Raw genomic sequence first — 72089 nt, 5'->3', positions numbered from 1 at the left:
AAAAAATGGGGTTAAATTATTAGTTATTAATGAGTTAGTGAATCAGTTGAGTTAAATTAAACAAGTTAAACATATCGTCAAGCACGCGACCCGTTTAGATGAATTTTGTTTTAACGGCTTCTAATCTACTCCTGTCAGCTATGTATACTTGCACCTAACAGGATTTAAATACTCAACCTTTAAGATAGAGGAAAGATACGTTGCCACTAAAATGTCCCTTGAGGACACCCGTTTAAATAAATACGACAATCAGAACACAAATGATTGAATTTGTTGTGTATATGAATGATTAGCATGGTCAAGATATTAATTTGATGATTATTCTTTATATAAGATGCTTATTGTAAATTTTAATTTTTAAGTATGTTATGCCATTGATAGATAAACTAACTTTGCATTATGAAAAGAAAATGCTTATAGACGTGCACAGTTCCTGTCGGTTGCTTTTAACAAACATTTAGAAAAAATAAATAAACCGGTAGCTACGGTTCTAGAAAGTGGCAAACTGAAGCGGTTGGTTTATCGGTTTTACGGTTAAGTTTTGATACAACCATTTTTCTATTTTGTTAAAAATCCTTATTGTGTTTAAATTTGTAAAATGATTAGGATGCTCAATTATAAGACATACACATAACTACATATTCTTAAAATATACGTAAAACAACAAATAGAAAAAAGGTTATATAATCAAGTGCAATTTACATGACCTGTTACAAGTTCAAAAACGTGAAACAAACAGCTAAAATCCGAACTAAACCTTATTAATCTAAAGCCCGCCTTTTGTAGTTTTGTATTGTTAAGTTAATTTGAAAGAAAAGAATTATGCAAATAAAACATGATTTAAAATTCAGATTTTAATTCAATCACAAGCCATAGATATTATTCTATACAAAAATAGTGGGATATAAATCGTTATAATTCTGTTAAAAATAATAATATTATAACAATTTAAGCCATTAATATCGATTATAAAGGCAATAGCTTTAGCTCAAAGTTTTGAATTTCGAATCCGATCCCAATCTGGTTTTATCGCATTGAGCTTTCGGACGACCGATCTTCCCAAAAACAGGAAATAATGGTCTTGAGCTACCGCTATTTATGATCGCGAACATATGAGATCGCCTTTTATCATTGGGTATGTAGCATGGCTTAAAAATGATCAATTATAAATCGCTTAGCACTACAATACGAATACGTATGATAGTATTACACTACACGTGACGGAAAAGAAGGTAAAGTTAATTCAATCCGTTTTTATTTATTGTCCCTGCAGAATTTGAAGCCACACAAAGGTTCCTGTTGTCTGCCACCGTCATTGCGTCGGTTCGTACCATTCCTTCAATTCCTCATACCATCAAGCTCCACCGATTCCGCGTAATCATTCTACAGGTACTTGGTACCTCAAATTCGCTTAGCATATCCTTCAATTTGCAAACTTGTAATCATGATTAAAGCATATCTAATTCCTTCATATTAACTTTATTCTGCCGATATTAGCGCGTGATATTCGTTGTAAATTGCTTTCATTGCTTTACGCAATGTTTTTTATTCTTAATTTGTAGAGAGAGGTTGGTGTTTTCTTAATTTAATTTCTAGGGCATAACATGCTTCATCTGCAGTTTTGCACATGTTCTTTCATTGATACATTGAAAATTTTAACAACTATCAGATACAATATATAATTATTACTTAGAAGATATGATTTGATTGTGTTTTCTTTCTAATTCTATTTTCATTAGCTTTCTGTGTAATTATCCTCATTGTATATACTTAATCAATAAAAGTATACAGCAAGTCTTGTACGTAGGGGTGCAAACGAGCCGAGCTACTTGAGATCGGCTCTTAAAAAAGTTTGATCAAGCCGAGCTTACACAAGCCCGAGCCCGAGCTTGAGCCAGCACGCGAGCCTAAACGAGTCTTCATTAATATAATTTTTATATTGTATACTTATATATATTTAATAATTATTAATTAATCTATACAAGGTTATGAAAAAATAACTAAATAATATATATTATGCTATATATAAAGTTATAATTGAAAAAAAATAAAGTAATTAAAAATATATAAAAATTAATTAAGATAGAAATGGAGATAGAAACGAGCCGAGCTCGAACTCTATGTAAGTTAAACGAGCTGAGCCCGCGTCCAGTCAAGCTCGGGCTCCGCTTGTTTGAGTATGCAAGTGCTGTGTATATTGAGCAAAATGATTGACGTGACGTGGTGGCATGTGGTTCCTTATTCGGACCGAACATTGTTACTTGGTTGTTCACGATTAGTTAGTTTGTTGAGGCGCATCGCGACACTCCACATGATGATCTGCAATTTCCTTTTATTAGTTATATTTACTGGTTGCTTTATTATTGGTGGTCGAAAGTTTGTTAAGCCTGGCAACTATAGAACAGTTCACATTCACCTTTTTTCTTGCTCAGTCATGTCATCAAAATTGACACTAAACAACCAAAAAACGAGCTCTCGGGAAGGAATCCGCCATTGGAGTGTGTACGATAGCATCAAGGTCATACCCTCAAAGCCCGAGGCATTAATGGCCGAGATCAATTCAGCTATTTCATCTCTAGAATATGCCAAGTCATCAAGATTACTTAATTCTTTATCTCCAATTTCCAAGAATAATAAGAAGAGCATCGATGATGGAAACCTTAATAATTCTTCTTGTTTCTATGATGCCCGACGGGCAGATGAAGCTTATAAAGCCGGGCTTGCTTATTTGGCTGCGGGCCAGCTTGAGGAGGCTTTTAGGTTGTTAAATTTGGCTTTGACCAAGTGCCCGCCTAATAAGACCTCAGCTGTGTCTAAGCTACGGTCTCTTATTTCACTCACGGCTCAGCGGCTTAGGAAGCCAACAGTTTGACTCGCTCGGGGTGATGTAGTATAGGTTTAGGTCAGTTGTTGGATTAACTTGCATTATAATGTAACTTGAAATGTTTATAATATATTTATATTTGTCTGCTTTTTACATCAGTTTGTTGTTTTTAGTTTCCTTTTGCTTTCAAGTTTGTACTTTATACATGTCACTAGCTACCATAATAATGCAACTGAAGACAATTTTGACCTATTTACTTGTGAGTCGAATTAACGTCTCTTATACTAAAAAGCAAACAATTTTAAAGTTACATAACGTCTTTTGTGAATGCATACGGCCTCTTAAATCTTTTTGCGCGGTAGTTTTTCTAATGATATTCGTTTATTTTAATTATAATCGATGTATTAACAATTTATAAAAAATGGGCACAAAATTTTGTTAAGACTATCTGTAACTGGAAAGTAAAAGTCAGGTAGGCAAGAGTGGTTCACATTCACTGAGGCGTAAGGAATAAAATTGAATTTGTTTTAAAGCAAACTAGCCAATCAAAGCTATAAAAGCAACGACATAAGACCCCCCATGGCCTGCCCACTAAACCATAGCATGTTGTTATATGGGCATGGGGCTTACGTTGCAGCACCCTCGTCCCTTGGCAAAAGCAGGGCTTTCGATTGGTTTCATGCTCAAAGTACCATTACATATAGCTTTATATTTTAGTATATGTAGAAATTAAATGCAAATTAGTAAGGAGAAACTATTCGTAAAGATTAAACACCGAAGTGGTTATCTACGAAAATGATGAATGGTTAATACTAATAGAGATTGTAACAATGAGCAGGTAACATGCCATTGATTTGATTCATGTTATTTGTAAAATCACAAAAAATAAATGAACATTTTGCAAATGCTCGGGTAAATAAATAAACAAATACGCGTATGCTTTTACTATCGTATGACATGCATGAATACACGGTTTTGACTCATTATTCAACCTTATAGAACCAAGGCTACTGAAACAAGTTTTAAGAGTGTCATTATTTTCGTCTAACTCTCAACATGAAAGGACTAAACTGCAAGTTTAATCAAAACAATAAACCTAACATCGATGGTTCTATGTTATTATTCAGTTGACGAGATGAGACAAAATCCAACCAAACCAACGTTGGTGAAACAGCAAACGGAAACATCTTAAAACAGCACATATGAACAAAGTTTCTGAAACAACAAACAAGAGACGACATTATGCATCCCTCTGCAAAACCAGATTATGCTCTGTGCTCGATATATGAACCAGAAAGTCCAGATGTTCCAAGAACAGTCACCTACAATTACAGAAGAACATAGTGTCAAAACAGGTACGGGTTGATATCAGTTATTTATGTACATGCTATATACGATTACAAAAACTATATTGTTGCAAATAATTATATAAATTATATCTATCATAAAACAATATTACAACAATGTACGTATTAAAAATACACTTTGGGAGATTTGCAACCTGTTTGACAAAATTCTCTTTCAGGTGTTGGATATAAACCATAATCCAAATGGACTTGTTCATAAGCAAATGGATTATAAGTACACTAATAATTTCAATTATGTTAGGTTAGCTTCCCTCAGTTGCCCAAGACAGAATAAAAATATATACAACTAAAAAACCACTCCCACATTTATTTATTTAACACAAATTGTGTGTGTGTGTGGGTGGGTGCGTGTGCGTGAGAGAGAGAGAGAGAGAGAGAGAGAGAGAGAGAGAGAGTACCTTTCCCCAATCACCACCAAGGCCACTGCATCTCATTTTCAAATGTATCAATTTCATCCCCAACTCATTCTCAACTTTCTTCCTTAAATACCCCTCATCCGGTCCAAACGAATCCAAATACGCATAATACCGTTCAAACGCCACCCTTAACGCATTAGCAACTTCATCACTTAATGGTTTCACATTCTGCAACATAACATCATTTGAGCAAAAAAACCAAAACATATAATCTCTTCATAAGAATAAATAACGTTACCTCGCCACTCATCCCGACACTATCATCAATCTCCATTTTCAAAGTCACAAGAAACCCACTGAACTCTTCAACGGCCTCTGCAGCCCGTAACACGTTGGCTAATGCCTCTTGGCTCGTTTTGTCCCCAGTGGTTCTGGATAATGCGCGTTTGGTTTTATTAACAACTGTGTCGGGTAATTCGTCCCAGTTTACCGCCATAAGTTCCTTAAACGCGAGCTTAATATCATTATCTTTTATGTCGGGCAAGTGTGTTAAGCCATCACTAAAACAACGTGTGCTTCCGATTCCCGTTGCGAAAGAAAAACGGTTGTCTACATATGAAGAAAAAACTCAATTAAAAAGAAAAATTAGGAATGTACACACACAAAGAGGGGATGTGCATGGGTTGGCTTTAGACATGTAAATGAGTAAAACGAATTCAAACAATGCACGTTTGTGTTTGTTCGTTTAACTTTAACCGAACACTATCAGGCATGAACAACTAAATTAACACAGTCTTCTTGTTCGCGTTCGTTCATTAAAAGATAAACACGTTCTTGTTCGTTTATGTTTGTTCATTAAAGGTATAAACGAGCGGTTCACAAACGAACATAACTGAACATAGATGAACCGTGAACGAACATATCTAACTAAAACACATTTAAAGCAAACGTGAACAGCGTACTGTGTCTGAAAAAGTTATTAAAACTAGAGCAAATTGTGATGGCCTGTATAGCTTAAATGCATATGTTAACGAACGTAAACGAACGAACTTAAATAAACATAAACTGACACACATGCATGAACGTAAACGAACGAGTATAAATGAATTTAAATGAACAAACATAAATGAGCGTTCACGAACATAAATGAACGCTAACTAAATGAACAAAAAAAATTGTTAATGCTCGTTTGATTATTAGATAAACGAGCTTCCTGCAGAACGGTTCAATAAACATTCAGTTAATTTACAGGCCTAGTGGTTTGGGTCGGTTATGGGCTCAAATCGAAAACTTGGTTTTTAAGTTTCTGAAAACAGTTTAGTTTTGGTTTTCCGGATATCGGTTACTGTTCAATTAAGTTTATGTTTTTACCCTTTGGCCGAAACATAATAATAAATTTGGGACAATATCTTTTGTTGTTTGATGATTAATTGACTATCACACATTTGAACTAAGAAATTTGGGTTACAGTATTTACTAAGTTCTTATAAATCACTTAACATTCAAAATCAAAAATAAAATAAAAATCTATACATTTGGTTCAGTTTTAATTACACGCAAAACTGACTCAGTTACACGCAAACAACAAATAAACCCTAACAACACAACATTATGCAACTAAATTTAACAGAGTGTAATGTGATTTCTTCATAACTTTTGTGCATTTCAAGAGCCAATTACCAGTACCAATTGTAATGATAAGATAACTTCATCTAAACAAATTTTAGCCCTAAAATCCTATAATATCATAACATCATGCAATAAACACACATCAATATCATTTTACAGTGATTCGAAGAATAAAATGAAAGAAAAGAATGCTACTTGAAAGCATCGACGCCGGAGAATGGTGCAAGTGGTGGATTCCACGGCGGACGGACTGGTGGTTGCCGGTTACGGCGACGAAAGGTAACGATCTGCGTGAGATAGATCGATAGATTGACCGCATCATCATCAGTTTCTCCATAGCTGCGTTGATTTCTGAAATATGAAGGATCTGAATAAGCTTCTGTGCGATGAGGAACCAGATTGATGTTAACTTTTGTTTTCCCTAAATATGCAGGTAAAAGTATAGCCCCTATAATTTGCTAAACTATTATTCTCATAGCCCTAATCAAAAATTATATTAAAACTGATTATATTTTCTATTTCTATTTCAATTAAATAATATTTTTTTATATCTTTATTATTAACTTTTCTCTTTCTCTCACTCACAACCACTTTTAAAAAATATTAAAAAATTATAGAGGATAAACACTAACTTTTCAAACATTCAGAAAAATCACTGTTTTTTTCTAAAATATAAAAACTCTTCACTCACAACACCCAAAATCACTCTTTAAATTATAAAAACACCTCTCATATAAAATAAATGATGGGATGAGAATGCTCTTATAAAATATCTTTTTTAATTAACAACTACCACACTATGTGAGACTTTTTTAGACAGAATGCCAGCTGTACATACTGAATTTGATGTTCTAGGTCCAACTTACACAGAAACACCATCAAAGAGAAAACCCTAGAGCTTGACTAGGCTCGAGTTCACCTCGTCTGACTTATGATAGCTTGAGTTGGGGATATTTGAGCTATTTTTTTTCTAAAGCTTGGCTCACAAGTAGCATTGTTAAAACTCGGGCTTGGTTTGTTTATTATTTTTAATTAATTTATGTACATTTTAATTATTCTTTTTTTATGTTTAGTTATAGTTTTTATAAAGAACATAATATATTATTTATTTATTTGTAGCAAAATATTATATATAAAAAGTTATTGTTATACATTTTATTAATATATATTACATAAAAATATATTAATAACAGTTGTGTTAGGCTCATGAGTCAGGTCGAGCTCGATAAGTGAAACTTGAACTTGAGTTCATTTAAGCTTTAAGTGAGCCGATCTCAAATTGCCTATAAGCTGGCTTGTCTCGTTTATACCCCTACTAAAAGTCTAAAGCCGTTATAGGCATATTTCAATGATATTTTTTTGTGATAATAAATTTCTTAAAAACTATCAGGATGATTACAGGAATGACAGAGCGAATGGAAAAAAGACTGGAATCACTATCTCTTTTTTCATGCGCACTCCACTATATTTTTCTTGCATTCTATTACCTCTCTCATCATATTTTTTATAACGCCACCACCTGACGATCACTACCACTAGCACTAACGCCACCGCTATCACCATTGTCACCGTCGCCATCACCACTGTTGCCACCACCACCGTTGTCACCAACGTCGCTACTAACATTTTTAATTATTTTAATAAGTTTTCTTTATTTTGGGCAATGATTTTACGATGATTTTATTTTTAAACGACCAGCAAACATAGAGTGCCTATGTATCCTGTATGGGGTGACCAAATGACAAAAGGCCACTGCCAATCAGCCCAATCCAACCGTACAAAGCCTTAGGAGCCTCTAAATTATCTCCATTATCCAGTTCGGGGGAATACCCATCTGCACAAAGGCCCGCTTGTCGTAAAACCCGAACACCCTTAGGATCGAACTGGAGATCACAAAGATCCCTGTCTTTTTTCATTGAGCCACTCATATACTCCAAAGCGTTGTAAGTGGGTATTAAACTTGAGTATTTATTGAAAAACCTATGCTTTCTACTACCATACTACATTAAAAAGGGATTTTACAATGAAAATTATGAAATTAACAATTAATTAAAAAAACTTTGTACATTTTTATGAAAAATATTTTTTATATGACTTTTCATCGATCCACACCAAACTAACTTCGCATTTGATATCTGGTCAAACCTTTACGATTGGTTTCACATATGGAGCGTGATTTCATCTGTCTGTTTTATATACATGCACATATAAGATATATATTGTTACGCATCTAACTTTGTATCAAAATAACTGAATTATATGTTAAGCGAAAGGCATACCCACCCACATGTCACGCATTTCTAAAGATGAACTTTACGTCACATGACCTTTCAAACATATCTATTTTCAAAGGATATGTCTCCCTTTCTACCGAACGGACTCTCAGGTGGATCCACCAAGTTTGTAATAGGAGAGAGATGTAGGTTTGGCGACACGTTTTTTCAAAAAGAAGCACCCTTTTAAAAATGGAACACATACTCTTGTGTATCATGGGATGTCAGAGGCTTAACATATACCAAACACCATAATTTAAGGGTGATGTTATAATGTACTATCGAGAATTACCAACCTCAAATAGCACACCATCAACCTTTCAAAATATAATTTATTATTTATCAAAAGGTTTATAGTAACGGTATTAAAAAGTTTGATAATACTTTGTTTTTCCAAGGGTTAGTTTTAAGTCCCGCATGCGATTGTCAGTAAAGATGTATTTTAAGAGTAGATTAGACAGTGAGTTTTTTGTTAAAAAAAAAACTATTACTATTTTTTAGTTACTATTTTTTGTTAAGTAAGACACTAACTATTTGATGTATCCAAACAATAAAATAGATATGTCAAAATAGTTGCAAAATAGAATGTTATTGTAATTCATTATGCAATGGTTTTAAAATTATGGACTGTTTGTTTAATTCTACACCACTTTTTGTAATTTTGCGTTGGTTTATTAATTTATTGCGCTCATGTCAAAGATGTTTTTTCATAAAGAGTAACAAATACAGTGGTTCTATTACCATGAGTTCATTACTGTAATGATTGTGTTGTTATTTATGGTGAAGAAACATAAGTAATGGCCTTCAGATATGAAATATATAATAGCAATTTGAGGTGCTGTTTGTTTTTGCAGACATAAACTGTCTGCAAGCTGATTTCATCTGTTTTCATGTCTGCAACTGAAGATGTGGTCTGAAGATCTGCAAGCTGAAAATATAAGACTGTTTGTTTTTATAAGCTGATACTGTCTGCATAACTGTCAAACTTATCTCACAAGATAGAAGTCATTTATTCAAGTTACATCTAGTTTTTAGTCTTTGCTTGCCATGCCGATTTGGTTTTGGTGGGTGGTGGAAGGTGGTGGTGGTGGATGGTGGTAGTGGCGGCGGACGGTGGGTAGTGGCGGTGGATGGTGGTGGTGGACAATGGGTGGTGGTGATGGATGGTTTTGGTTGGTGGTGGACGGTGGTGGTGATGGATGGTGGTGGTGGTGGGTGATGGATGGTGGTGGTGGCGGTGATGGATGGTGGTGGTGGTGATGGATGGTGGTGGTGATGGATGGTGGGTGGTGGACGGTGGTGGTGATGGATGGTGGTGGTGGTGGCGGACGGTGGTGGTGATGGATGGTGGGTGGTGGACGGTGGTGGTGATGGATGGTGGGTGGTGGACGGTGGTGGTGGCGGTGATGGATGGTGGTGGTGGTGGCGGTGATGGATGGTGGTGGTGGTGGGTGATGGATGGTGGTGGTGGCGGTGATGGATGGTGGTGGTGGTGGCGGACGGTGGTGGTGATGGATGGTGGGTGGTGGACGGTGGTGGTGATGGATGGTGGGTGGTGGACGGTGGTGGTGGCGGTGGATGGTGGTGGACGGTGGCGGCGGGGTACGGGGGTGGTGGTGGCGGCGTACGGTGGGTGGTGGTGTTGGCGGACGGTGGTAGGAGCAGTGGATGAGAGGGTGGCTGCAAAGGTTTTTTTGTGAAGATGTTTTAAGCAAGATTTCCTTGCTTTTCTTTTAAGATGAAAGAAGATAACTTCAGATCTGTTTTAAGAAAAAAAACAAACAGTCTTCAAGGGTAATGTCTGCGCGCCTGCAGACATTAGCTCCCTTGAAGATGTTTGAAGAAAAAACAAACACCCCCTGAGTCTCTCATGTCAACAGCTTGTTTGAACAACTTCGTTTGAAATCTTGTTCAAATATAGAAATTATTCGCAACTTTATTTGTATGTATATTGTATGCCATTTTGGACATTTGTATAAAACGCCAAACGAGCGCATATTGTTTGGACCGGGCCAGAAACCGAACCTTCTACATTTACAGACCGGACCAGAAAGCAGAAACCGAACCTTCTACATTGTATGTCATTATGTACACCGGGCCAGAAACCGAACCTTCTATATTTACTGAGAAAAACATGTGAATCCAACCTTCTACATATTTTTGCATCTGGTGGTGTGGTATTGGGCTGAATTTTTGGTTATTGAATCAAATGATGAGTTAGGACCACTTTAAACAGGTTGAATAAATTAATACTTTCATTTTTAAGTAAGACTTTAATATGGAAAGTCGAGAGTCTTTAATGCCTTAAATAGAGTCTTTAATGCCTTAAATAACTTGACTAATAGGCACTGCAACTTTCTGCAAATTTCTCCAAACGAGCCCAAACGGTGAAATTAAACCGGACCAAACCGTTAACGGTTTGGTTTGGTTTGGTTTGGTTCGGTTTGGTTTAAGAATTCTATGGTCTGGTTTTGGTTTGCAAAAACCAAAAACCGTTACCAATGGTTTGGTTAGTGGTTTGACATAAAACTGTGAAAACCGGACCATGAACACCCCTATTTAAAAAACATGGAGATAATCATAATCAACACATGGAGATAATCATAATCTGGTAACAAAAATGAGTGACTTAAGATGTTTAGAGGTAAACATAATCTTGTTGGCATGTTGGAGTGCTTTTATTTAATTTTCTCCATACAGAGTATAATAATAAAAATACAACTTTCTTTTATTTTTCATCCATCTTGGGAACACATAAAATGTTTAATTTCTTTTCTTTTCATTTAAACTTATGAACACAAAAGGAAATCATAATTTTCATTTCCTTTCCTTTCTTTTCCCACCTAATTTTCTTAATTTCCTTTCTTTTCCGTTATTAAATTAAACTCAGGAACAAATCACATGACCTTTCAAACGTATCTATTTTCAAAGGATATGTCTAAACGTATCCCCTTCTACCGAACGGACTCTCAAGTGGGTCCACCAAGTTTGTAATAGGAGAGAGATGTCAGAGCTTTCACATATACCAAACACATTAATTTAAGGGTGATGTTATAATGTACCATCGAGAATTACCAACCTCAAATAGTAACATCATCAAGCCTTTCAAAATAATTTAATCATCAACTGTTATTATTTATCAAAAGATTTTTAGCCTAATGGTATTAAAAAGTTTAATAAAACTTTGTTTTTCCAAGGGTTGTAGTTTTAAGCTCTGTTAATAAAGATGTATTTTAAGAGTAGATTAGACAGTGAGTTTCTGTTTAAAAAAAAACACTATTATTGTTTTTTAGTTATTAACTTATTATACCATTCTTATTGATAGTTACTTTCAAATCGATTAAATCGCCATCTATGAATACAACTATCTTTTATATTGAAAACTTTTTCCTTGATATACTAGTTTATTAACATAAAAGTAATATTCTTTTCTTATATCTATACTGAAAAAATCTAAAGCAATATAATTTATTAAAAAAGGGGGCCTTACATTATTAAATAATAATATTTCTATATCTTTAACTTTTATCTTAGTTTCTTTAAATTAATTTTAAAATTGGTTGTTTTTCAAATAGAATAAAAAATTGGTTGTTTTATTTGAACTGGGTGACGTGGCTCAAAAACCTGTTACTTGGCATGTAATTTTTGTTTTGTCTCGGTTTGGTTTTCTTTCCGGGTGTGGTTTTTACTGCAAGCTTGCCTTTCAAAAAAAAAAAAATAGAATAAAAAATATAAATGGAGTCATGTTTACCATAGTATAAGAGCTCACCACTGTATTATTAAGTGTAGTCATGTGTATCATGGTATAACATGCCTGTTTGATTGGAAAATATAAGACCAAAACTCATTTCTCAAACTTTGTCTCAATATCTGAAAATGAAATATTTTGGTTCTCATTTACTAATTGTCAATATTCATGATAACCTTTCAAACATACCTAGCATTAAAATTTCTTATAAAAAGGGTGTGCATTCATGTGTTGACAGGTGTTAAGTAAAAAGAACGAAGCGTTGATTGAATAAAAAGAAAAACAAGGCGGCACGGTTCTAAATATAGTAACATCCATTTCAGATGTTGATTGAATAAAAAGAAAAACAAGGCGGCACGGCTCTAAATATACCAACATCCATTTCAGATGTTGACTAAACCATAAGGTTTTTGAAGCAAATCACTTCTCATCTTGGATTGTCTATCCTGAAACAATGGCATATGCAAGCAAATTCACCTTTCTCACTTTACTTTGTGTTTTGTTCAGCAATCCTTGTTATTCAGAAACTGATACCTTACATCAAGGTCAAGAACTCAAGGACTGGGACGAGTTGATTTCGTCAAACAACGTCTTCTGTTTAAAGTTCTTTAGTTTTGGAACTATGGTGAATCCTTATTTAGGGGTATTCTATAGAAATAACCAAATCAAATCCTATAATCCGGATGAATTAAAGCTACTCTTCAGACTAAACCGTATCAACTACCCTTACAATTTGGATGACTCTAGGGAGAGGGCACCTAAGGACGCAGTTTGGGTCGCCAACAGAAACAATCCGATCAGAGATATATACGGCAAGCTCATCGTCGATGTTAATGGAAAGCTGAGCATTTTATCTAGTGCAGGCACTGTTCTTGATCTCTTCAGTCCAACTCCACTAGCAACACGCAACGCAAGTGTTACACTGTTGGGTTCAGGGAATTTGGTGCTTCGGGAGCTGCATCCAGATGGATCTGTTAAGCGGGTATTATGGCAAAGCTTTGATTATCCAACAGACACGCTTCTACCTGGAATGAAATTGGGGATTAATCTCAAGACCGGGCACAGATGGTCCCTGACTTCTTGGCGGAACGATGAGCTACCGGCCCAGGGGTTATTTACATTAGACCTCAATGGAACAGGCCAAATGGTCATTCTGAGGCAAGGGAATGCCCACTGGGCGAGTGGACCTTGGCGGAATGGCGAATTTGAAAATACTCATCTACAATCTTCTGGTCAAGATGTCCGCTTTGATTATGTTTCTAACGAGGCTGAGCAATCCTTCACATATTTAACAAGAACATATGATTCATATCCAGCACTGAAAATTCATCAAGATGGTCAGCTTAAGGGTTCACCTCTAAAATTAAACATCCACTGCCGCTTCATTAATGACCCTCCAGGCTGTGTGGAAGATGAGCTTGAAAACGTAAAATGCAGGAAACACTACCGCATTCGACAAGGCTATGACTACTATTATTATAGTCTTTTAGATGAATATGTATATGATGAAACCTATAACTTATATGATTGCCAAAGAATATGTTGGAGCAACTGTTCTTGTGTGGCGTATGCTACAACTAGAAACAGAGTAGGCTGCAAGACTTTTGGTAAAAGGGTAGACGAAACACAGGCATACAGACGTAACAGACAAGATACCGCTGAGCAACACAATGAATATTACACCATTGATTATTATGGAGGTTAGTAGGCTTACTACTCTTTTTGCTGTCACATACTAATGGCCCATAACCTTCTAAAATGAAGAACACAATGGGTTTGATGCCAACGTTGGCTTCGACTCCTTTATTAAATAAACTCGACTTGTCACACCTAAAATTATTACATACCAGTTCAAACTCAACCTCACTAACTAGACTAATCTAATCTATATGATACACCAAACAATTAAACTAAACAATTTAATTTAAACTTTAAGTAATCTTTTTCTTTATCCTTATATTCTTATCTGTTGACCCTGATCCAAATTATTTCAATAGTTGCCACATAGAAAATGAAATCACATTTCAATAGTTGCCACATGAGTTTCTTGATTGCCTTCGTTTTGGTTTAGGTTTAATCATAAAATCTTCTTGATTAGCCTTCGAGAAAACCTTTGAAGGGTTCTTAGGCCTTTCAGCTTCAGATTCCTTAGCTAACCTCTTCCTTTCTCTTTGGGTTAGCCAAAATGGTTTCTTGGTTTTTTCGGTTCTTTTGGGTCTTAAATCTGTCTCACTAGCTGAAGTGTAAGTTTGGTTAGGCATTTTCTTGGTTTGAGCATTATACTTAGGAAATGTCTGACCAAACTTACTGTTGAAGTCTCTTTATCGCTTATGCCAGTTCTTGCAATGTCTTGCAAGATGAGACGGATTGCCACAAACAAAGCAACATTTTCTTTTGATGCAATTATAGATATCTTGATCACTGAGATATCTGGGATAAGGTGATGTGGTTGGGTTAACTTGTCTGTGACCTATATCTGACTGATAATGATGAACATTTGAAAATTTTGAAGCAAAATAATTTGGATGTCTGGGTTTCTGTTGAGAATAATAATAGTCACTATCAATTTGATCATAATATTGAGCAATATTGTTCAAATTTGTATACTGGGAAAAAGAAGTTTTCTTTGGTGGCACATATTTACAGGAGGTGCTTGGTTTTTCATTTTCAAATTTGGATTTCTCTTTTGCTAAGTTCTCAACATTATGATTAGTTGATGAGCAACTCTGACTAGTCTGTTCATTAACCTTAACTTCAATGGTTTCATCAAAAACAGTTTTACATTCTGAATCAAAAGAAGAATATTCACTTTCATTACAAATATTTGTACAACAGTCATCACTAGATGTTTCACAAAACACAGCTTTTGATCCTGACATCAAGCTTCTTAACATTGATTCACACACTTTATTACAGACAGGATTGTTAATCGTTTTTGTTAGTTCCACACAAGATTCAAAACGTGGTTCTAATTCTCCTTTTGGTTTACAACCTTGGTTAACCTTCCCACAATCACCACTTACATCACCTGCTATACAAGACACGTTGGCATTAGACTTACCAGATGATGGAATTTGAGCTTTTGATGGAGAGGCAGCAAGAACGAATTTCACTGGTTTTGGTACCTTACCAATCCCATAGGCCATCTCTTCATGAGGAGAAGTATTATAGCTAAAATGGGGTAGGCAAGTGTAATTATCATTCATTGGTCGAGGCACCGCTGAATAATCATAACCTAGTCCCGATTTAACTTTAGTACTTCTCTGAGCTCCAATAAGATCATTTAATTGTTCAGATGATGCTTCAAATCTTTCAACTTGTTTTTCCTTTTCTCGTTTATCAGAAATATCTAGTTTCAACTTTTCAATCTCATCTTTTAAATTATTAATTATGTTCTTATAATAGATGATATTGTGCTCTTCGAAAGATTTTAAGTTTAAGATTTGCAACATCATCGTGATGAGTTTTAATCTTTTCAACATAAATCTTGTCAACCTTAACATATTCAACATTTAGTTGACGAAGTTTTGCATTTTCTTTCAAAACTTCGTCCTGAAGATATCTATAATATGTAACTTTATTCACGCAAGCTTGAGAACACAGATTTTTATTTACCTCATCATAGGGTGACGCATCAGAACTAGCAGCAGTGGATGAGGATGCTTCATCATTTGTCGTGAATGCCATGCCAGCCATGTTGAGAGGATTATGCAGCTCTTGGTATTGATCATCCCAATCCATACCAGTTTGGACCTCCGATTGAGAGACTAGGGCCTTTGAGTTTGTACTTGTATTGCCCTTGTGTGGATGATTCCCAACTCTTTGAGCTGAGCTGCTTGGCTTCTGCACTTCATGCCTCTTTCCAGCAACTTTACTGTTTTCTTCCTCTGTCACCTCGGTCACACGAATATCATTTGCTGGCTTTGAAGGATTCGTGCATTCTCGTGAAAAGTGACCCATCTCACCACAATTGTAGCTTCGTAGCTTCGTCTTGTCAAACCCAATCCTTTTCCTGTCAGAATCATTGAAGCTATCCTTCCCATATGTCTTCATGAAGTTTGTGGCTCTTTGCACAACCATTGCCATTTGGTACTTGATATCCAACTTTTCCAGATCCTTTTGATTGATATCTCTCAATTCCCTGCCTCAAACTGTGGTGGCAATAGATTTCCCTGCAATAATTCTTCATGACATGACAGAAAGGCATAAACTATTGAGATATTTGAGTCATTCAACAACAGAAGAGCTTCACAGTAACTTGAAGGTTTGCTTGTTTGAGGTTTTGAAGATGTGGAGATCCCTTGAGCTTGCAATGCTTGGGCAACCGCACTGTCAACTGCCTTTTGAAATGAGCTTGTACTTGAAGAGTCTGATGGATTGCTGGTTGAGATGAAAGCAGTTGGCTGTGAAGGCACACTTGGGGAGTACTTAGGAGTGGTCACAGGATACACATTCTGTTGAGTGTTGCTAATAAAAATAGTTGGCATTGAGGAAGCAGTACTCACTCCAGCTTGATTCAGAGAACTTAGATGATTGTTCATTCTCATCTGCTCATCCATTTCAAATGACTTGATAGTAGTAATCAAATCACTGTTTGTCATGGCATTTAGATTTGTAGTTCTCTTGATTGTGATTGTATTTGTACTCCAACTGTAGGGCAGAGAATTCATCAACTTGTGATTGACCTCAAAGTTGGTTATGTTGACATTGGAAGCTTTGACTCTAACCATCAGCTTCTCAAATCTCTTTACCAAATCCAACACAACTTCACCTTGTCGATGGTTGAACATGTTGAACTCTTCCTTCAATAGGGCCTTCTTGTTTTCCCTAATTTCAGCATTTCCTTCAATCTTTTCAACAAGTGCTTCCCACAAACCCTTGGCACTTGTGTGTTCACGAAGAGTCTCAGTGATCTCATTTGAAAGACAGACAGTTAAAATGAGATATGCTTTCTTGTCTTGTGCTAATAAGTCTCTGTCTGCTTGATCATAGTTTTCAACAGTCTTAAGTTGTTCCCCAGCATCAGTGCGAGTCACAGGAATATGAGGACCTTGTTCAAAACATCTCATTAGGTCAGTTTCAGTCAATGAGATGTGGTTCATGAACCTCCATTTGAAGTCGGCAAAGTTGTCATCTAAGGTCATAAACTTAGGAGGCTTTTGAGGGTTTCCCACTTGGTTTTCCAACAACAAATATCCTTTTAACAACTCGGAATCAGTGCTCGTCATGGTCTTGGTGGTCTCAAACACTTAACAATCCTTAAGAAAACTTGAAATTTAAAACAATCAACTTTTTCGCGCGAAACGAAAAAGATGTTTTAAGCGAAGAAAAAAAGTTAAGCAAGCGAAGCGAAGCGAAAAATATTGTGAACAATAAAGCGAAGCGAAAAAGTTCTAAGCGAAGCGAGAAAAAAAATTCAAAGTGAAGCGAAAAAGTGAACAGTGATGCGAAGCGAAAAAGATTTTATGCAAAGCGAAAAAATTCCTAGCGAAAAGCGAAAGTTTTAAGCTTCCAGAAGCAATCTTTCTCGAGATCTGTTCCGCCTAACTTGTCAGTACTAGGTCAAAGGTTGGTATACTGATTTTGATGCCATGAGAAGCGAAAAAACTTAACTTGTTAATTTTAACACTTTTCAACAACCCGTAACACCAAAGCTTATCATCTTTTAGCCTAAAACCTTTTTAGATCTAGAACTTGAACACTTGTTATCTTCACCAAGAACACTTTCTAAGACATTTTGTGAAGATTTTGCCCGATTCTTTTTGTATTTTTTTTGTTTTTTTTTGTGGTTTTTGTGAACTTTCTTTTCAAGAACACTTGTTTTCTTCTACTCAAGATCAAAATCCAAGGTTGTGATCCAAAACCCTCAACTAGTGAGCCGAAGCTCTAATACCAATTGTAGGTCCCTTGCGAGTGAATCTAACAATAATCTTGGATCAACCCAGCTTAGTGCTAGCGGAAATCACACTAAACCACCTAAGCGGTCTCGGATCTTGAGATGTTATTTTAGGGTGGTTTGAGAGAAAGAAAGAAAGCCGAGAGAAAGAGAAAATGAGAGTTAGCAAAAGGTTTTCTATTGATTAATCATGAACCTTTCTATTTCTCATGACATGCTTCCTATTTATAGGGTAGCATGTATGAGAAGTATGTCACATCAAATGCCCAATGAGCTTTACAACATTCTTTCTCTTGGGCCTAAACATTCACAACTAACAACTAGAGCCTAATACATATAATTACAATACAAAATACTAAAACACCAAAATAGGACTAACAATTTCAAAACATTAGGAGTTCTAAACTTAAAGATGCGATATTCACCTTTCTTCCAATATCCCAATGTTCACAATGCCGTTGCAAATTAGAGACATCCTAAATGCATAAAAATTACCATGCATGTGTGTAGTATTTGTTGAGAAAGAGAGATGAAATTGGTTTTCTTCTCTGTAACTACTTTTGATTAAATTACAATAAAAAGGAATACAATATAAAGAAACAATTAAGCCTATACAAGGAATGCTATTAAGAAAAAAAGGATATCCTTTTGATCATGCTCTAACGACTCTTTGATTTATTTGCTGTCATGAATCTTCTAAATATGGGAAAAATATTAATTCTAATCCTATAATATTTTTATTTATTTTATTTTCTAACAGTATTACACGTTGTTGTACCTTATGACAAACAACATCTACACTTATCATGAGAAAATAAGAAAAAAAAAGTTTATTTTCGTGGTAAACAGAAGTGAAGACGGAGAAGAAGGAGAAGAATTGGATTGGGTTGACTATCTTGATTGGCTTGATTATCATGATTATACTTTCAGCTGTACTCCTATCGAGCTATTGGGTATACAAGAACATTGATCTTAAAGGTACCAACCTCACCATTCACACTTCATTCAAATAAATATATTAATATTCCCATATATTGTCATCCAGGATATTAATAGCTTGGTAGAAAGGTCACTATTATCATTTTTGTTTGCCAATGTTACATTCCTACAGGACTTTTAGCTCTATGTACATATGATGACTTCCAAAGATGACATTTTAGTCATCTAACAAGTATTTCTTTGTTAAAATATTAGAGATCACTAAGAAAATTAAGAAGCTGTTGCTGCATCAGATGAGGCGCATGAGACGGTTCTACATTTACCTACGAACAGATAAGAATGTGAACACTGAGCTGCATTATTTCACCTTTCAGAGCATCTCATCTGCCACAAACAATTTCTCAAGCGCTAATACGCTAGGAAAGGGAGGTTTTGGTGAAGTTTATAAGGTAAACTTTCAAAGGCATTCTTCTACTAAAGAAGATTTGATGTTGAAATTTTATGTGATGCATTTCACAGGGAAAATTAGTTGACGGGCAAGAGGTTGCGGTCAAACGACTTTCCAAAACCTCTGGACAAGGAGTCATAGAGTTTAAGAATGAAATTGAACTCATTGCCAAACTTCAACACACTAATCTTGTGCGGCTTCTAGGGTGTTGCATCGAGAAACAAGAACAAATCCTTGTATATGAATATATGCCTAATAGTAGCTTGGATTTCTTTCTGTTTGGTAAGAACTTATAATTGTCTAACACTCAGTATATCATTTGTATGAACTTGGTTCTTTGTTTGGTTACTGCTACTCATTTATTAACAGATTCTACAAAGAAAGGAAAGCTGGATTGGAACAATCGATTTGTAATCATTGACGGCATTGCTCAGGGGCTTCTGTATCTCCATAGGTTTTCAAGGTTGAGGATCATCCATAGAGATCTGAAAGCCAGTAACATCTTGTTAGATGACTACCTGAAGCCAAAAATATCAGATTTTGGCATGGCTAAGTTATTTGGGATCAACGAGTCAGAAGTAAATACCAGTAGAGTCGTTGGAACACGGTGAGCCCATAAGTGGTTATGTGAAAGTTGTGTTATATAAATATGAAAAATACTAACGTATTAACTCTTAATTTGATACCTAGTGGATATATGCCTCCAGAGTATCTGATAGATGGCATCATTTCAACCAAGATAGATGTCTTTGGTTTTGGAGTTTTGTTGCTTGAGATTATAAGCAGCAAGATGAATCATGCGAGCTATGATGTGGAACACCCACTAAACCTTCTAGGATTGGTAACTTAATAATAACTCTTGTTTTTACCATTTGAAACAAATTAAAGATTTAGTTATAAAATGTAGGCATGGGAATTGTGGAACCAAGGAAGAGGTTTGGAGTTGATGGATCCTGTACTTGAAGATACATGCACTCCTAAGGAAGTAATGACATGCATTCATGTGGGTCTCTTATGCGTTCAAGACCTTGCCACAGATAGACCTACCATGTCAGAAGTTGTTTCTATGCTTACAAATGAAAATATGCATTTACCTGAGCCGAAACGACCAGCATTCTTCATTGAAAGGCATGTGACCGAGGCTGATACAGGAATAGGAGGTAAGCTGGGACACGGATCGGAAAATGGCGAATCAGTTTCAATTTTAGTGTCGAAATAGAAGGTGCAAAAACAAGCACATTTAATATCGTTATGTACTTAATGTGTGTTGAAATCAATGATTTATACAAGATCTTAAACAGAAAATACTTTAGATTTATTTACACACAAACTTTCATGAATAGATTATGCATAAAGCCCTTTTTGATTAAGAACCAACATTTAAGAAATGTATTCTATGATATTTTTTTTAATTGATAATTTTTTGTTTACAACATTTGGTTTCTATTTTGACGTTTTAAGTTTAGTTGATGCGATCATTTGATACAATTTGGAATTTTGAAGGTTTGATTTTGTTAAAATGTTGTTTTTTTTTTCTTTTTGTGAATTGTTGAATTTTGGTTTGCTTTATTTAGTGACACTGAATTAGCCTTGGCTTTCTTTTTGGCTTGAAATACTATTAATGCTAAACTTATTAGTCTTGATTTTCCAATTCATAGGTTAATACTTGAATTGTGTTACACACATTATGCACACCTTTCATCTTGTTCACGGCATAGTGTATGAATTTAACATACACACACTACAAATATCAAGAAAGACATATCCCTAGCTAAGATTTGATCAAGGGCCACTACAATTTATGATTTGTTGAATGTGACTGAAACCCAACCCATATTCACCCAAGCCATTCCACCCGAAACCTGAATAACCAACATATAAACGGAACTTCCACCCAAATGACACTCCTACTTAGCCCAGTGTGAGGCCCATTAGAAGAACCGTGTGTTCCCAATGAATTAAAGTTTTAGAGTCTAGATAAGATTAGAGGTGCAAAAAAAACCCGAACTCGGAACCGGACCTGAAAATAAAATCTGAAACCGGAATTTTTAAAAAAACCCGGGTTTCTAGTACCCGAACCCGACCATACCTGTAGGGTACGGATAGGGTATGCCTTTCAATGATGAAACCCGGGTTTTTTGCATACCGAACCGGATTTTTTTACATTCCCGGATATTAGTGTTTGTGCACATGTGTCTGTGTGACACTTGGCAGTGGCTGCCCACAGATCTATAACCGTTTTTCCACGGATCTTTTTTGGAACACATATTTGATATACATGCCCGGCCATAGGGGAGGGCAGGGAGGGCTCAGCCCCAGGCCCATCCCTTAGAGAGGCCCATGATTTTCTTAAAAATTATATATATATAGACACACACACATGGGATTTATTGTCTTTATTTGATGAAAAAAAATAGTTTTTTAATGTGTTAGAACTTAATTTTGTTTTTTAGATTTTTGGCCCTTCAATATTAGTGTTCAAGTTCCGTCACCGTGTAGTTGCCAAGCATATGAAAAATCCAATATTAGTGTTCAAGTTCAGTCACCGTCTAGTTGCCAAGCATATGAAAAATCCACATAAAACCCATAATGTGGTGAAGCCTGTCGAGCAGCCACGTACAAAAATGAGATTATCCAAACACAGTGGAATCTTCATGCCCAATGTGAGGCCCATCAGAAGAACCGTGTGCTTCAAATGGATTAAAGTTGTGACTTGTGATAAGACGGCATTTATGTGACTAAAGATTAAAGAACACTTGGACCATATCCAAAACCCATGGGTGGATAATAAGAAACACTAGTAACCGGTGATGCTTGATCTCTTCACTGGCAATTGAAGTTGTAATCAATTACAATGAGTTGATCTTCGATGAACAGAACATCAACGATATTCATCAAGTAAGTGAAGAGCCGATTTGCTCTTGATTGTTTGCTTGAATTTACTGCTACAGATCATTCACTTTTACTAAAACTTCCTGTTATTATGAGAAAATAGCTCAAATGTAGAAATAAATTGTAACGATTAGAAGCCGTCTTGGTATGTGTTTGATTTGCCGATCTATGTTACGAATCAAATTGATAAACTGTTGACCTGGAGTGGAAACTTGAAGTAGTCTGAAAAAGAATGAAGAACAGTATGGAAACAGGTATGTGAAATGTGCATAAAAATGATTAAATACGATACAAAGGCATTCTATTTTATATATAAGGTATAGGAGCCTACAAGTATACAACAATTGCCATGACTAGATGTAACAGAGACTATTACGTAAGTACATATTTAATCAAATATTACAGGTCATGAAATCAAATTTCATCCGGCATTACACATGTTCGTTTTTCATGTTTTCTATTTTGACACTAAAATTGAAATTGATTCGCTATTTTCAGATCCATTTCCTGACTTAACTCCTCCTCTTCCTCCTGCCTCAGCCTTGGTCCCAGCCTCATCCCTCTCAATGTAGAATGCTGGCTGTTTTGGCTCAGGCAGATGCATATGTTCATTTGTAAGCATAGAAACAACTTCTGACATGGTAGGTCTGTCTGTGGCATGGTCTTGAACGCATAGGAGACCCACATGAATGCATGTCATTACTTCCTTGGGAGTGCATGTATCTTCATGTACAGGATCCATCAACTCCAAACCTCTTCCTTGGTTCCACAATTCCCATGCCTACAATTCATAATTGAATGTTCAATTTGTTTCAAATTATACAAACAAGATTACGATTAACTTACAAGTCCTAGAAGGTTGAGTGGGTGTTCCACATCATAGCTCACATGATTCATCTTGTTGCTTATAATCTCAAGCAACAAAACACCAAAACCATAGACGTCTATCTTCGTTGAGATGATGCCATCTATCAAATACTCTGGAGGCATATACCCACTGGATATTAAATCAAGAGTTAATACATTATGCTATTAATGATATTTATATAACAATTGCCACAAGATAACTTATGCGCTCACCGTGTTCCAACGACTCTACTTGTATTTCCTTCTGACTCGTTGATCCCAAATAACTTAGCCATGCCAAAATCTGATATTTTTGGCTTTAGGTAATCATCTAGCAAGATGTTACTAGCTTTCAGATCTCTATGGATTATCCTCAACCTTGAAAACCTATGGAGATACAGAAGCCCCTGAGCAATGCCGTCAATGATTACAAATCGATTGTTCCAATCCAGTTTTCCTTTCTTCGTAGGATCTGTTAATAAATGAGTAGCAACAACCAAAATTTGATAAAAAGCCATGCTCATATGAATAATGTAAGAGTGTCAGTTCTTACCAAATAGAAATAAATCCAAGCTGTTATTAGGCATGTATTCGTATACAAGGATTTTTTCTTGTTTTTCAACGCAACACCCTAGAAGCCGCACAAGATTAGTATGTTGTAGTTTGGCAATGAGTTCGGTTTCATTTGTAAACTCCCTGACTCCTTGTCCAGAGGTTTTTGAAAGTCGTTTGACTGCAACCTCTTGCCCGTCAACTAATTTTCCCTGCGAAATGCATTTAAGCTTTAACATGAAATCTTATTTATTAGAAAGTTGTCTTTGGAAGTTTACCTTATAAACCTCTCCCAAACCTCCTTTTCCTAGTTTATTAGCGCTTGAAAAATTGTTTGTGGCAGATGAGATGCTTTGAAAGGTGAAATAATGCAGCTCAGTATTCACATTCTTATCTGCTCGTATACGAATGTAGAAGTGTCCCATGCGTCTCATCTGAAGCTGCAACAGCTTCTTGATTTTCTTAGCAATCCCTATTATGTTAACACGGAAATACTTGTTAGATGGTTAAAACTTGTTTCTTAGGAAATCCCACAAGGGGTATCCTAAGTTGGTTTTCAACTGTTGAAATCCTGGATGACAAGGAACTATTGTATTTGTTTGAACGAAGTAAAAGTGATGTTATTACCTTTAACATCAATGCTCTTGTATACCCAGTAGCATGATAAGAGTACAGCTAAAAGTAAAATCACGCTAATTATTAACCCAATCCAGATCATCTTCTTCATCTTATTATTCGTCTCCTTCATGTATGGCGGAGAATGAGATGAAGTCTTTTCCGTTTCTTCATAAGATAAGAAATTACTAGCTTATCAAATCAAGTGTACATGTTTATCCTAAGGTACAATAACTTGTAATACTACACACATGTATGGAAGTTCTTATGTCTGTAATTTGCTACTATGTTAGAAAAGTTGGGATGATGGAATAAAGGTGAATATTGTTACGTATAAATGATTATACATACTCCTGCCATTTGGTTCTATGCTTGTTACTATTGGATTCTTTCATTTACATTAACATGCAATTAACTTAAATTCAAATATTCAAATTTTTAATCTAAAAAAAAAATTGTAATTTGAATCCCCACAAACTATAAATATTACTTAAGCATGAAACTTATAGGTTAACTGAGCAGACTCCAAGTGTTTTTGTATATATGCGGGTGGTAACATATGTAGAAGGGGACTTCCAGTGTACACTTATAGACAGCCTGTGCACAAACATTATTCCTTGTACAGGAAGTGTAATATCATTTTCATGTGGTAACAGCAAAAAGTAAACCTACTAACCACCACGATTAGCGAAAGCGTAATATTCTTTGTGTGGCTCAGTTATTTCTTTCGTGTATGCCCGTGGTTTGTGTTCACTTTTAACATAGGTCTTGCAGCCTACATTACCGTTTCTTCTTGTGGTGAAGGCCACACAAGAGCAATTGCTCCAACATATTCTTAGGCAGTCATAGATGTTATAGCTTTCATCGTATACATATTCTTCCACATAATTATTATAAATGCTACCCTCGAATTTTGGTGGCCAAAAGTCATAATCTTTCCTGCATTTTAGTTTTTCAAATGCATCTTCAGTACAACCAGGAGGGTCATCAGTGGAGAGGCATAGAAGGGTTAAGTTTAGAGCCGAACCCTTAAGTTCACTATAATAAGTCATCCTTAGAGCTGGATATGAATCATATGTTCTTGTTATATATGTGAAGGATTGTTCAGTCTCATTAGAAACATAATGGAGGCGAACATCTGGACCTGAAGATTGTAGATCAGTGTTTTGAAATTCACCATTCTGCCAGGGTCCACTCACCCAGTGGGCATTCCCTTGCCTCAGAATGACCATTTGACCTGTTTCGTTGAGGACTAATTTGAATGACCCTTCGGCCGGTAGCTCTCCATTCCGCCAAGAAGTCAAGGACCATCTGTGACCCGTCTTGAGATTAATTCCCAGTTTCATTCCTGGTAGAAGCGTGTCTGTTGGGTGATCAAAGCTTTGCCATAATACCTGCTTAACAGACCCATCTGCATGTAGTTCTCGGAGCACCAAATTCCCTGAATCCATCAGTGTAACACTTGCTTTGAGTGTTACAAGTGGCGTTGAATTAAAGAGATCAAGAACAGTGCCTCCACCAGATAAGATGCTGAGCTTCCCATTACCATCTATGATGAGCTTGCCGTATATATCCTTGATCGGATTGTTTCTGTTTGCCACCCAAACTGCCATATTACTAAACTCGTCAGCTCCTTTGTTTTGCAAGTTGTTGTAGAATACCCCTAAATAAGGACTCACTGTAGTGCCAAAGCCAAAGAGCTTCAAACAGAAGACCTTGTTTGATGAAATCAACTCGTCCCAGTCCTTGAGTTCTTGACCTTGATGTAAGGTATCAGTTTCTGAATAGCAAGGATTGCTGAACAAAAAACATAATAAAGCGATGAAGAGGAATATGCTTCCGTGCGCCATTGTTTCAGGGCGGACAAATAATACCATTCGTTGCTATGGGATGAGGAGTGATCGATATTAATTGTGATGGTATGAAAAATTTTTGGCAGCTTCTCTCTTGACTCAAAATTGGGATGAGGAGTGATATTAATAGTGATTCTATGAAACTTCTTGGCAACTTCTCTCCTGACTCAACCCTCTAACACCGTATGTTTTACTTTACACTTAACATATAGATTGATAATCTGAAAGGGATGTCGAATTGTTGATTATCAGAAATGTTCAAGACAAAAACAGTTGTATGTAATTGTGATATCGATAATTATAATTTATTGAGTTTGTGTTGTATCATATGAGAGCTTTACAATGAACTAAATTGTGTTTTGTGTTTTAAATGAAGTTAAGATACATGAGATTTTTATTTTGAACGGCCAACAAACATAGAATGCCTAGATACCCCATACGGGGTGACCCAATGGCAAATGACCACCGCCAGCTAGCCCAACCCAGCCGTACAGAGTCTTTAAGCGCCTTCAAGTTATCTCCAATTCCGGGAAAAACCCACCGCCCAAAGGCCCACTGGTGGTAAAACCCGGATGCCCACATGATCGGGCTGAAAATCACAAAGATCTCAGTCTTCCTTTATTGAGCCACCCATATCCCCCAAAATGCTGTAAGTGAGAATTGTACTTGAGACTCCATTAAGAAACCAAGCTCCCTACCACTACACTACAATGGATATTGATGCTGAAATATGTGTTGTAAGAAAGAAATAAAAAATATGAATATTTATTTTTAGATAAAAGAAACACTACTCCACTCTCCGGTCTCCACTTGTTACTTTCAAATATAAAGTTAATTGTATTCAAGTTCATATACCACTTAAAAAAACAAACAAAATATTTAACATATCATATTTTTGAACTAAATGTTACACTCTTACCACCCCCACTAAAGTGGGAATGGCAACCCTTAAAACAACTTGACACAACAAAAAAAATCTTGAAATTTTACTGTAAAAAATCATAGAATGTTAAAACGTGTACAAAACTAATATAATCTTGATGATTTAAAACACATTTTAAAAATTTTTAATTCTTAATTAAACAGCAATATAAAATAGTTATAACTAAACCACAAATCCACAATGATCAACTTGCTAGAAACGCACATCAAGGTACAAGATACATAGTTGGAAAGTTTAGAAGACAACAGTGTCAAGCATGGTACCCAATGTCTGAATGATGTTGGATGACATTAAGTTTGAGACATGTTCTTCCAAATGTTTCTTGGCATCTTGCCTTCCAACATTTGCAATCGCTAGTTTTTCGGGAGGTAGTTCGTCTTCTTCTTGAACTGCTTTGTTATATTTAATCGCTAAATTCAGCATTTCCTGCACATTAAATTTATAGGTTTGCGTTTAGTATAAGCAGGTTCAGTCGATTCAACCCCTGGCTTGACTCATTTACTTTTACAAATTTTAAAAAGGTATATTGCATGTCAAAAATTTTAAAGATATCTAAAGTTAGAAGAAAAAAGGTAAAAGAGAAACGAGCGTCAAAATCTGTAGTTTAATTAAGTGCATTTGTTTACAGAATTTTTTTTTTTTTTTGTTTAGTTCAATTTTTGTAATTTAATAGAGTTGTTATGAAAATATAGACATATAAAGGAAGGATTTATGGAAAACAGCATATATTGTGAGTACACGCTAAGCAAAATCAACCACTCATTTTTCCAATCTTAAAAATAAAAAATGAAAGAAATATTTAATGTGTATCGTTGATTTGTTTCTCATTCATCTCTCCTAATATTCAAAAAAAATATGAAGAAATTAGATTGTTTGTTTATGTGTATGACTTACGCAATCATGCCTTATATTGCCTATATGTAGGTAAAATAAAATAAAATAAATAATTAAAAAAAACCTAAAAGGGATAGGAACAAATAAATTTGATGGTACTTTACACACATAATCTATACATATATATGTAAAGAACTACAGAATTTTAAAATTACGATCTTCAATCAATAATAACAATTTAGCTTTGTTATTTTTGTTCTCGGCTTCTTGCAATAATTTAGTGTTCTTAACTACTTCTCCCTAAGTGTACGTATATATATATAGACACACACATATGTATATTGGGGAGGTTTTACAACAAAATAAACTAATCATTTTTTCAATTTGAAAAATAAAATACAAGAAAATGGTTGAAATACAATGTTTTTTTTTCATCTTTTCTAAATGTATATAAAATATATAAACAAAATTTGTTTACTTATAGAACCTACACATGTGCAAGTTATGTGTAGGAATGTGTAGTTCATGTGTAAAAGTTTTAACATAGTCATATGTGTGCGTGTGTTTGTGTGGGTGCGTATTTGTGTGTGCGCGTAAGTATTACGAGTGGGATTTTAGTGGGTAGTGTTAGGGTTTGAATAAAACATTTGGTTTGCGTCGGATTTGACCAACAACCCGTTTTAACATCCCTGATCCAAATGAAACGATTTGTGATTTGTGTTGGAAACAACAAACCCATAATCAACTCTGCAGAAAGAATATTGTCACCTGGACAGTCTGCTCATTGGTTTTGGAATGTGTATCAAACGGTTCAAGTGTTAGCCCATCGGTCCATTTTTTCTTATGAAGATTAAGTAACATCTTCTCCTCAAGTTTATTCTTCCTGTAATTAATGGCTATCGAGTAACAATGCCTGTTCAAGCCATGAATCAATGCCTGCAAATAATATTACATCCCTCAGATAAAAATATTAATTAAATGAAGGGCAATTTCATGTATACCAATACTAAAAATGTCATATATGACGTAGTTGTAAAAATCACGACTAGATGCCAATTAATCACCATATAATCGCTAGTCACTATCCCACCGACTAGTCGCCTATTAATTGCTATTTGATCCAAATCGGTTTAAATTGAAAATTTTATATATAAATTTAAAATTTGTTATATATAAATGTGAATCTCATACCCCACCGCCCGACTAGCACCTAACAAGCTCTACAACACTATTATGTCCTTAGAAGTTACAAAGTAGTTAAAACATCAAATACACCAGTTCATAAAAAAAAATATTAATATATGACCATCTTAACCTTTAATTCTCTAAAACTAAAAAAGATCATATATGGCCATGGCCATCTTTAACTTCAATTTTTTTTAATTTTGCCCATAAGCAATAGTGTTCTCGCAATACAATATTTTACTTTCTTGCTTTCTTTTATAAGCATTCCAATTCCTGTTCGGTTCGTTTGCTTATCGTCAAAGTTGATCAAAATACAAATAGAATTTAAACATATATAATGAAAAAGGGTAGAGTGATCATCAAGTAAATTTTCATTAAAGATGGGTATATACGAAATATTTTGAGTTATCCTTAAAATAACATACCACGGTGGTATACGTGAAGCACTCACTTGAATGGATGGTTTATTGAGATGACCAAGATTTGAAGTAGTCTGACGTGGCTCTTGACCGAGCATCATGGTTTGTGGGTTTATTAAACGGAACGCATCGATGACAACTTTCCCTTTAACACTCTGGATTGGATCCACCACCACTGCAATGGCTCGTTGATTCAGAGCTTCAAAACTCTGATTGCAAATGCAAGAAAATGAGGTTTACATGCAGATTTAATCAAACAAGTAAGAAATAATATTGTGTCAATCAAGACTCAAGAACCTGTTGTGTGTTGGATGTCAACTCCTGATAACCAACAGCCAAATCCAGGATGTGAGTGGTACCATCCAACCACCATTTCAGGTCTGAGGTAACAAATAGAAGAATCAATCAAGTCACAGAAACAAAACAACATAGCTGAAAAAGATGGTAATACTTTCCATGCAATTATCACGCCGTTCTAGATGAGCACAATGAATTTGAAAAATAAAATACTAGAAAATGGTTGAAATACAATGTTTTTTTTTCATCTTTTCTAAATGTATATAAAATATATAAACAAAATTTGTTTACTTATAGAACCTACACATGTGCAAGTTATGTGTAGGAATGTGTAGTTCATGTGTAAAAGTTTTAACATAGTCATATGTGTGCGTGTGTTTGTGTGGGTGCGTATTTGTGTGTGCGCGTAAGTATTACGAGTGGGATTTTAGTGGGTAGTGTTAGGGTTTGAATAAAACATTTGGTTTGCGTCGGATTTGACCAACAACCCGTTTTAACATCCCTGATCCAAATGAAACGATTTGTGATTTGTGTTGGAAACAACAAACCCATAATCAACTCTGCAGAAAGAATATTGTCACCTGGACAGTCTGCTCATTGGTTTTGGAATGTGTATCAAACGGTTCAAGTGTTAGCCCATCGGTCCATTTTTTCTTATGAAGATTAAGTAACATCTTCTCCTCAAGTTTATTCTTCCTGTAATTAATGGCTATCGAGTAACAATGCCTGTTCAAGCCATGAATCAATGCCTGCAAATAATATTACATCCCTCAGATAAAAATATTAATTAAATGAAGGGCAATTTCATGTATACCAATACTAAAAATGTCATATATGACGTAGTTGTAAAAATCACGACTAGATGCCAATTAATCACCATATAATCGCTAGTCACTATCCCACCGACTAGTCGCCTATTAATTGCTATTTGATCCAAATCGGTTTAAATTGAAAATTTTATATATAAATTTAAAATTTGTTATATATAAATGTGAATCTCATACCCCACCGCCCGACTAGCACCTAACAAGCTCTACAACACTATTATGTCCTTAGAAGTTACAAAGTAGTTAAAACATCAAATACACCAGTTCATAAAAAAAAATATTAATATATGACCATCTTAACCTTTAATTCTCTAAAACTAAAAAAGATCATATATGGCCATGGCCATCTTTAACTTCAATTTTTTTTAATTTTGCCCATAAGCAATAGTGTTCTCGCAATACAATATTTTACTTTCTTGCTTTCTTTTATAAGCATTCCAATTCCTGTTCGGTTCGTTTGCTTATCGTCAAAGTTGATCAAAATACAAATAGAATTTAAACATATATAATGAAAAAGGGTAGAGTGATCATCAAGTAAATTTTCATTAAAGATGGGTATATACGAAATATTTTGAGTTATCCTTAAAATAACATACCACGGTGGTATACGTGAAGCACTCACTTGAATGGATGGTTTATTGAGATGACCAAGATTTGAAGTAGTCTGACGTGGCTCTTGACCGAGCATCATGGTTTGTGGGTTTATTAAACGGAACGCATCGATGACAACTTTCCCTTTAACACTCTGGATTGGATCCACCACCACTGCAATGGCTCGTTGATTCAGAGCTTCAAAACTCTGATTGCAAATGCAAGAAAATGAGGTTTACATGCAGATTTAATCAAACAAGTAAGAAATAATATTGTGTCAATCAAGACTCAAGAACCTGTTGTGTGTTGGATGTCAACTCCTGATAACCAACAGCCAAATCCAGGATGTGAGTGGTACCATCCAACCACCATTTCAGGTCTGAGGTAACAAATAGAAGAATCAATCAAGTCACAGAAACAAAACAACATAGCTGAAAAAGATGGTAATACTTTCCATGCAATTATCACGCCGTTCTAGATGAGCACAATGAATTTGAAAAATAAAATACTAGAAAATGGTTGAAATACAATGTTTTTTTTTCATCTTTTCTAAATGTATATAAAATATATAAACAAAATTTGTTTACTTATAGAACCTACACATGTGCAAGTTATGTGTAGGAATGTGTAGTTCATGTGTAAAAGTTTTAACATAGTCATATGTGTGCGTGTGTTTGTGTGGGTGCGTATTTGTGTGTGCGCGTAAGTATTACGAGTGGGATTTTAGTGGGTAGTGTTAGGGTTTGAATAAAACATTTGGTTTGCGTCGGATTTGACCAACAACCCGTTTTAACATCCCTGATCCAAATGAAACGATTTGTGATTTGTGTTGGAAACAACAAACCCATAATCAACTCTGCAGAAAGAATATTGTCACCTGGACAGTCTGCTCATTGGTTTTGGAATGTGTATCAAACGGTTCAAGTGTTAGCCCATCGGTCCATTTTTTCTTATGAAGATTAAGTAACATCTTCTCCTCAAGTTTATTCTTCCTGTAATTAATGGCTATCGAGTAACAATGCCTGTTCAAGCCATGAATCAATGCCTGCAAATAATATTACATCCCTCAGATAAAAATATTAATTAAATGAAGGGCAATTTCATGTATACCAATACTAAAAATGTCATATATGACGTAGTTGTAAAAATCACGACTAGATGCCAATTAATCACCATATAATCGCTAGTCACTATCCCACCGACTAGTCGCCTATTAATTGCTATTTGATCCAAATCGGTTTAAATTGAAAATTTTATATATAAATTTAAAATTTGTTATATATAAATGTGAATCTCATACCCCACCGCCCGACTAGCACCTAACAAGCTCTACAACACTATTATGTCCTTAGAAGTTACAAAGTAGTTAAAACATCAAATACACCAGTTCATAAAAAAAAATATTAATATATGACCATCTTAACCTTTAATTCTCTAAAACTAAAAAAGATCATATATGGCCATGGCCATCTTTAACTTCAATTTTTTTTAATTTTGCCCATAAGCAATAGTGTTCTCGCAATACAATATTTTACTTTCTTGCTTTCTTTTATAAGCATTCCAATTCCTGTTCGGTTCGTTTGCTTATCGTCAAAGTTGATCAAAATACAAATAGAATTTAAACATATATAATGAAAAAGGGTAGAGTGATCATCAAGTAAATTTTCATTAAAGATGGGTATATACGAAATATTTTGAGTTATCCTTAAAATAACATACCACGGTGGTATACGTGAAGCACTCACTTGAATGGATGGTTTATTGAGATGACCAAGATTTGAAGTAGTCTGACGTGGCTCTTGACCGAGCATCATGGTTTGTGGGTTTATTAAACGGAACGCATCGATGACAACTTTCCCTTTAACACTCTGGATTGGATCCACCACCACTGCAATGGCTCGTTGATTCAGAGCTTCAAAACTCTGATTGCAAATGCAAGAAAATGAGGTTTACATGCAGATTTAATCAAACAAGTAAGAAATAATATTGTGTCAATCAAGACTCAAGAACCTGTTGTGTGTTGGATGTCAACTCCTGATAACCAACAGCCAAATCCAGGATGTGAGTGGTACCATCCAACCACCATTTCAGGTCTGAGGTAACAAATAGAAGAATCAATCAAGTCACAGAAACAAAACAACATAGCTGAAAAAGATGGTAATACTTTCCATGCAATTATCACGCCGTTCTAGATGAGCACAATGAATTTAAAAGACCAAAATATACAAAAAAGAACATCATGACCATCAACAAAGTTAATCATAAGGTCCAGAATGACAGCAATGACATATCATGTACAAAATTATGCAAGTACATATGATAAACCCATTAGGGCACAAAAGATTAGAATAGATGAAGGTATGCAAGGCGGCCAAAGGAACTAGATAAAATTGAGAATATTGTTCATCTTGAATCATTCATTCATTCCTAAAGTGACTCCACTTAGTAACGAGTTATCAATAACCCCTTGTAATTTAAAATTAACACCAGTAGACATCTAAAGATAATAAACTCTTGCAACACCAGTATTGATCTAGAATAACTCTTTGCAAGGCAGTTTCAAGAATACCTTCTTGTAACTTTATATCAGCACTTATCTAAAGATTCAGAATTCAATACCATAAGACAAGTTTCCGACTTCCAACAACTAATTTCTCTAATCAACTATCACACACTTAACAGCAATATGAATAATCAGATAATCGAACAAACAAATACCGACCTTCCTGTTTGTTTAAGCATATCAAGCATATTAGTCTGGAAAACATGATCCACAGCTTCCACACTAACACCAGTACCACTCTGAGGCATCGCAAACACATCCACAACACGAACCGTATACTCATCCACAAATTCCCCAAGCATCAACCCCATAACTTCCATAGGAACTCCAGCTCTCCCTACACATCACCAACAAAACATCATCAACCCCTTCCGCAACACACAAAACTATAAATTCACTAATATATAAGCCCTCAAATTGTAACAAATTAAGCCAAAAAAAAAAACTAACATGATACACAAAACTACAAATTTACTAATATATAAGCACTCCAGTAACTGATAAGGAAAATTGCAACAAATCACCAAAAAAAATCCCTAACTCATTACACAAAACTACATATTCACTGATATATAAGCCCTCAAATAACAGAAAACAACCAAATCGCAACAACATTAAGCCAAAAAAAAAATACTTGATACACAAAAATAGATATTCACTAATATATAAGCCCTCAAATAACAGAAAAACAGCCAAATTGCATCAAAATAAAAAAAAATATAAAAAACATAACCAATTCCCAACAAATTAAGCAAAAAAAAAACTTACCGCAATACGCAAAACTACAAACTTAGGAATTCAAAACAACCAAATCGCAGCATAATTAAGCAAAATAACCCTAACCCAATACACAAAACTACAAATTGACTAACATATAAGCCCTAAAATAACAAAAAACAACCAAATCGCAACACAATTAAGCAAAAAGAACCAAAACGCATACACCAACTACAAATTGACTAATATAATACAATATATAAGCTCCCAAATAACAAAAAACAACCAAATTGCAACAAAATTAAGCTAAAAAAACCCTAACCCAATACACAAAAACTACAATTTCACTAATACATAAGCTCCTAAACAACAGAAAACAACCAAATTGCAGCAAATGAAGCACAAAAACCCTAGAAATGCAAATTTATACCGTGTTTAAGCATCTTTAACAGTGCAAGTGAGGAGATGTATACTTGCTCCGATGTATCAAGAGTCGGAGAATCCGGTGGCGGGTGACCTAACGCTCCACCGGCGCCGCCGAACATCCTCTGTAACCGTTCCATCCCTGACATTTTTCCGATCACGGTTTTGATTTCTTTGGAAACAAGATAGATAGATAGATAGATAGATAGATAGATATATGAATGAATATTATTTGCAAATTGGTATTTAGACTACCATATGTTTCGTTTACACCCCCTCGTCTTTTTTTTTCTTTCTTATTATTTAGCCTAAGTTTTCTTCTAATCTTCTAATTTCTCGTATTATTCATTCTAGTCGTCCATAGGTGTCAAAACCATTTGACAATTGGTAGACAACTGGGTTATAAAATATTCAATTTTCCCTCCTAGTCTTATAATCTCTCTGTCTCATTCATCCTAGCTAATCATGAAGCATTAGTCAAAACCATTATGTAATTGGGTTATAAAATAGTCAGGAAATTAAAAGTAAAGTAAAATATTGATTTAAGGTTAAAAAACTAGAACTATGGAAGTTAAAAAAGTAGAAATAGTCAAGAACAATCTTTTTTTAGGGTTGGTTTGTTTCTTCGATGTCCAGTTTTTTTCTCATGGACATTACATGCTACATTATACCGGATAACTAACAGACGTTGTCTAAAATTGTTAATATTGGATGTCGATGAGAATACTTGTGATAAAACAATAAATGTTGTATATAAAGAGATTTTCTCACGTTTATAATGTCACACCCTAGCCAAAAACAGCGTAACATGCCAAGTTGTAACATTTGATTTGACATGAACACATAACACTATTACGTGACAATAAATAATTAATTCATTTCATTCATTTAACTAATATACAACTTGTCCAAATAAAGGCATGCAATAATACAAATATATTCAACATGTTAAAAAGTCCAATTGATAATAGTCTGACTAAATGATAAGTCCTCAATCTTCACAATCATCCTAAAAACAATCATGTGGCAGGCATAAAAATAGATTCGATCAACACGAATGTTGGTGAGCAATACAAGTTTTGTTATATATATACACACACATATATATAGGGTTAAGTTATAATAGGAAGTATAGTTTTTGTAGAAATGATGAGAAGTAATCTTGTCTATTGATTTTGAATATAGATGGTTGAGATTATTTTAGGGGGAAACCAAGCGTGAAAGAAGGGGGAGGGCATAAAAAGAATAACACATTTGTTGACTTTCTCTCTCCACATGCAAGGCGTATGCCAAATTCACCCATCATTTTAAAATGTTCATAACTTTTTTTTTTACTTCGTTTTTATTGAAAAACAAATTCACCATAATAACGAGTGTTTTTTTATCTTTAATATGAGTACCATATTGTAATATAAAAATAAAAAAAACAGTGGGTTTTTTACAAATTGTGTTTTACAAAATTGTGTTATACAATAGTATTTTTCATTGTGTGTTTTTTACATTGTGTCATACAATTGTGTTTTTATCATTGTGTTTTTTTTTCATAGTGTCTTTTTCCATTGTGTTTTTTCCATTGTGTTTTTCAAAGTGTTTTCCATTGTGTTTTTTCGGACTTTTCTGGCGAGGTGGTGGCAGTGGGTGACGGGTGTGGTGGCGGTGGGCGGTGGAGTGGTGGTGAATGTAGGAGATGAGTGAAAATGTAATTGAGTTTTTGAAATTAATGTAAGTGGGTTTTAAGATTAAAGTAAGTGAGTTTTGATATAAAGTGTTAAGACAAAAATACCATCCTTCCTAGTCTTCTTAGAAAAATCAAACTTCTTATTTGAACCTAACCCTAACCATATATATATATATATAGGGTTTGGATCAAATACAAATGAAATTAACGTGCCAAACGTGAGAATCAAGTAGAGTAATTGTATATACAAGTAGAGTAATTATGTAATTACATCATAGAGTAATTACATAATGTAATTATGTAATTACTCTATGATGTAATTACATAATTACTCTACTTGTATATACAATTACTCTACTTGATTCTCACGTTTAGCACGTTAATTTCATTTGTACGTTAACCCTCCCATATATATATATATATATATATATATATATATGAGGATTCTAAGAGAACCATTGGCAAATTGAAAACTTTGAAAACCATTTTAGACCATTAAAAAAAACTCTAAAAAAATATTTTAAAAATTTTAAAACAAAAAAAAACGAAAAAAATTTAAAAAGTAAAAAAAACAAAATTTTTATATTTCATTCCGGTTTCATAAAAAATAAAAATACAAAAAAAAATTAATTCGTATTATACCAATACACATCTGTAGAATTTCATTTAATCTCTAGTTATATAATGTACACATACGTACATTATCATTTATCTTAAATTATACATATATGTATAAAAAACATATGTGTACATATATGTACATATTATACATATATGCATAATTTAGCTAAACCGAGAAATATTTATTCTTTTCGTTTTTTATGAAACCGGGATGATAAATAAGAATTTTGTTTTTTTTTTTACTTTTTTTGTGTTTTATGATTTTTTTATTTTGGGTTTTTTTGTGGTCCAAAATGGTTTTAAATTCCAAAAAAGTTCTTACATTAAGCACGCTTATAGGATATTCAAAGAACAACTTATTGTTTCATTTATTTATTTGTTTACCACTTGTATTGTTTGATGATAAACTTGTGTTACATGATAGTTAAATGAAATAATGTTATTATGGTCACCTAATAGTGTCACGTGTGTTTGAGCAATCTGTACGTCACACTTAGGCGTTTTCGCTTTAGCCGGGATGTTACACACACACACACACATATATATATGGTTAGCTTAATTACAGAACTCTAAAAACTTAAAAACTTTGAGAACTCTTAACAACCAAGTATATTTTTTATTTTTTTATATATTATTATTGTTAAATAGTAGTTTTATCATATTTCTAAAATAAATTTTTGATTACATACGTAAATCACAAGTTTACATATGTGTAAAATTTATGTGATACAAAATTTGCATATGTGTAAAAAAATATTTAGATATGTGTAAAAACAATTTTTCATAATTTTAATCATAAAGATAGATATAAAAAATAATAAAACTACACTCAAGTAACATGAATATACAAAAAGTTTTACAAAAAAACATTAGTTATTAAAAGTTTCTCAAGTTCTTAAATAATTTAAAAGTTTTGTAATGATACCCATCACATAGATATATATATATATAGAGAGAGAGAGAAACGATCCGATACATTAATCCCTTATCGTACAATATATACGCGACTTCCTTTACCTTTGATTTTAAGAAAGCCTAAATCACCTCCTCTGGCCAACGCGATCTCCTCTGTGTGAACCGTCACTGGAAAACGATATCCGCTCACTCCATCTCCACCTCCACCTCTCGCCGGCGCCATCAACACTTTTCGTCACCATCATCGTCGTCGACAACGAACTCATCGGAAAAACACAGAACGTCGTTTCCTTTTGTTCACAGGTTTGTTTAGCTTTTTTATAATAACTGAAATTGAAATTGAAGCCAATTGATCGGTTAATCTTTGAAATCGATTCAATTAATCATCAATTTGAAGCTTCAATCGATAAATTTTGAGTTTTGAATGATGGGTTTTAACCTTGAATGTATCATGATTTTAAGCCTGGACGTTTAAGTTTTTTTGCCTGAACGTGTAAAGGTTTAACATTAGAACGTTTTAAGGTAGGAATTTGGCTTAAACGTTTTATGCTTTTTAACCTTGAACGTATTTCACGTGCCTAGTGTGTTAAGCAATTATTGTACGTTAACGCACCCCATATATATATATATATATATATATATATATATATATATATATATATATATATATATATATATATATATATATATATATATATATATATATATATATGGGAGGAGCAATTTGAGAACTTGGTTGAGTTTTAAGAACCTCATTGTTAACCACACATTTAATTAAATATGTTAGATTATGTGGTTGAGATTAAATCTGATTAAAAATTAAGGAGGAGATAGAATAAAGATGTACAACGATTACACTAATTTAAACGTCTGTTACACCTATGTAAAAAGTCGATTCGGTGCGTCAAAAATGTTGTAATTTTTCTACGTACATGTAACCAACGTATATTACACACACACACACATATATATATATATAAAACATTCAAAAAAATTGTTACGTTGAGTTTTTTCGAGTTTTAAAACTTAAAAGTAGTTCTCAAAAGAAATCAACCTTATATATATTTTCATTTTTAATTTTTTAAGATTCAAAAAATGAATGGTTAACTTTGCTTAGCGTGTGTACTCACAATATATATTGTTTTCCATAGATCCTTCCCCTATACATCTATATTTTCATAATATCTCTATAAATTTACAAAACTTGAACTAAACAAAAAAAGAATTTCTATAAACAAATGCACTTAATTAACAAAAAACTCGCATTGCATTACGCAACGGGTTCCAAAACTCATATTTTCATTTTTAATCCTTTTACTTTCACAAGTTGTTAAAATTGGCCTGAAAGTTTCGGGTTGTTACAAAAGCCGATACAAAGTTACGAAGAATACAAAAACTCTAATCAAATCAATCATCAACACGATGATTTGATTCTTATGACCACAATGATCTAACAAGAAAGAGTCTGAACAAAGAGAACAACGAATTCAAACCCTATATCTAACAACTTCTCAACAATATGAACGAAGAGAAAAAAACTGAATGTGTTAATTTAAAAATCTCTCTGTTGACTGTCTATATATCTGCATGCATCCAGTAGATCTCTATCTTACTAAAAGCCTGATCAATTCCAAGCCCATCAGTTGTTCCAGGCCCACTTAGCCCATCAGTTGAACCATAATAGGCCATCAGCTTCCTGTGCGTTATAAAGTCCAACTCACATGAAAAATAAAACAATTGAATTGCATTAGATTATTTAATACTAATAATGAACAAATATCTTCAACAGTTATTTGATGTAATTTTTCTAAAACTCATTAGACTAAGTCAACTCAATGTCATCCTCATACGTTTCTTGCTCTACTTACGCACCCTCAAAGTTAACCAAATCCAGTTGATGTGTTTGGTTTGCCAATTTAAACTTGTGGACTTTTTTTGAATTCTTGCCTTGATGATAGAAGAAAACACACTAACACACGTTATCCCAAAAAATGGTTAAAATTGATCATGATTCATGTACTTGTAAGTTGTTATAAATTGTGATATGAAACTGATAGTGATGTCTACAGTGACGGAGCCAAAAAAATAGCATTCAATAAAATACAAAGTCATCAAATAAACAGATATTGCATATTATAATTGTTCCTTACGTATTTTCATATTTTGAAAAATATCTTCAATCGTGACTTTGAAAAAGAACTCAATCTCAATATAACAACTACAAGCATCATTCATATAATTGTCACCCAAATGATTACGCAAATCTGACTTCACATGCTTCATTGAACAAAAGCATTTTTCAAATGATAGACCAACATGTATTGGTTGTTGGCGATGGTTGAAACCTTGAGGCGAACGGTGAAGGCAATGGCCATCTGGTCGATAGAAAGAAGTCGATCAGTTGCCGAGTCGATGCCGATGTTTTTATTTGTTTATTTGTTTATTTTTTATATAGGTATTATGTTTAAGAATGTTAACTGGGTTGGGCTTATTGACCCATTCTATGAGTATTTTAGGCTTTTTATTAATCTATATATGGGGTAACAGGGTATTATTGGCCCATATATAATGTTTGTTAATAATTTTTATAGTTTTTTAAAAGCTTTTTATATTTTATAAAAAGAATATTCGTTACTAAAAAATATAAATAAACTGTTTATAATCAATGGGTTCGAAAATACTTTTTTAAAACGATATTTGGTTCGCTCGCCGAAAAAGAATGGGTTCGCTTGTTAATTCAACACTACATGTTATATATAAAACCGAAAAATAACCGGCTTCAACCGAACCCGGTGATGATAGAGTGGCTCCGCCACTGGATGTCTATCCTCTCATATGCCAAGTTTTCAATCAACATTTTTTGGTTATAATTAATTGTTCCAATAGCTAGCGTGTTCATTTAAACTAATTAGAGTCCTCACCCCTTACTATATCCAGAATAAAACACATTATAGATTTTTATTAGTTTAATGAGGTGGTTTAACGTGTGTCCTAAACACACATCTTAAAGCTAATGCTAATAGCTATACTAAATGTTTTATCGGTTTAATAATAATATTTCAAGTGTTATCGATTTTTTTTTTGTTATAACCTTGATTCAGAATATATTCATACCTTAAACTTTGAATAACGTACATTTCAACATTGATAGAAACAGTTAATAGTGATTTACTTATTAAAGTTTCAGTTTTGATCGAAGCGGATTAGCGACTGATCGGCTAAGAGAATCACTGAGGGAATCCAGTAAAAGGATTCTTATTTGCAAAAAGCTAAAGGTAAATCTAAAAGTGCGTCTGTAATTCCTCGCTTATTACTGACAGACGTTGTTACCTGAAGAAGCAAACCTACAACGAGTGCCGCGCTATCACCACACTTGACATGAGTATGCCCGAATTTCGTCCTTTATCGGATCTTTTTGCTGACGACTATCACCAGTTTCTTAGTCTATAAGTTTTGAAAACAATTACATCAAAGATAACTCAGAAAGTTTATTGCATAGAATGATAATATATGTGTGAAGAGGTATATATATTTCATTACATATAACCTGAAAAAAGAAACTATTTAAAAATATGTTTATGGAGTTCATTGATTCTTTTAAGTTCTAATTAAGTGATTAGTTATGTAATATAAAGCAGTAATATCTCAATATAAAATATATATCGTTTATTAACAAGTGTGTATATATAAGTGTCAATTTTCTTTACAATTATATGTGGAGTTAGGCGGAGTTAATTAATAAGAAATCCGAAATTGATCAAACGGGAAACGTTTCAAGGAGCCAATGGGCTCTAGACCTAAATTAGTGCGTGCTGGTATTAATCGGCTTTCCGAGCACGAGGCGGCCTCCATTATTGAACCATTCTCGGATATAGAAATTAAAAACGCAGTTTGGGAATGTGGCGATAATCGGGCTCCGGGTCCAGACGGTTTTAACTTTCGTTTCATAAAACGATATTGGGAGTGCTTAGGCCCGGATTTCAATCGGGTTTTGCACCATTTTTACGATTCGGAATCTATATCTCGAGGATGCAGTTCATCTTTTATCTCTTTGTTTCCCTAAGTTAATGATCCTTCCAGTTTTAAAGACTTCCGCCAGATAAATCTAATCGGTTCGATTAGTAAAGTGATTTCCTTGGTTCTTACCAATAGGCTTAAAAAGGTGATGGGTTCAATTATTTCGGACTCTCAGTCGGGATTCTTAAAAGGTCGAAATATTATTGATGGTCCTCTGATTGTTAATTAGATTATTTCTTGGGCTAAGAAAAAAAATTTCAAATTAATGCTTTTTAAAATCGACTTTGAAAAGGCATTTGATCATATCAGCTAGGAATTTATCGACTCCGTTTTGGAGCAAATGAATTTTCCTTCCAAATGGAGAGGTTGGATACGAGGAATTTTGTCTTCGGCTAGGTCTTCGGTGCTCGTTAACAGATCTCCCTCCTTTGAATTTCAATTTCAAAGAGGGGTGAGGCAAGGCGATCCTATTTCGCCTTTTCTTTTCATTATTGGAATGGAAGCTTTCTCTTGCATGTTCAAGAAGGCCACCGAGAGGGGTATTTTTCGTGGCATATCGTTACCTAATAATGGCCCTACTATTTCGCATCTTCTATACGTTGATGATGTCATTTTAGTGGGAGAATGGTCAAAAGAAAACGTTCTCAATATTACTCGTTTATTGAGGTGTTTTTATTTAGTTTCGGGGCTGCACATTAATTTTTGCAAATCGAAACTAATGGGTGTTAAAGTTACTCTAGAGGAAGTCTCGAATTTGGTCAATTTGATGGGATGTAAACCAGACGTGTTGCCTTGTTCGTATTTGGGCCTTACGATTGGTGCAAACATGAATCGCATTTCTAATTGGAATTCGGTTTTAGAAGCCTTTGATAAAAGGCTTTCTCTTTGGAAGGCTCCCGTGTTATCGGTCGGGGGTAGGCTAACGTTACTCAAGGCGGTAATGGAAACTTTACCAACTTACTTTTTCTCCCTTTTCAAAGCACCTTATAACATTATCGATCAACTTGAAGCTAAAAGGGGAAACTTTTTTTGGGTGGTAACGAAGATAAAAGGAAAATTTGTTGGGTGAATTGGAATAGGGTAACTTCTCCAAAAGAGGCGGGTGGTTTGGGTCTCACCCCTCTTAGAGACGCTAACATCGCGCTTCTTACCAAGTGGTGGTGGCGGTTCAAGAATGAACCGGACGCCCTTTGGAAGAAGGTGATTTCGGCGTTACATTCTTCTAATAGGTCTTGGCCTATCCTTCCTCATTCAAAACGTCTTTTGGGTGCGTGGAATACTATAGCAAAAATGGAAAATCATCTTGCATTTTCCAATCTAAATTTGGGCAACCTTATCAAAGGGGAGATGGGAGTGGGTGATAAAATGAGATTTTGGGTCGACCTTGGATAGCTCAAGAACCTCTTAGAGTTCTTTTCCCTAATTTGTTTCTAAACGAAAGAGATAAAGGATGTTTAATTATTTTGCGTTATGAGAAAATTGGTAACGCCACGGTTTGGAAGTGGCATTGGAAACGATTGAACTTATCCGAAAATGAAGCTAGAAAATTTTCGGAATGCTTAAATTTGGTGCAACAAGCTTCCTTTTCTAATACTCCGGATAGTTGGGTTTGGCCTAACAATCCCTTCGGAGTTTTTTTCGGGGGATTCTATGAAGAAGATTTTGTTCAAAATATCCAATTCGTCTACTTCGTTTATTTTGAAGTGGAATAGCTGGGTTCCAAAAAAGGTAAACATTCATGCTTGGAAAGCGGAAATGGATAGGCTCTCGACCCTAGTTGCTTTATCCAAAAGAAACATTGAGGTGGGTGCGGTGAAATGTAGATTATGCATAGACTATGAAGAATCTAGTGATCTCCTCACGTCTTGTTACTTTACCACGTTAATTTGGCAATTTGTTAGCAATTGGTATCATATTTCCTCCATTTTTGCTTTTACGGTGCGTGACCTTCCTCAAGTTCATGATACTAATTTGGGGTTTCACAAAAACAAGATCTTGAATGGCATTATTCTTACGGCGTATTGGTGCATTTGGAAGACTAGAAATGAGGTCATTTTCTCTAACAAGCCGGCTTGTCTTTCAAAAACCATTGAGGATATCAAATCGTTAAGCTTTCTTTAGATTAAAAATCATTCACGTTTCAAAAACTTCTTGTGTAAAGATTGTTGTAACTTTCGCTTGTAATTTTTTGTTTGTTTGTTTTGTTTTCTAACTTCTTGCTGGTTTTTTAATGAAATTCGCTGTTCCAAAAAAAAAAAATTAATAAGAAAGGTACTCATGCAATCACAAGCGTGTGAAAAATAAACATAAAATATGATTGTTTGCATGAGCGTTGAATTGTACTCCATGTTGTTGGTCATCGATTGAAATATTTAGTATGTTAATGAAATATATTTTAGTAGCACATGCAACAAAGATATAGATAAATCAAAAGTTTTTATACCGATCACATAACCTTTCTACACTAGAATAAAATAAAGCCCATAAATTCTAAGTCTGTACAGAAAAAAAGTCTCTTAAGTTTAACTTGAACTTGTATAAAATACATTCGTACGCGACACAAAACGCTAGCATGGTTGCTTATACTTAATACCAAATGTAGTGAGACGTTGTGATGTGGGAAAACGCTCCAAAACAAAAGAGAAAACTGCCTCACGAAACATTTTAGGTGGGCTTATTGGTTTGGAAATTTTGTACCGAACGCTGAGAATATTTGATTGTGGGAGTAAGACCATATGTTGTCAAAACTCTCTACATAGGGGTGTTGTGTGAAACATTGCGGTCCAGCATTCCAAAGTTTTACAAAAAATGATGTAGTGATAAAAGGCCAAGTTTTTTTTTTTACCAAAATAGGGTGACAGGAAAAAATATTTACTAAAATGAGTGATTTTAAAAATATTTACCAAAATAGGTGATTTTTTGAAAAATTGTACTTCTCTCTCCTAATCTTAATGGGTTATTATATAAAAAAATTTTATATTTAAAAGAAATAAGAAAAAGTTTTCTAATAAAATAAAAACATTTTGTATTTTTATCAAAATTAAGTCATTTTTTGTCGTAAATCCTTTTTAATAATCATATTCCGTAAACTGAATTGTTGACTCAATTAGTTTTGTTCATGTTGATTTCATTCAAAATTTTATAGAATTAGTTATATAGAGAGTATAATTACTTTATTTGTATTTTTGCGTGAAAGAAATTATAACATCAATATAAAATATTTTGAACTTTTTTGAATAAGGGGGGAGGGGGGGGGGGGTTATTATTAATTTTAAAATGTGTTGATTTTGAACAATATTTTTTATCGTAAACTATTCAGATGTCCCGTACCGTATGAACCAAATCGAACAACAACAGTTTCGGGTATTCATTTATGTGGTTTTCCCGATCGAAATAAAACCTGTGTAGATATCTTTCAATCATATCAAGACTTATTTTTTGGTTTTCTCTTTCAATTGTAATAGTAAGTGCCGATAGCATAACAATCCAAATCAATACCAACCTAATTCTTGTCGTCTGTATTTTGCTAGTTATTTTGGAAATGTTGTTCTAAAAAATTATTTTGGGAATACATAATTAAAAGGGAAAAGTAAAAAAAAAAAAAAATCTATTATCATAGTTAAATATTAAATGAATAACAAAAATGTTTAGAAAGAAACTAAAATGATATTTATAAACACAGCAACATTTGTGTTTGAAAATATTTTCTTTCACGGATACTTTTATAACGAAAAAAAAATCAACGATTTCTTTTTGTTTTCTCTTTTTCAGATAAAACTTCATGATGAAACAATATGTGTTTAATTTATTTTAGTTTAGACCTTTTATCAGTTATTATTTTTTAAGAACAATTTAAATCTTTTCCTATCCATAACCCATTAAGATTAGAAGAGAGATACAAGTTTCAAAAAATCAACAATTTTAGTAAATGAGAAAATTACTATTTGCGTCACTGTGGTTTTAAGACGGAGGCACAATGAGTCCCCGAAAATTTTTTTAAACTGGTTGAGTCCATGTGGTTCAAAAATGAACCATTTGAGTCCTTTCGTTACTTAACTTTCAGGGTAAACTTTCATTTTACTGAAACCACAGGGACTCAAATTGTTTGTTTCTGAAACCACGGGGACTCAACCAGTTAAAAAAAATTTTCGAGGACTCATTGTGTCTCCGCCCTAAAACCACAAATACGCAAACAGTAATTTTCTCTTAGTAAATAGTTTAAAAATCATCTATTTTGGTAAATAGTTTTTCCTCTCTTCCTGTTTTGGTAAAAAAAAACTCTAAAAATCCCATAACTCTCCTGCAATCATTAATTATTCCCCTATCTCTCTCACAAACATTAATGCTGCAACGTCGTATACAAAACTTTAAAAGCCAAAATGCCACCCACAACTTTAAGGGGGTGTAGGAGAGAGTTGTGGGCCAAAATGTCACTCACAACTCTCCAACTATGCATGGTTTAATGATTGAAGGGGTTTTTTTTTAACACTACACTATTTTTTTGCAAAAAGCCCCATTGTTAAATACTGGAACACCAACTGTCATAGAGTATTCAAGAATAAGGCTTTACCACTATACATGATCTAATAAATACGCGGAAAGCGCACAAGCATTATTTTTCTCTTGAGTGAATGTCATGCATGCTACTTCGCTAATATGAAAGCTAACTTATCAAAATTTTAATATCTTATCTACATGGCGTCTCCGAGAATTTATATGCTATGGCTGAGTCGAAATAAAAAGGCCTGTTGGCTTTAACGAGTAACAAAATATATATGCTAATATTTTTTAAACGACATTAACGTTATAATAATAAATATAACAGCTAACCGATAATTCTTGAAGCTTCCTTAGCATTCTTGACTGTAAATTGAGACTTTTTTATTGCATCGTCTAATTTTCTTTTTTTTATGTTTTTGAACACCAGATAGTTTTTTAGAAGACCAGTTCCTATTATTTAAAAACAAAATTAATAATTATATATAACTATACACACTAATGCGGTAATAGATTATACACATGTATATTACAAATAATAAATAATAAAAGTTGGTGATCAAGTTGGCTACTTTCACTTTTCACAATAAAGTATTGTGTTTAATAACTTAATTTAATGTGTGTGACAATAAACTTACAATCATTGGATGCCATCTTTACTGTGACAAATATTTTAGTAGGCAATACTTTCCAAGTAACTTCCTTTCTTTGTTAAACTTAAAGAGAGCATTTGACCCATAAGGTTGAAATGCCTTGCAGCCATGTAACTTCCACAAATATATTTCAAATCTCCACTGCCTATATATACCAACATCACATATATAAACCATCTCAAAATTCACACAAAGATTCACCATGTCTTTTAAGGAAGAACCACGATCACCTTTGCAGCCACCAACATATGGAAATCTAATCACGATTCTCAGCATCGACGGTGGTGGAGTACGAGGAATCATTCCAAGCGTGATCCTTGAGTTTCTAGAACACGAATTACAGGTACAACTTAAGATTATGGTTACATTAAACTCATCTTTTTTTTTCTTATTTTATTGTAAAAGTATCAGTTTAAAGACTTTTTGAAACTAACCTGACAGATATTAGATGGAAATAATGCAAGACTTGCAAAATACTTTGATGTAATCACGGGGACTAGCACCGGTGGTCTTGTGACGGCTATGTTAACCACTCCGAATGAAGAGGGCCGTCCGATTTTTGCGGCTAAGGATGTTAAAAGTTTTTATCTTGAACATTGTCCTAAAATTTTCCCACACGATGGGTATGCATAAGTTGTGTCATAGACTAATTGTAACTTCTGACGTCTTAATTATTAAAGTTTGCAAATTATGTAGCAATCCATTGGCTCCGGCTACAAAAGTTATCAGAGCCTTATCCGGACCACGATACGATGGTGAACACCTACATAGGATTATTCAAGAAAAACTGCAAGAAAAACGACTCCACGAAACATTAACAAATATAGTGATTCCAACATTTGATATCAAATGTCTGCAACCAACGATCTTCTCAAGTTACCAGGTATCTACCTTGTTACGGGCCTAGAAACTTTATCCAGTGGATGTCAGAAATTTTGGTACTCGATTGTCTGCCACTAGGTTTTTGACTTTTTGGACCGCGTTGGGTCGGATCACTCAAGTTATAAATACGTACATAATCAAATTACGCAATTGTTATTAGAAAATGCATAATATAAATACAATATCCTTGCATTGGCTCTCTACGTGTTTTCAGTTGTTGAAACTAGTTATTACATTATCTAGAGAAACATCCCTAAACAATGCTTTTTTGATATAATTACAACTATAGCTCATATTTTAACCACAAACCCAATTATGCATATCGGGCTTCAAGTACTTTATTACACCTAAACTCATAAATTGTCTTAGTTACTCAAATGACACAAATTTTATTCTAATTCATGATAGAAAGTTATATTTCATTTATATATCTTCGTAAATTTTTTGATTGCTATTAGTTTTAATATATATTTGTATTTCTTTGATCAGTTAAAGAAGAACCCAAGCCTTGATGCCAAGTTATCTGATATATGCATTGGAACGTCGGCTGCCCCAACTTATCTTCCTTCCCATTCTTTTCAGACCCAAGATTCTGAAGGAAATTTACTTAAAGAATTTAATCTCATTGACGGTGGGGTGGCCGCCAACAATCCAGTAGCCCCTATATCCTAATGTTGTGATACAATTTACGACTACAAAATAGCGTTGATCACACGAGCACATGCATCATATGGAAGTTTTACTTTTTGCATGTAACTTCTTAATGTATCACATGACATTAGAAAATCTGATATAATTAGCACAAAACGTGTGACATTAAGATTATATGCTAATTCTACCATGTGGTACGTTATATATTTTTGTAGACTTTGGTTGCAATAAGCGAAATAACTAAGGAAATAACCACGGGTAGCCCCAACTTTTTCCCAATAAAGCAAATGGACTATGGCCGGTTTCTGGTTTTGTCATTGGGGACTGGGTCTCCGGAATTTCAAGAGAGGTATGATGCTACAAAGTCATCTAGTTGGGGCGTTTTAGGGTGGTTGGCTGGTGGTGGTTCGACTCCATTGGTGGATGTTTTTACTCAAGCTAGTGATGACATGGTTGACTATCATATCTCTACCGTCTTCCAAGCCCTTCATTCACAAGAAAATTATCTACGAATTCAGGTATTTGTAAAGTTCTTTTTAGTAGTATTTGAAACCTTTTCAAATTAAGCTACTGCACAAGAAGAAAAAAAGAGTCAAAGAGATCAACATAAACTTACCAAGGGGCATCCTTTTAGAACTATGCATAATTAAGAAACACAACATTTGGTTTCCTCATATCAATAAAAGAAAATTATATTAATTATTTAATTGATTCTATGGAAGCACAATAAACAAGTAGGTTCTAAATTTGAATATTATAATGTCAAATTTGAAATTCACATGTATAAATGTAATTAGACACCAAATAACCTGCAAATGATCGAATTATATGCCTATGATTCACATGCTTTACAATAAAAATCAAAATACAGAAGATACATAAAAAAACTTCAAAATTGAAACATCAATTAATTGGGGACGGTTAAAATCCCTTCACATACATTGTCAGGAAATAGTAAAAGAAAAGAAGTTGCGTCCTCTTTTAAGTTTATCCTTTTACTTCCCTTTTTACATTCTTTATTGGTCCACATAAGTGGCCGCTAGCTTTTGGGTTACCTTGAAATGAAACTAATCAATATAAAATATTGTTACTTTGTAATTTAATTCGCAGGATGACACTTTAAGTGGAGACTTAGCTTCCATGGATTTGGCTACAGAAGAAAACTTACAGAATCTAGCAAAAGTAGGCAAGAGGTTGTTAAAAAAGCCAGTGACCAGGGTAAATTTAGGCACGGGCATATGCGAACCTTATCATCACACTACTAATGAGATGGCTTTAAAAAAGTATATTTACAATTTCTTCAACTTAATTGCTCTATAAACATGATTATCTTAACATAAAATATATCTATGTATTTAATTACTATAGGTTTGCATCAATACTTCACAAGGAGAAGATTGTCAGAGAACTCAGATCGCCAAACACTAATCGTGGATGGGTTAATCCAGGAAAGGGAATTAAAGATCCAACTACATTTCCACAAACAGCGTCAAGACTCTCAAAGACGGTTCACCACTCTCTGGCAGATTTACATGAGCTCAACCCGAACTAAAAATTTCAAATTCGGTAGTGTGGCTAAATCAATGTACGTTACTTTAGCTACTAGATTGATGTAATAGGTTTGTACTTAATTAGATATTATACTTTTGTGGTTTGCTTACGTATTGTTATACTAGCTTGAGACCCGTGTACTACACGGGTTATTGATGAAAAAATAATACTTAATTATTAAGCAAAATACAAAAAACAATAAATTATCATGCATGTTAAGAGACAATCATTGTACAATAGTGTTTAAAACAATCTAGATGTTACTTTATTTAGTTACTTGCATCCTTCAAATTAGTATTTAATAGTTATTAATTAACAAATAAATGGCAATGAAGGATTTTAAAGATTTAGTTGGTTTTAAATTGTGAGAATTAATATAGAAATGACAAGTGGCAAAACATTGTAAGTTTTTATTAGAGGGTATAGATATAGATTCTTATTTATTATGTTTTACTTTTTTATTATAAAATATAATATGCTTTTAAAAGTTATCGTATAATTAAAAAGATCTATAAACTTAATACATTGATTTGTATGTGTTTTCCGATAATGAAATATAGGGTAAGATTAAAATGAAAACCCATTTGAGTTGTGAAAACCCGCGAAAACCCTATGTAACGTCGTTTTTTTTTGTTACATGTAATATATGTTGTAACATTTAATACAAAATATCGAAACATCAAAAAAAAATGTTTTGCTATTTTTTAACTTTTTTTTACTAAATTTTATATATGTTTTTAGGAAAGAGAAAAAGTTATATTTATATTTACATTTTTTATTCCCTTTAATTGTGGACCACAAGATTTAAATATTAATTAAAAACATGTGATTGAGAATGAGTTTCTAGAATTTTCACAACTCAAGTGGGTTTTCATTTTATACTTAACCATGAAATATATTTCCAAACTAGTTAAAAGATAAAAATATGGAATGTTGTTAATTAATGCTTTCTTTCTTCTTTTGTTTTTCTTCATGTACTAAACAGTTTCTTTTATTTTTATTCAGTATGTATGCAACATCATATATAACTAGTAAAAAAAAGTTAGATTCATATTAATAACTTAAAATGTTATGTTAGTGTTGATTTGTTTTAACATGTCTCCAATTTGTTTGAAACACCTTCATTTCACTTTTTTTCTTTTTTTGAACGACTAAACCTTTTAAACTTTATAGGATTTTTAACCATTACCTCCTATTTCACATGTATTTTAACCACTTTACCACCTCATTTAACTAGGTTGGTTATAGGCCGACCATAATGAAAACCAACTTAATAACAGGTCAAATCTAGTCATTTTAAAATACCCCCGTTTGAACAGGTCGATTACTATAGGTCCTAAAGAGGCAGATCTAACAATTATTCTTGGATCAATCAATTTGGTGCTAGCGGAATATTACACCAAGACACCTTGATCTCGGATCTTGTTGTTGTGGATGTTATTTTCGGCTTTTGTAGGTGGAGAGCACAAGATAAGATTATGAGACTTGTTTTGACAAAAACTTGCATGTCTCATGTACATGCTTCCTATTTATAGGGAAGCATGCATGAGACAAGGGTGTATTATATCATGGCCTAATAGGCTTTTATGTACAATGGCCTTAGGCCCAATTACATTATTACAAAGACAAGCCAAACTAACTAACAATACAAAAGACTTTTAGATAAACAAAACTAGGTCCAACCTCTAGTATTTAGTATTGTTGTTTGTCTTCGTTTTCAGTCCGTATCATACTCCAAAGTACCGTCTTCAGAAAGTGGAATCTCAATAAGTTTTCGAACAAACTTGTTGAAAGCTTCAACTATCTTGTCGGTGTTTTGTTTCCCGATATCTTCCAATGTAGGCAGGGGCAAGTTGCAGAGCTTCAGAACGTCTTCTTTGCTAAGCCCCATTAACTTGTGCTCATCATATACTTTACTTGTGCTCGTCATATACTCGTAATGGCTCCATTGTTTTGCAGTAAATGACGTCCTTACCTGTTTCGTTGTCTAGCTCCCAGCAGATGAAATCATGGAGAAGATTTGGCAGAAACGCTTCTCCATGATAAATTATATGACTTTCCTCAGGAGCTACATACCTCCACATTATTCGCCTTTTACCAGTGATCGGGTCTCTTTCATTTGGATTCTTGTACTTCCGGCCTTTATTCAACTCAAAGTTGGCGTAATCCAACTTTGACTCCCTGCCAATATGATGCTTAAACCAGCTGTCATGCTTCTTTTCACCAACCCCATCTCCTACAGCCTTTTTGAAGTAGTTCATGTCCAGCTCAGGCAGAGAGTGCATCTCTATTGAGTGTAGGTAGATGAGGTCTCCGTTTGCCCTCCGTAATGCCCAACAAGTACTATACCTGTGATATTTTGTATAGACAATCAGGGAATCATCGTGATACTTGTAGTTGAGTGAGCGTGAGCTGATGTGTTAAAAGTAGTTATTAATTTATTAACTAAATAAACGCTAATCTAGACACTAAGTAGTAATTCTAGACTCTTAACTTAATTAAAACTACTAACCGGTAAGTGCACCGGTTGACTCTAGTACAGCTAAGTTAGTCCGGATATCGAACCCACGAGACTCTTTTAATTATGTTAACTTGCTAAATTAGACTCAACTACAGACACGACTATTTATTATTATTATTGGGGGGTTTTACTTAAAACTAAGATTAACCTAATATTAAAACTAATTAATAAAACTAAAGATGACTTAACTTAGGACTTAATTCAAATGATAACAAACAACCACCTAGGCTAGAATCCCTAATGTATAAATTGTCAATTAGTTGAAAATTGCATGTTATGGAACTGGGATCATAAAATCGTCACTTAAAGAAAACCCGAACATGACCCCTGACCCTTCTCAAGAAGACACCTATGGATTTCTATTAAGTTCTTAAAAACACTAGTTTAAGTAGACTCGCTTATGGTCACCTAATTAATTTTATGGCAAGTACCTCTATAAGAAATCCTACCTTACAGCGTGGAAATCAAATGTAGTTTAAAGTATTCACTCGACTAGATAAACAAGGCTGAAAAATCAAACCTAGACGGACTCCTTACGAAGAACTAAATCTAGCAATCTTAAACAACCAAGACTTATCATATAATATATCACCTCTCAGCTATTTAGATTAGCAGCACACTTAGGTCTATTTGATTTATTAATATTGTTCCTATGGCTTTGTTGCAAATCAACCATAAACTAGTCAAAAACACACAGTAGATGACCAAACAGAATCCTATCATATGACAGACAATCACCAAAGAAACTGTGAAACAATAAAACTCGTCAAACAATCCTAAGCACACATATGCATCGAAAGAATAACAATAAACCTTTTACTTAATCATAAACCATAACAAAAACAAAATCCAAACTAAAATCCAATATCAACAAAAATTCATTATAAACCTAGGTGGTCTAAGGGTTTAGCCAACAACCATACTCAAAAACAAAGAAAATAAATAAGGTTCAAATAATAAATCCATTATGAAAATAATAAATTCAAACCGACTATTAATGATGCTTAGATGAGTAGGTGTTGAACCCAAACGCTTTTTGCTCGAACCAAGGGCTCTCTCCCTTGTTCTCTCCTTCTTTCTCTTGCAATATATTCCTCCTGTCGATCTATCTTTTTCACCCTCCTCTTGAATATTGTCAAGCCCTTTTAATAATTGTTGTTGTCGGTTCAAGAATGTTTTGGGTCTGTTGACTTGTTGCAAAGCTAAACAAAATTTCTTCCACTTGGGCCGGCCTTTACTCTTACTCATCTGTAACCAAATTAAATTAAAATTGAGCCACTTGTTGATTTAACAATAATATATATTAACACCACAACAAACTAAATGAATCATGAGATAGTGGTTTTTTTACGTTACATACTTTTATATTTGTTATTTTTGGTTTTCTTTCTTTTGTTTTTCTTTATGTAAATAAATAGTTTTAAATTAATAATCAATATATGATTAGTTTTGTTAAAGACTAGTTATCAAAATAAATAAAACTTGTTTGAATCTTCACTCGTCGGTCTCGAGCTTAACAAAAATACTCTATTTTAGTTCATTATCTCTAAGAACTTTAAAAACCCACATATGAACCAACTAAGAATAATATTTATTAAGAATATGGCCCAAAAGTATTTAAAAGTGTAGGAAATATTTATATAATAATATATATATTTTAGACCACATCATGAGCTTGCACGAATCGTCACGTAATAAGTCTTCCTTCTTCTTTTGCTGGCTTTCTATGACGAATCTGCAGCTTGGGCAACCACAGGTTCAGCTTCGGGTGTAGAAGGAGGAGGTTGATCTTGTGTTGGAGGCGTTTCTAGATTTGGCGAATAGTTGATGTCGTCATCCTCCTCTGCCGCTCCGTTCTTCTCAAGAGAATCAAGAATACCTGCAAACTGCCCTGTATTGAACAACTCGTTAAATAAATCATCCAGCCCGGCATCCTGATCTCGTACTTTCTTCGAAGCCTCGGTCTCAGCGGGGGCATCGTGTGGCTCATCGTCATATGGAGCGGATTGTGTGTCTGCTCCACCACCGCCCGCTGCACCGGCACCACTATCACCGCCATCACCACCGGCATTCCCGTCATGTTCAATGGGTTCTTGAGTTCTTGAAATTGGTCATCCCAGTCTACTTCAGTTGAGACTTCTGCTTGAGAGACAAGGGATCTTGAGTTTGAGCTTGAAGTGCCCTTGTGGGGATTTCCTCCAATTCTTGGGACCAATTGATTTGGTTTTTGTCCCACATGTCTCTTCCCAGCTGACTTACTATTCTCCCCGTTAGAAATCTTGCTAGCTCGGATGTCATCTGCTGGCTTTGGCGCATTGTTACATTCCCTGGCAAAGTGGCCCATTTCATTGCAGTTGTAGCATCGAAGCCTCTCCTTATCAAAATCAATTCTTTTGCCATCCGAATCTCTGAAGCTGTCTTTCCCATATTTCTTCATGAAATTTATAGCTCTGCGGACAACCATGGTCATCTGATACTTGATATCCATTTTCTTGAGATCCTTTTTGTTGATGTCATTTAGATCACCTTGCTCAAATGACGGGGGCAGAATTTTTCCTTGCAACAACTCCTCATACTAGACAAGAAAGCATGAACTAACGCGATATTTTAGTCATTAAGGAGTGGAAGGATGCTAGAGTAGCTTGAACTTGACTGATTATTAGAAGATGAATTGATCCCATATGCCTTTAAGGCTTGCTCAACTGCCTTGTTTACCATTTCTTGAGCTGAACTTGAATCTGATGAAGCAGATGGATAACCAGCAGAAATGAATGCAGTGTTCAAAGGGGAGACTGTGGAGGCAAACTTGGGTGTGGTCACAGGATATATGTTTTGGTGAGATTGACTGAGGAAGGCAGTGGTCATTGCAGAACCAGTGTTGATTCATGCTTGGTTCAGAGAGCTCAGGTGGTTGCATACTCTCATTTGATCATCCAAATCAAAGGACTTATTTTAGAAATCAAATATGTGGTTGAGATAGAATTAAGATTTTTGTTCTCTTGATCTTGACGGTATTTTTATTCCATGAATATGGTAGAGAATTCATCAACTTATGGTTTATCTTAGGGTTTAGGATGATCACCTCAGCAGCTCTCATTCGTGCCAACAACTTTTCAAATCTTTTAATCAAGTCACTCACATTTCACCCTAAAGATGATTGAACATATTAAACTCCTCCTTCAATTTTGCTCTTTTACAGTCCTGAATCTCTGCATTTCCTTCAATCTTTTCAACCAGCCCTTCCCATAACCCTTTGGCAGTGGTGTGCTCTCTGAGAGTTTCAGTGATTTCATTGGATAGGCATACCGTGAGAGTAAGGAATGCTCTCTTATCTTCTTCCAACATCCTCCTATCATCTTCATCATAAGTATCAACGGGTTTTGGCTCGGGTCCAGTAATGGTTTGCGTCATGGGAACATGTGGGCCAATTTCAAAACATCTCATCAAAGGGGAATCAGTCAACCGAATGAAATTCTTGAACCTCCATTTGAAATCGGTAAAATTAATTTCTAAGGACATGAATTTTGGAAGCTTGGTTGTTGTTCCTGCCTGATTCTCAAGTAGCAGATAACTCTTAAACAACTCGAAGTCGGTAGACATGATGTAAACAGGTTCAAAAGTCTTCAAATATTTAAATTTTGCAAGAACAGAACAAAGGAATCGCATGAAATGCGAATAGAAAACAAAGTTCAAACAAATCGCATATGATGCGATGCTAATGGTTTCAAGAAACAAGTCGCATGAGATGCGATGCGAATGATTCAGGAAACAAATCACATGGAATACGATGCGATTAGTTTGACATGCGATGCGAGTGAAATTCAAATGTGATGCGATTTGAATTTCAATGCGATGCGAATTGTTTTCTATGCGATGCGATTTGATTTTCCTATGCGATGCGATTCAAATTTTCTTGTGCGATGCGAGTCAAAGGTCATGCGAGTTATTTTTCATACGATTTCTTTTGACTTCTAGAAACAATATCTTTCTTGGAAACTGTTTGTACTTTCACAGTTTCACCTACTTGTCAGTTTGTCAAAGGTTAGTACAACTACCCCCACTTTAGGATGATGCGATGAGAGTCAATTTAAACATCTTTTCCACCCGAAATCAAGTATCATAACAAGAACACCTTGAACCTTTATGTTTTTACCAAGAACACACTTTTAACACATTTTCTGTCTTAGACCCATGTAGTTTTGAGGTATTTTTGAAGATCTTTTCTTTTAAAACAAACCGTGAGCACACACAAACACTTCTTCACACACTTAACAAGATCAAAACCCAAAGTTTTGATCCAAGAACCTCAACTAGTTGAGCCCAAGCTCTGATACCAATTGTAAGTCCTTAAGAAGTGGATCTAACAACTATTCTTGGATAAATCAACTTGGTGCTAGCAGGATATCACACCAAGCCACCTTAATCTCGGATTTTGTTGTTATGGATGTTATTTTCGGCTTTTGTAGGTGGAGATCACAATAAGATTGTTATTCGGCTTATTTGTACATATTTTAGTTTGTTAACTTAGTTGTTTTACTAGTTTAGTTTAGGAACTTTGGTACTTCATACGTGTTTATTGTGTTTCAGGTCATAGGTACTTAATGCACTTAATTTGGACCTGTACGAGCATGGAATGAAGACCCGGGATGTCCGGCACGCTTACCGAGGCAGTCATTTGGACTTGCTAAGAAAAGAGACCCATTGCGTAGCGCGATGGGTGTTGAAGGTGGGGCATCGCGCTACGCGATGCTCTGTAATTTGGCAGTGTTGACTTTGGTCCATCGCATAGCGCGATGGACCAGGGGAGGAGACCATCGCGCTATGCGATGGTCCCTAGAATCGTGAAAGTTAGGGTTTTGTTTTATAAAACATTTGGACGACCCTAGACGAGATCATTCACCTTCTAGGCGATTTTCAGAGCATCAAGGAGAGCCACCATCAGTTCCAATCATCTCCAAGCATCATACATGTCCTACCAGATCATAACCGAAGCCCGAGAGATGCCGATGCGCGGCTAATTCCTTCGAGTCTTACCAGGGATGTAGAGTATTGTATCTTTCAGTTTTTCTCATGTATTAAAAACGAATTGATTGTAACTATCTTTGATGTTAATCTATGAGTATTGATATCTAGTATGATTGTGCACAACGTTAATTTAGGTTTATTTCGATCAGAACGATTAGAGTGCCAGTTGCTATGATAATTGCTTGTAGGATTGTTTTGACCTGTTAATTACAAGAAAGCATACGTTTGCCCTTAGTTGTGTCACACTGGCAGGGATTGTTTGATACCAGTGTCGTGTGTTAGCGAGGGTGGATGCCTAAGGTTTAACCGGTTAGTCAGTCTGTAGTTGACACAAGATAGTTTATCTGTTAAGTTGCATGAGTTTGCTGTTAGGTTACTGATGTGGTCTAAAATATACATATTATTTATTAAATATTTCCTACACTATTAAACACTTTTGAGTCATGTTTTTATTGAATATTATTCTTATATTGCTCATATTTGGATTTTAGAGGTTTGAAATTGTCAATGAGCTTAAATGAAATATATAATGGTAATATAGCACGTAATTAAGTTTTGTGAAAATTGTAAGTAATTAATTATTATATCTTGCACTTTAAATTATTAACATATGTTGCAAACGTTGAGAGTGACTTCAAAAAGAATAAGATGAAATCAATATGTGGTGCTCAAATTTGTGAAGAGATTCGCATCATCAATATAATCAGCCCACTATAAAGGCCCAAGATATAACAATAGGTCGGCTCACAAGAAGTATATATATAGGGGTGTTTGACGATAGGAAAAGGAGGGAGGACCACAGCCGCTAGAAGAAAGGACCAGATAAACGAGAAGGCAAGGAGGAAAAAGAGAGAGCTAGCACTTTGATTTAAGCGGAGAGCATTAGGGTTCAACACCAACTCATCCAAACACCCTTATTATTTGGTTTGAATTTATTATTTTTGTTATGAATTTATTGTTTGAACCTATTTATTATCTTTTGGCCTTGAGTATGGTTGTTGACTAAACCCTTAGACTGCCTAGGCTTATGATGAACCTTTGATTGACGTTTTATTTTATTTGGGATTTGCTTTTCATTATGGGTTTATGAATTAGTAAAAAGTCTAATATTATTTATTTGATGCATATGTGTGCTTGGTTTTATTTGGTGAATTTTATTGTTTCACAGAGTCTTTAGTGATCGTCTGTCATAGGATTCTGTTAGGTCATTTACTGTGTGTTTTTGACTAGTTTGTGATTGATTTATAATAAGATCATATAAACAATATTATTAATAAAATAAATAAAAGTGTGCGGCTAACCTAAAAAGCTCTAAGGTGATAGGTTATTTGATAGGTCTTGGTTGATTAAGATTGCTAGATTTAGTTATTTGTAAGGAGTTTGTCTAGGTTTGACTTTTTAGCTTTGTCTATTAATGTCGAATAAATTTATTAAATTGCCTTTGATTTCCGCGCTGTAAGGCAGGATTTCATTTTAAAGGTACTCGTTCATAATTAATTAGATAACCGTAAGAAAGTTTAATAATAAAACTGGTATTTTTAATAATTTAATAGAAATCCATATGTGTCTTCTTGAGAAAGGTCAAGGGTCCTGTTTGGGTTTTCTTTTAAGTGAATATTTTATGATCCCAGTTCCATAATAAGCATTTTCTGATTAAGTGATAACTAAAACATTGGGGATTCTAGCCTAGGTGGTTTTCCATCATCATCTGCATTAAGTCTAAGATCTAAGTCAAGTCGTCTTTAGTTTTATTAATTAGTTTAGTTTTAGTTTTTAGTAAACCCCTCTTTTAATAAATAATAAGAAATAAATAGTCGTGTTTGTAGTTGAGTCTAATTTAGCTAGTCAACGTAATTTAAAGAGTCTCGTGGGTTCGATATCCGGACTTACTTAGCTGTACTAGAGTCGGCCGGTTCACTTGCCGGTTAGTAGTTTTAGTTAAGTTAAGAGTCTAGAATTATTACTTAGTGTCTAGATTAGCGTTTATTTAGTTAATAAATTAATAACTACTTTTAGCACATCAGTTACGTACTTGGATTCTCGGGTGTGATTTGCTTTGTTTACTGATTGAATCTTTGATTATTTGTTTAGTTATTATAAAACCAAATTGTTTGCTAGTGTGATCAGCACTTTAATTGAATTACTTCATAATGATAGGAATCGTTTACACTTTACACTGACCACATACTCCTCGTGGTTCGACACCCTACTTACCCTGACTAGCTTAAGGTGATTAGGACACTAGATTTAATTGTTTTTGACTAGATAGCGACAGTCTAGCACCAAAATGGCGCCGTTGTCGGGGAATTAGTGCGCTTAGTGTTTTTGTGTTAATTGATTTCTTAATTTAATTTAGTTTAAACTAGCTTTTGTTTTTAATTTTAGTTTAGTTTTATTTTCCCATTTTACGCGGGGTGTGTTATTTGTGCAGGTAAAAAGTTTATGCACACCCGCCATTCAGGGAGACGGTCCCCACTGATTTACGAGCCAGAGATTGAACGTTTAGCTCGGCAGAACCGAGCTCAGATCAGACAGCCAGATATAGAATGTCAGAACCAGGACCAAAACCAAAACCAAGACCCACCACCCGAAATTAATGATTTCCAACCCGAACCAAACCCACCGAATAATGACCTACCACCACCAATAAACACCAATCAACAACCCCAAAATTCAGCCCGACACTCCAGAAACCGAAACCGAAACCATGACAGACCCGGGCCATCAGCCCCGAACAATACCTCTCGTCACCGACAGCCGATTATTCAAGATTTTGACCATGTCAGTATCCATACTGAAGACGAAGAAAAGGGAGATGAGGAGGAATTTGGGCTAAGAAATGATAATGCGGGTTTGCGTGTTGAAGAGGTTGATGGGTTGAGGAACCGGTTAGGGTAAGAGGTAACAGGTGGAGGAACAGGAATTTTGATCGAGGTGGTATAGGGAGATATCAGGAGGAACAGAGATAGCCGATTTAGGTTAATCGGGGAGGTTTTGAGGAACCAAGAGCCAGACAAAGGAATTACAAGCCTCCGGTTCAGGGTGTTAACAGTCGGTTCAGACCGGCTATTTCAGATAGTGCATCACCGATTGTCCCATAGGTGCGTGTTCAGGGACAGCCGGCATTTAAATCCCGTCCGTCCTCCATCAACATAGTTCCCCATTTTCACGGACTGGGATCAGAAGACCCGTATTCACACTTGTCAGATTTTTCAGCTATTTGCGGGTCTATTGGTGACGGTACTTATGATCAGGATGAAGTTCGGTTGTGGTTGTTCCAGTTTTCATTAAAAGACAAGGCAAAACACTGGTTCAACTCGCTACCGATGCACAGTATTGAGAGCTGGCCGAGATGCAACAGGTTTTTCTTAACGAGTATTATTCGCAGTAGAAGCCCGGATGGAGATTCGACATTTTTCACAGTCACCGGGTGAGTTATTTCATGAGGCATTTATTCGTTATAAGGAGATGATCAGGAAATGCCCGCACCACCAGATTGAGTTGTGGGAGTTAGTGAAGCGTTTTGTTGACGGGTTGACTTACGAGGACAGAAAGTATCTGAAATCGTCATGTAATGGGATGTTGTTGAACCAACCAGAAGAGGATGATTGGGATTTCCTTGAGTTTATGTGTGAGGATTCCAAGTCAGAAGCAGCAGCTGAACGAAGACAAAAAGTTAGGACTACCAGGTCAGTTAAATCATCCTCGAGCGAGTCAGACAGAATTGCAGAGTTGGAATGAGAACTCGCGGGTTATCGAAAGGAGAAGAAGAAAGAGGTTGGTAAAGTTGGGGTGAAATTCCCGGTTTGTTAATATTGTGGCGAGTTGGGGCATAAGGTTGAAAATTGTCCCGGGTTTGATGATGACGAGCATACCGACGAGGAGGAAATTAGTTACGCGTACGGGGAGTCCAAGGGCCAAGGGTTTGATTCAAACACCTATCACCCGGGCCTAAGGAATCACCCGAATTTTGAATACGGGAATGCTGCGAGTCAATCGAGTCAAAACTTTCAGGGGTCCAGTCAGAACCGACAGCAGAACAGCTACCGCTAGGGCGATTATCAGCAGGGTTCGAACAGTCAGAGTAATAGTCGGGGTGATAACAGAGATGGTTACCGGGGTAACAGCTCGTCGGGTAATCAGAATCAGGACTAGCAGAAGGGTAGTTCAGGAAATCCAGACGAGTCAATTCATTCAAACCTCGATGCATTGTTGAAGCTTGTGTCTGATAATCAGAAGGAGACGCAGAGATAGTTCGAGTTAAGGGATAAGTCTTCAGAGGCAATGTCAAAGCAGATTGGTCACCTCGCAGTAGACGTGGCAAGATTTCAGAAGAACGCGGGTCAACTACTGAGCGAGACCACCGTGAACCCACAACATGCCAGTTCAAGCTCTATGAAAGGTAATGGTGTGCACATCAACGCGGTAAGTCTTGTACCTCATTTTGAAATTACCTGTGTTGATGTTGAATCACCACCGCAGATTTATGAGGCGGTGGTAAATGATGTTAGTGATGAGAATGAATGTGTTGGTCAAAATGAAATGGTTTTCCAAAATGAAGTGAAATTAAAGACAGATAAATCAACTTTTTGTGAAAATTGCACTTGTGAAAAATGTTTATATGCCAAATTGACCAACACGGATGATGAGGAGATGGAGGATAATACCACCTCAAGTAAACTCTAAGACTCGGGAGTGCCATTTTTATCAATTCAAATTGGAGATTTTAAAACTGATCGGACACTTCTAGATCTTGGAGCGTGTGTTAGTGTCATGCCCGGCAGTTTATATGATCAGTATGATTTTGGCCCGTTAGAAAGTGTAAACACCACCGTGGTGTTGGCGAATCAAACTCATACACAAGCCTGGGGCATGGTCACTAATGTAATGGTTCAAGTAGATGAATTTTGTTACCCAGTTGACTTCCTTGTACTTGATTCTGCTAATGGTAATATTAAACAATCTGAAGTCATACTTGGTAGGCCATTCCTTGCAACAGCACATGCGGTAATTAACTGTGCTGAGGGATTTTTGGGCATTAAGTGCGGGAACCGTGTTAAGCGGTTATTATTGTTTGAAAATGCTACTAACCCTCTTGTTAGCAAGTGTGTACCATCATGCACAAATCATACAAGAGAGGGATATTTTGTAACTGACAGGAACAAGCTTAAAAGTAGCATGAAGAGAAAAGGATGGGACGAGACAGTCACTAAGATGAAAGATGGTGAGAAACCGACAGCAAGGAAGGGATGGAGAGAAAAGAAATCGATGAGTTCCATGGTGACTTCATCGGTTATTGAAAATACTTGAAGCATTCGAGGTATTTTCGAGCTGTAGACATGCAATTCAGCGCTGACCGGGAGGCAACCCGGGGTTTGTAAGTGTGTTCCATTTTATTTTCTTTTCGTTGAGTCGTTGTTTGACTTTGTTCTCGAGTTTTGTGCAGCATATCTCAAGTGTGGGGAGGCTTTCGGTGCAGTGTGTGTCATGGAGGTTCGGTAAGTAGTTGGTTAATTTCACGACTTTCCAGGTAAGTATTGCAAATTCCGACTTCAGAAACATGTTCAGGGTGTTGTCGGGATGTCGAAAAGTAACTGGGTCGGAAAATGCCCGACCACAAATCAGCGAAAACTTTCTGTTCACTGGGAACTATCGCGCTACGCGATGGCCCTGGACAGCTCACCATCGCGCTACGCAATGGTGGCTGGGACTTCCCTGACATCTAACGTCACCGCGTAGCGCGATGACGCCAAGACCAACCCCATCGCGCTACGCGATGAGGTCCAAACCCTAATTTGAATTAATTGGGTCGCGTAGCGCGACCTGTGCTTACCTAACCCATCGCGCTACGCGATGGGTTCTCGGATCTCTAAAAAAAACCGAAAAAAATAAATATTTAAAATAAATAAGTAATAATAATATATTAATATTTATATATAATAACCCTCCCACCTTATCTGCTATATTTGATTTTTACATTTGTATGTATATTTGTGTTGCCGTTGGAACTTTATGGGTGTGTTCACTATAAACCCTCACGAGACCTCACTCGTCCACCCGGGCTACCGGGGGGTTTAAAGGGCTTGTTGCATACGCCAAATGCAACCGTGATTTCTACGAAAGTGAGTTAGTTTTTTTTTTTATTTTTAATTGGTTAACAAAATTTTTTATGAAACTGAATAACTCGGCTCAGTAATGTTTTTATAATATAATAATTTCAACTTTCGAAAGACCTAAATCGTTATACTTGTGGGTGGTTGCTTATACATGTCTCGAGATTTGTGCAGATTTGATTATTCATTATTGGTCGGAGATGGATACGTGTGTCATGAGTGTGTTGAGAGTTGTGGGCCGAGTTTAGCATTGCACTGTCTTTATTATCAGGTGATTTCGGTTTCATAAACTATTTTGTAAATTTTATTTTTATTTTAGCTTTTAGAATTGAAATTGTATAATTTGCTTCAGTTCATCACATTTGTGCCCCGAGTTTTTAAGTGGTCAAACTGTCAGTTCAATCCCGTCTTCCAAATGATTATTAATTGTGTTATTATTTTAACATTGAGGACAATGTCAACCTCAAGTGTGGGGATGGGGAAAAATTGAAAATTTTTAACCCGATAGTACCTCGAACAGTATTCAGAAACTTAAGTTGTTAACTGTCACTTATTGCTATTAATGCCAAGTTAGAGGTTTTTGGTCATGGTTGGTTTTTCAGCTTCTCGATAGTTTTCCCGACAAATGTTTTTAAAACGAGAAGTTGAAAATGGAATCGTTTAGGCCGGGATAACGAGTCAAGGGGACGGGTATACATGTTTCATATCGGCAGCCCATATTTCCAGACATATTGTGAGATTAGCCCCTATACTTAATACACATATTATATAATAGATATAAAACATGTCTTGTCATTTATTGAGGGAAACCGGTATGTTTTACAGAATTAGAACTTGCTTGTCACATACTTTTCAAGATCTTAATACCACTACCTGTATGGAGATTAGGAATTTAGAAAAGCCATTTCGTACATATTTTCCTCACTAAATAAATTCCTTACCCGACATTATCCCCTAGGGAGCCCGTTTGGACCATATTCCTTTTTCATTTGTTAAACTGAATATTACACACCATTTCAGCCTTGACCTTTATTTTATTTTTATCCGTGTGATGAAATCCAGTTCGTTATCGAGTTGTATATATATCGATTTGTACTTAGTTAAACGAGTTGTAAAGTTGTCAGGTTCTGAGTTGTAATTATCAGTCATTTCAGTTATTATTGATGTTTAAAAAAATCAAAAAATCAGCAAAAAGACAAAAAGAAGTTATCAGTTCAGTATTTCAATTGTTATTAGCAGTTGAGTATGTAAATAGCAGTTGATTTTGTATCTAGTTCGTTTGTATTCGTGAGTCTGTATATTGGTTTGTTTAACTGGGTTTCATCCACCTGAGTCACTAAATAAGCCAATCCGCGCCCGAACTTAAGCCACAGCAAAACCCTTAGTTCGAGTCTTTATGCAACCGGTGGTTAATGGGTGGAGATAAGACTGACCTGCAAGCATATTAAGTTGTAACTCATATTAGGTATTTGAGGGCAGAGACATATACTGGCACATCTTTTGCTAGTCCAGATATTAAACTGAGTGGAGTGTTGATAGTGTGAAGGGTGTGAACATGTATGCCCTAACCGGAAACAAAGTACACTTGTCTGGGCGATTATATAGTTTATGGTAGCATTAACTTTATTTGTGGGTTGTCAATCTAGAAAGTGTCAGTTTGGGAAACTGGGAATGACCTTAAACCTTGCAAGTATTAATGGTGATAATTGGTTGACCTATGATGGCGGTTAATGTTTACTTTAGAGTTTTGCTTGAGGGCAAGCAAAAGATAAGTGTGGGGATGTGATGTTCGGTTTATTTGTACATATTTTAGTTTGTTAACTTAGTTATTTTACTAGTTTAGTTTAGGAACTTTGGTACTTCATACGTGTTTATTGTGTTTCAGGTCACAGGTACTTAACGCGCTTAATTTGGACATGTACGAGCATGGAATGAAGACCCGGGATGTCCAGCACGCTTACCGAGGCAGTCATTTGGACTTGCTGAGAAAAGAGACCCATCGTGTAGCGCGATGGGTGTTGAAGGTGGGGCATCGCGCTACGCGATGCCCTGTAATTTGGCAGCGTTGACTTTGGTCCATCGCGTAGTGCGATGGACCAGGGGAGGAGACCATCGCGCTACGCGATGGTCCCCAGAATCGTGAAAGTTAGGGTTTTGTTTTATAAAACATTTGGACGACCCTAGACGAGATCATTCACCTTCTAGGCGATTTTCAGAGCAGCAAGGAGAGCCACCATTAGTTCCAATCATCTCCAAGCATCATACATGTCCTACCAGATCATACCCGAAGCTCGAGAGATGCCGACGCGCTGCTAGTTCCTTCGAGTCATACTCGGGATGTAGAGTATTGTATCTTTCAGTTTTTTTCATGTATTAAGAACGAATTGATTGTAACTATCTTTGATGTTAATCTATGAGTATTGATGTTTAGTATGATTGTGCACAACGTCAGTTTAGGTTTATTTCGATCAGAATGATTAGAGTGCCAGTTGCTATGATAATTGCTTGTAGGATTGTTTTGACCTGTTAATTGCAATAAAGCATACGTTTGCCATTAGTTGAGTCACACTGGCAGGGATTTTTTGATAACCAGTGCCGTGTGTTAGCGAGCGTGGATGCCTAAGGTTTAACCGGTTAGTTAGTCTGTAATTGACACAAGATAGTTTATCTGTTAAGTTGCATGAGTTTGCTGTTAGGTTACGTACTTGGATTCCCGAGTGTGATTTGCTTTGTTTATTGATTGAATCTTTGATTATTTGTTTAGTTATTGTAAAACCAAATTGTTTGCTAGTGTGATCAGCACTTTAATTGAATTACTTCATAATGATAGGAATTGTTTACACTTTACACTTGACCACATACTCCTCGTGGTTCGACACCTTACTTACCCTGACTAGCTTAAGGTGATTAAGACACTAGATTTAATTGTTTTTGACTAGATAGCGACAGTCTAGCATCAACGATTATGAGACTTGTTTTGAAAAAAGCTTGCATGTCTCATGTACATGCTTCCTATTTATAGGGAAGCATGCATGAGACAAGGATGTATTATATCATGGTCCAATGGGCTTTTATGTACAATGACCTTAGGCCCAATTATATTATTACAAAGACAAGCCCAACTAACTAACAATACAAAAGACTTTTACATAAACAAAACTAGGCCCAACACCAAACCTGAAACCGATTAACCTGACCCGATCAAAATAAGCTAATTAGGGTTAGATTAAATAAGGTCAAAACGTATTAATTTTTCTTTTTTGAAGCCTGGTTTACAAATTGAATGAGATTTTAAGCTAATAGGATGCGAATACTCGAGTAATGAATGAACCAATGAGATTTTGATTTTTCTTTCTTGAAATCCGGTTTACACAGTCAACTCGTCCCATCGGTAATTGCCGGGCCTAGTTTTGTTTATGTAAAAGTCTTTTGTATTGTTAGTTAGTTGGGCTTGTCTTTGTAATAATGTAATTAGGCCTAAGGCCATTGTACATAAAAGCCCATTGGGCCATTATATAATACATCCTTGTCTCATGCATGCTTCCCTATAAATAGGAAGTATGCACATGAGACATGCAAGCTTTTGTCAAAACAAGTCTCATAATCTTATCTTGTGCTCTCCACCTACAAAAGCCGAAAATAACATCCACAACAACAAGATCCGAGATCAAGGTGTCTTGGTGTGATATTCCGCTAGCACCAAGTTGATTGATCTAAAAATAGTTGTTAGATCCGCCTCTTAAGGATCTACATTTGGAAACCCATAACATCGGCCCTTTCCACGTCATGCGTGGCGGGGCTCACATGGGCTCGGTTACGCGACTCATGCACCCCCTTGCCCAATCTGATTTTTCTTTTTTCTTTTTCTTTATTTTTTGTTTTTAAATAAAATAAATAAATGGAATGGTGAATCAAGAATAGAGTATAATAAAGGTTAAATGATGGGGTTAAAGGGTGAAAAAAACTAATGTTACGAACGGCCTAGAGTGATGAAAAATAAAGCATAGTGCATAAACTAAGTAATGAGCAAGCATATTCATACAAATAATTGGGACAGTGTGTATGTGGTTTCAAGGAGTTGGGTGGCAATAAAGGAGCATTACCCTTCATTGCTAATCAACCTTTGTTGATTCAGATGATTTTATGTATAATCGCTCGAATACAAGGCATTGTCCTAGGCTATACAATGTTATATAAGGAATCACGAAATTGTTTACGCATGTATAAGAGTACATGGTTGTATAAAGAGGTTGTACGCTTGTGTAGCATTTAATTGACAATTGATCTGATGGTTAGAAGAGATAAACATGCGAATAACTTTTTTCAGAAACCTACTTATAACAATAACCAGAAATGCTATAACTAGGTTTGGAAGTTTAAATCCTTCATTATGCAAGCGGTGATGATTTTATTCTAGAAAATTTAGGAATGTGCTATTGAAAAAAACCTAATTAGAGGGGGGAGGGGTACTCATGGGTATTATCCATCCACCGGTCAATTCCGCACTGTCGACTCATTTCTACCCTCATATACTCACAAACCACAAAATCATCGGCGACACTTACCCACAAGTACCCTAGAACATTTTGTGTATTTTATAATCTAAAATAAATTAATCAACTTAATATAATTAAAATTAAAATTAAAAATACAACAAAACTGAAAACCGGAAAAATAAAATACAATAATTCAAATAAAAAATAAAATACGAAAATTTAAACTAAATAATCATTTGGCCAATTATATTGCTCGATGATGATGCTGCAGTTCCTTCCTTTTAGGAATGCTCGTGTCTTCCTCTTCGACTTGCTCGATGAGATCTTTGAAAAAATGAATTTTACTATTGTTTGAAAAAATGTCGATATCAGAAACGTTTGACGATATGAATATCCCGAGATCATCATTTAGTCATTGATGGTTTGAGTGAAGAAAAATGGTAAATGCTTGAATGAATAAAAATGATGGAAGATTTGAGTGAATAGGTGCAGAGTTAGTGGTATTTATATGCAATACTAATTATAATTAATTACACATTAATGTTTTCCTAATTCATATATTCTTTATAGCAAAGATTTGTCTAGAATTGAAATTTGACAATCTACCCATACGTGTAGGGGCGGGTTTGCCTTGTGGTTTGGATTTTGAAACCCATAAAGCTTACCCTTACATATGTCCCTTCTCGTCTAACATTTTAGAAAATTTTCTCGAACTTTATCATATATCGACCGTCTTTCAAGCCCTTTATTCACAAGAAAATTATCTTCTAATACATGTGTATGCAATAATTTATTAGTATTTAATCAAAAAGTTAAAAAATAAATGTCTAAATCAAAATATATTGCAGCAAAAGTAAGTAAAAAAAACTTTTGTATGTTGAATTTATTTTAAGAAATAAATAAATTCAAGTACCCTTTCCTCAATATACCAAAACAAGGAAATCATCAATTGCGGCCGACTAGCTAAAATAGCATTCTCCCAATGCTTACCTCAGATCACGTAAATCAACGGCCCATATCACACACCACCATTTAATCCAAGGGTCACAAATCATACACGTCACGAAGTAGGGCTTCCCATCAACCCTTCTCTAACCTCTTATCTCTATCTCTCTCGAAACACTCTCAGTATAAACAGCAAAGACATCGTTCCAAATATTATTATTATTATTATTCTTTAACTCTCCGGTGGTTAAAGATGCAATCCAACACCAACGGCGGCAGTGTTTCTGAACCATCTTCTGATCCTCAGCCACAATCCCAGACAACCCCGGTGGCCACAACGGCGGCTGTTGGCGTTGGGTCACAATGGGTTCCGATGCAGTACCCGCCGGCGGCTATGGTAATGCAGCATCCCATGATGGCACCGTCTCCGGGACATTATCCGATGGCTCCACACTACATGCCCTACCATCCACACCACCTCCCTCATCCGGTGCCGCCGGCTGCGTCAGCCGCCGGCGGTGGCGCCGGAGAGAACCGGACTGTTTGGGTTGGTGACCTTCATAATTGGATGGATGAAGATTACCTTCGTAGCTGTTTTGCATCCACCGGCGAGGTATTATTATTATTATTATTATTATTTGTTAGTTGATTAGTTATTAAATCTTGTTATTTACAATCACTTTTACATAATAATAATAATAATAATAATAATAATAATAATAATAATAATAATAATAATAAAAGATTTATGATTGTTTAATATTTTTGGTGATAATAATTGAGGTTTTTTAGTTTGGGTTATGATTTTTGTTGATATGCATTGGCCGCCTTTGCTGACGGTGGTGATGGCCGGAGACAGTTGCCTTTGATGATGGTGACGGTGGACACCACTATGTCTGGCAATGAATGATGTACACCTGTGTTTTGCTGTTTTGTTGGTGAATTGAAAGTGACCCTTATCATATAAGTATCATTATTTAGGATAGGAGGATAATAATCAAATGAATATATGTTGGGTTTTAAAGTACATGAATGTAGAGTTAATGTAGTCAACTAAGTTAGTTAATGCATTAGCACTTACTTTTGGAAATAGTACCGTTTTCACTGATTGATAAAACTTGAAGAAAACTTTAACTGACCAAAATAACAACTTATTTTTATAGTTTTTTAAATGAGAAGTACGCTGACATAGACTGTGGTAAAAATATATTTCCTATTTTTTTCATAAAAATGGTTAAAATTGCAACAGAGTTTTATATTTTATTATTAATGGCAACATACTTCTACTTATAATAATACTAACTAGTGCTACACATATAGTTGGTATAAAATATAAGTGGAATGTAGTATTTTGCTTTTTTTATACTAGCATATAGCCCGTGTAATACACGGGTGGTTAAAAAAATAAAACAAAAAAATTAAATTTAATAATATATATAATAACATATCTTATGGATTCATAAGATATAAATAATAATAAATAAAATTTTATAATTTATAAATATCTAAAACCTCATTTAATACAACATTTAAACTTATATTTGTACCTTTGCTAATAATTTTATAAATAGTATTAGTTGGCATCTTAGTTGGCTACTCTAGTTGAATGACATGTGAAATAATGGTTTTGCTTTAATAGTATAGTTAGATTTTACACCGGCATAACGAGAACGTTTCAACTATCGAAATAGAAATATATTTTTTAAGAAAGAAGTAGTTATATATTTTACTAATTACGATTTAAAATTAAATAAATAAATCTACATAGATAATTAACTAGATTGTCCAGAACCGCTCATGTTTCGAGTATGATGATTTTATTAGTAAATTGTAGAAGTTTGTTGATATTTTAAGCAATTATTATTTTAAAATTTTAAGAAAGGCAAAGTTGTATATGTGAAAGATTATATCAGTTTTTCTACTTTACATTATAATTAATTAAAATTTGAGCTACGCATTTGTGCGATAAAAAGACCATGTAAGTTGCATAATGTATATGCATATGCTGTTAAATTTGCTAAAGCATTGTTGTTACTTTAATATATATTTCAGGTTGCCTCAATCAAAGTCATCCGCAATAAACAAACTGGTTTCTCGGAGGGATATGGGTTTGTAGAGTTTTATTCACATGGTGCAGCCGAAAAGGTTTTGCAAACTTATGCAGGCATTGCAATGCCTAATACCGAACAACCATTCCGTTTGAATTGGGCCACATTTAGCATGGGAGATAAGCGTTCGAATAAAGGTTCTGATCTTTCAATATTTGTAGGAGATTTAGCTGCGGACGTAACCGATACTTTGTTACATGAAACTTTTGCTAATAAGTATAGTTCAGTTAAAGCAGCTAAAGTTGTCATTGATGCCAATACGGGTCGGTCCAAAGGTTATGGTTTTGTTAGGTTTGGAGACGATAGTGAGAGGACTCAAGCCATGACTGAAATGAACGGAATTTATTGTTCAAGTCGGCCCATGCGTATTGGTGCGGCT

The 72089-nt window shown here is 35.0% G+C and overlaps 7 protein-coding genes and 2 pseudogenes across 8 annotated transcripts in view; 5 read left to right on the top strand and 4 right to left on the bottom strand.

The window, feature by feature from the left end:
• Nucleotides 1-4030: 4030 nt before the first annotated feature.
• Nucleotides 4031-6547, bottom strand: LOC143593870 (succinate dehydrogenase subunit 5, mitochondrial-like). The gene is made up of 4 exons (XM_077073352.1): nucleotides 6372-6547; nucleotides 4846-5156; nucleotides 4590-4775; nucleotides 4031-4146 (listed from the first exon to the last, which is right to left on the bottom strand). Exons 1-4 carry the CDS (start codon nucleotides 6511-6513, stop codon nucleotides 4090-4092), a joined length of 696 nt encoding a protein of 231 aa, XP_076929467.1. The 5' UTR covers nucleotides 6514-6547; the 3' UTR covers nucleotides 4031-4089.
• A 6065-nt stretch (nucleotides 6548-12612) lies between these two features.
• LOC143593869 (G-type lectin S-receptor-like serine/threonine-protein kinase At1g67520) lies at nucleotides 12613-20711 on the top strand. Its single transcript, XM_077073351.1, has 7 exons — nucleotides 12613-13897; nucleotides 18943-19071; nucleotides 19288-19481; nucleotides 19552-19762; nucleotides 19850-20087; nucleotides 20171-20321; nucleotides 20388-20711. The coding sequence occupies exons 1-7, from the start codon at nucleotides 12652-12654 to the stop codon at nucleotides 20697-20699; spliced, it is 2481 nt and encodes an 826-aa protein (XP_076929466.1). The 5' UTR covers nucleotides 12613-12651; the 3' UTR covers nucleotides 20700-20711.
• A 2097-nt stretch (nucleotides 20712-22808) lies between these two features.
• Nucleotides 22809-26237, bottom strand: LOC143593868 (G-type lectin S-receptor-like serine/threonine-protein kinase At1g67520). Its single transcript, XM_077073350.1, has 7 exons — nucleotides 25075-26237; nucleotides 24398-24512; nucleotides 24049-24242; nucleotides 23772-23982; nucleotides 23453-23690; nucleotides 23219-23369; nucleotides 22809-23153 (listed from the first exon to the last, which is right to left on the bottom strand). Exons 1-7 carry the CDS (start codon nucleotides 26233-26235, stop codon nucleotides 22830-22832), a joined length of 2394 nt encoding a protein of 797 aa, XP_076929465.1. The 5' UTR covers nucleotides 26236-26237; the 3' UTR covers nucleotides 22809-22829.
• A 1096-nt stretch (nucleotides 26238-27333) lies between these two features.
• LOC143593876 (26S proteasome non-ATPase regulatory subunit 14 homolog) lies at nucleotides 27334-35235 on the bottom strand (annotated as a pseudogene). The gene is made up of 6 exons (XR_013146209.1): nucleotides 35045-35235; nucleotides 34057-34234; nucleotides 33345-33427; nucleotides 33080-33256; nucleotides 32212-32379; nucleotides 27334-27607 (listed from the first exon to the last, which is right to left on the bottom strand). The product of XR_013146209.1 is annotated as a 26S proteasome non-ATPase regulatory subunit 14 homolog (transcript).
• LOC143593873 (26S proteasome non-ATPase regulatory subunit 14 homolog pseudogene) lies at nucleotides 30443-31763 on the bottom strand (annotated as a pseudogene).
• Nucleotides 35236-42764: 7529 nt separating the features above from the next.
• LOC143593863 (uncharacterized) lies at nucleotides 42765-43337 on the top strand. Its single transcript, XM_077073346.1, has one exon. It carries the CDS (start codon nucleotides 42765-42767, stop codon nucleotides 43335-43337), a length of 573 nt encoding a protein of 190 aa, XP_076929461.1.
• Nucleotides 43338-44023: 686 nt separating this feature from the next.
• LOC143593862 (uncharacterized) lies at nucleotides 44024-44389 on the top strand. Its single transcript, XM_077073345.1, has one exon. It carries the CDS (start codon nucleotides 44024-44026, stop codon nucleotides 44387-44389), a length of 366 nt encoding a protein of 121 aa, XP_076929460.1.
• Nucleotides 44390-47620: 3231 nt separating this feature from the next.
• Nucleotides 47621-50503, top strand: LOC143593867 (patatin-like protein 2). Its single transcript, XM_077073348.1, has 7 exons — nucleotides 47621-47761; nucleotides 47860-48041; nucleotides 48115-48301; nucleotides 48790-48954; nucleotides 49167-49469; nucleotides 50062-50234; nucleotides 50320-50503. Exons 1-7 carry the CDS (start codon nucleotides 47621-47623, stop codon nucleotides 50501-50503), a joined length of 1335 nt encoding a protein of 444 aa, XP_076929463.1.
• A 19351-nt stretch (nucleotides 50504-69854) lies between these two features.
• The window catches only part of LOC143593874 (polyadenylate-binding protein RBP47C'-like), a 4063-nt gene continuing 1828 nt past the window's right edge, over nucleotides 69855-72089 (top strand). Inside the window, exons 1-2 of the mRNA XM_077073355.1 lie at nucleotides 69855-70215; nucleotides 71655-72089. The exon at nucleotides 71655-72089 is cut by the window's right edge and continues 46 nt beyond it. Of these exons, the coding sequence (XP_076929470.1) occupies nucleotides 69856-70215; nucleotides 71655-72089 (795 nt within the window). The 5' untranslated portion in view covers nucleotide 69855. The remainder of the gene's footprint in view (nucleotides 70216-71654) is intronic.

Source organism: Bidens hawaiensis, unplaced genomic scaffold (assembly GCF_021521415.1).
Source record: "Bidens hawaiensis isolate Kalapana, Puna unplaced genomic scaffold, B.hawaiensis_p1.1 tig00042877_1, whole genome shotgun sequence".
In the NCBI taxonomy this organism is placed as follows: Eukaryota; Viridiplantae; Streptophyta; class Magnoliopsida; order Asterales; family Asteraceae; genus Bidens; species Bidens hawaiensis.
The sequence above is the reverse complement of the archived record's forward strand: the minus strand, read 5'-3'. Positions and strand labels throughout refer to the sequence as shown.

Excerpts from the sequence above, each read along its gene's own strand:
- LOC143593863 (XM_077073346.1), top strand. The coding sequence starts at position 42,765 with ATGGAAGCTTTCTCTTGCATGTTCAAGAAGGCCACCGAGAGGGGTATT.
- LOC143593867 (XM_077073348.1), top strand. The coding sequence starts at position 47,621 with ATGTCTTTTAAGGAAGAACCACGATCACCTTTGCAGCCACCAACATAT. Across the intron at positions 48,302-48,789 it reads CGATCTTCTCAAGTTACCAG|TTAAAGAAGAACCCAAGCCT; the intron begins GTATCTACCTTG and ends TTCTTTGATCAG. Across the intron at positions 49,470-50,061 it reads AAAATTATCTACGAATTCAG|GATGACACTTTAAGTGGAGA; the intron begins GTATTTGTAAAG and ends TTTAATTCGCAG.
- LOC143593870 (XM_077073352.1), bottom strand. The coding sequence starts at position 6,513 with ATGGAGAAACTGATGATGATGCGGTCAATCTATCGATCTATCTCACGC. Across the intron at positions 5,157-6,371 it reads TCCGGCGTCGATGCTTTCAA|ACAACCGTTTTTCTTTCGCA; the intron begins GTAGCATTCTTT and ends CTTCATATGTAG. Across the intron at positions 4,776-4,845 it reads GTGTCGGGATGAGTGGCGAG|AATGTGAAACCATTAAGTGA; the intron begins GTAACGTTATTT and ends GTTATGTTGCAG.
- LOC143593869 (XM_077073351.1), top strand. The coding sequence starts at position 12,652 with ATGGCATATGCAAGCAAATTCACCTTTCTCACTTTACTTTGTGTTTTG. Across the intron at positions 13,898-18,942 it reads CACCATTGATTATTATGGAG|AAGTGAAGACGGAGAAGAAG; the intron begins GTTAGTAGGCTT and ends CGTGGTAAACAG. Across the intron at positions 19,482-19,551 it reads GTTTTGGTGAAGTTTATAAG|GGAAAATTAGTTGACGGGCA; the intron begins GTAAACTTTCAA and ends TGCATTTCACAG.
- LOC143593868 (XM_077073350.1), bottom strand. The coding sequence starts at position 26,235 with ATGGCGCACGGAAGCATATTCCTCTTCATCGCTTTATTATGTTTTTTG. Across the intron at positions 24,243-24,397 it reads CAAGAGCATTGATGTTAAAG|GGATTGCTAAGAAAATCAAG; the intron begins GTAATAACATCA and ends TTAACATAATAG. Across the intron at positions 23,154-23,218 it reads CACTCAACCTTCTAGGACTT|GCATGGGAATTGTGGAACCA; the intron begins GTAAGTTAATCG and ends TATGAATTGTAG.
- LOC143593862 (XM_077073345.1), top strand. The coding sequence starts at position 44,024 with ATGGATAGGCTCTCGACCCTAGTTGCTTTATCCAAAAGAAACATTGAG.